The following is a 72,089-nucleotide window of genomic DNA, read 5'->3' as shown; positions in this document are numbered from 1 at the left end:
AGTTGATTTAACAACAGTATAAAACGCTTTGCATTACTGTTGTTCGATGTAATTGTTATTAACATGTTTTGTATGTTAGCAATAGTTTACATTGTCGTACAATCTGTAGGCTACTCTGGCTGTCACATGCGTTGCATAGTGTCTTTTTAAAAATAACTTTTTTTTCCAGATTTTTTTCTTTGTTTTTTTTCTTGTCTTTAAATTTGTATTCTGTCCCCATTTGAACGGGGAAATCACAACGTGCTGTTCATGTGTGCAATGAATTAATACAGTGTTGTTTTTTAACGCAGCACTTCGTTTTTGACGATAACAGCACGGGATCTGGTGACGGGGACATGGATGGACTTGAGGGACTCTGTGATATCGCGGATAGCGATGAATTCCAGAGAATTTTCCTCCCCAGTATATATGGGATTATTTTTGTCCTGGGAATCGTTGGCAATGGACTCGTGGTGCTTGTGATGGGCTACCAAAAGAAGTCTAAGAACATGACTGACAAATACAGGTTACACCTCTCCATCGCTGATCTTCTGTTTGTCCTGACTCTGCCCTTCTGGGCTGTTGATGCAGCCAGTGGATGGCATTTTGGGGGTTTCCTCTGTGTCACAGTCAACATGATCTACACTCTGAATCTGTACAGCAGTGTGCTGATCTTGGCCTTCATCAGCCTGGACAGGTATCTGGCTGTGGTTCGTGCCACAAACAGCCAAGGATTCAGGAAACTGCTGGCAGGACGGGTGATTTACATTGGAGTTTGGCTGCCTGCCACACTACTGACTGTGCCTGATCTAGTGTTTGCCAAAGTACGCAATACAGGCGAGAACACAATCTGTGAGCTCAACTACCCACAGCATGCCAACATTGTGTGGAAGACTGTTTTCCGCTTCCAACACCTCATCATTGGCTTTTTGCTGCCCGGTCTGATCATCCTTACGTGTTACTGTATTCTCATCTCTAAACTCTCCAAAAACTCCAAGGGTCAGGTCCTAAAGAAGAAGGCACTGAAGACCACCGTCATCCTCATCCTCTGTTTCTATATTTGCTGGTTGCCCTACTGTGTTGGCATCTTGGTGGACACACTGATGATGCTGAACGTTGTTTCTCACAGCTGTTTCCTGGAACAGGGTCTGCAGAAATGGATCTTCATTACCGAGGCACTGGCTTACTTCCACTGCTGTCTGAACCCTATCCTTTATGCTTTCCTGGGAGTCAAATTCAGAAAATTTGCCCGTAGTTCTCTGAGCATCAGCAGTAGACCGAGTCACAAGATGTTGAACATGAAAAGAGGCCCCATATCGTCTGTATCTACAGAATCAGAGTCATCCAGTGTCCTCTCCTGTTAATGGACACTTTGTATATAAAACTGTCCTACATGGATGACTAAGCTTTAAAATTAAAAGGACTTTACTACACTTTGTACATTGTGAACACAAGCGGTGTGTTCACATGTTTGTGATTTTTTTTATTTTTATTTTTTATTCAATTACGTAATTTAATCTATTTTAAATGTACTCTTTGTACATTTAAAATTTCTATTGCAGGACCTGAAGGCAGAGCCTTGACAAAGTCTGTATACTTGCCATGCAAAAGTTCTCCTCGGGACATCTTTGCAAACTGTTGCCTAGTTTTTTGTCTGATCAAAAATCTGTTCAAGAATGCATAGTGTAAATTATTTGTACTTGTATCATTGTTCACCTTTGTGTATCATTGTTCACCTTTGTGTATGTGTAATTCACTTTCATTATTCTCAGAGAAGCTTTCTAATATTTATTAAAATAACTCGCACTGTATATTGTTATTTTGTTTTTTTATTGTTTAATTTAAGCGTGTCAGGATTTTTGCATTTTGACTTTCATAATTAAACCTTAAAATCATCTCTTTTAATGAGGTCTGACTTATTGTCTTCTTGCAAATCTCCAGTGGCCATAATCGCACACACCCCTCCACCCCATCCTATCTGTGGGGGAGGGTTAGAGCTGAAGTGGAGAGAAGGTCTGTCAAGTTGCCAAAACAAAAGCTCCACCTGATCTCCCACTGAACAGAGGAGAGGCTGAGGAGAGGGTCTGTAATTTTAAGAACATCTGTTCTCTGGCGTTTTAAGCAACCACTGATAAAAGACACCCGTAAACCTACCTACAACATAATTGACCATCTCTTGGGGTTCCTTTTGTTGGATCAGATACACAAACACAAAGTTGATAAGGTAGTTTGAAGATGTGAAACCATAAATTCTGCGGAATGGTTTACAAAAATAGTGCCCTATATGGATATAACATAGAAAAAATAAACATTTTATTGGGTGAATATTAGGAGGCATGTCAATTGAATAGACTATATGAGGCAAAATTCCCAGTCATATATCACCCCAAAATTAAAAGTGAAAATAAAATGCACAAACTAAAATGAAGCCAACATTTAGGACATTACAATGTCATTTTATATTCATGTTTCTCATTATTTGTATTTATATATAGTATATACTGTGTACGTGTGTGTATGTATTATAATTAACACATTTTAACAACAGTGCAGCGAATATAACAATTGAAATAATATATTATTTTTTTCACATTACGATTATGAGAATTTTAAAACAAGAACCATTTTGTCATTGCAGTTACATGAGAATTGGGTTGTGATTGACTGACTTGAAAACAGTGCAAACAATATAATTGTCCTAAAATATGCATCATTTTCTAAATGCAAAATACAATCTCTTATTTTTATCGTTAGAGTAAAATATAATTTTTTTATTGACAGGTTTTGAGATTCACCTTATTACTCTTATGGTAATATGTAAAATCCCATCCACTTTTAACCTCCAATGGAGTGCAACATACTGTATCAGTAAGGGTATATCAATCCGGTTAGCAACCATAAAGTTTGTGGCAGAACATAGATAATCACATGGTTTGTATTGTAATGATCTAACTCCTGTTTAACACAGTAGAATTACAATTTCTAAAGAGTCAAATGAGGTGCGAAGTACCCTCCATCATACTTAAAGTTTTATGGTTATGTTTCACTTTTATGTTTTATATCTTCTCTCACAGTAAGAGGCCAGTAAAATAGAGCATTGAGAGGTGTATTTTGTTCATTTGGAAATGTTTTCAATTGGTACTGTCATTAGCATGAGAGCTCTTCTCAAAAGCTATGCAGCACCATTAACACTCCATTGAGCTCAGCTGGACTATTTCTACCATCTCAGAAGTGCCATTTGAAAAGACATCAACCAAAAAGAGTGTTACAATGTTCAATGAATGAGCAAGCGGGAGAAGGCTATTCCAACTCAGGTATGTCACTCTTTATTCTTATGAAGAGAAAACACGTTAGCACAAGGAGTAACGGTGAAGCTTCAAAGAAAAGTCACTATGGCAATGACCAACACACAAAATAGCTTCAGTTTCTCTACCAGTCTCTCTCACACACAGCTTTGCTGTGTCTGTTTCTCTCTCTCCCACTCTATGGACTGGGCACTTTTTATTTCCCCCATCTCTCACTTTGAACATAGTAACAGCAATAACCAGCAATTCATCTCAGGTGAAAACCCTTACCGCTTCCTCTCTCCCCAGACAAATGCTTGACTATGCCCTCACCTCCACAAGGAGCTTATGGAAATTTGCTTACCCCATTTTCAAACCCCAAATTTAAACTTCATAACAGTCCTGCAAAACAGTCCTTTCATAAATGACATGTAAAGAAAAAGCATTATTTGAGATCAAAAGGAAGGCTACTATTCCCAAATCTATCAGTTCAATATAGGCTAGGTTTCACATTTAAATTTTAAGCTACATTTACATTCATGTAGCTGTTTTATTACAAATGTAAGGGGCTGTGGTATAATAAAAATGTCAATAAAACTATTTAACAATACAGTGTAGGCTTAACCGTTCTCAATTTTAAAGGATTATATTTGCTTTTTGCAACAACTGATTTTAAAATATGGTCAGATATCCGATTGACCTGTTGCAATATAGATATGTAGTCTTAAATAAATAAAGTTTATTTATAAATCTCTAAATTGCATCCCCTCACTTGCCATTAACCTATTATCACCATTTACATTGTTTTGTCTGGGAAATTAGGATCAGGAAGGCAGCTTCCTGCATCGGGACCTCCTGTGACCAACGGCTCATGAAAGACTTCATAGCCCTATAACACGCTGAAAAGAACAAACAGAAGTGGAGGGCTTTAACTCAAAGAAATTGGGTTTTATTTATATTGATTGCATGAGTAACTGTCCAGTGATCTTCTGTGATGTCAAGCAAATCCACTGCTGAAAAATAATATAGTTGGTTATCTAGCTACTGTGTATAATAAAGCAAACCAACAATCTTGATGGTTACTTTTCCATAAAACACATATTCAATTGAAAACTAACTGGCTGATTAAAGGGATAGTTCACCCTCATGCCATACAGATTTGAATTACTTTCTTTTTTCAGCAGAATAAAAAAAAGAAATAGATGTTTAAAAGAATAGCTCAGCTCTGTAGGTCTATATAATGCAAGTGAATGGTGATCAGAATTTTGTAGCTACAAAAATCAAATAAAGGAAACAGTGTTTAAAATGCATATCTTCAGAAGCAGTAAAGGTGTGGGTGAGAAACAGGAAAAAAAGTAATTTTTACCCTAAATCTCCACTTTCACTTTCACTTTTTTATATGAAAGTGAAACTAAACAGGAACTACATGTCACTTTCAGATGTAAAAGTGAAAATTTTGAGTAAAAAAAAGACTTAAATATTGACCTGTTTCTCACCCACACCTATTATATACTTTCTGAAGATTTGGATGTAACATTTGGAGTCTTATGGCTTGCATCTATGTTTCCTTTATCGTGAGTTTTGAGCTGATCTGATCACCATTCACATGCATTGTATAGACCTTCAGAGCTGAGATATTTTTTGAAAAATCTTTGTTTGTGTTCTGATGAAGAAAGCAAGTTGATAGGTTACCTTTTCTGTAACCCAAGTTCTCTGAAACATTGAGTGGAGAGATCCACCTATGGGAAGGGCATACACACCTGACCTCTGCAGAAGCATCCAGTTACACCAAGTCTGGCTTGAAAAACAGGAGCGTGTGTCCAATGCTGCTGTAAGACCCCACCCTTACCTGAGGGCATAAAAGGACATTTACGCACTGCTTTAATCAGTGAGCATATTTGCTCCTCTTGAAGCAAAGCTTGGTGAATCTCTCCACTCTGTTTCAGAGAACTGGGTTTACAGAAAAGGTAACCTATCATTCTCTTTCATCATAACGTGTTCGAGATCCACCTATGGGAAGATATGGACAACTTTTACTATTTGTCTCATAAACTATGTAATAGTCTCCCTAACACTGTTTTGGATGTAGACACACTCACTGAATTTAATTATAGACTAAAGACTTGTCTATTTAGCCAGGTATACACCTTGTTTATTCTTCACAATTAGGATGCTATACTTAGGTCTGCCGGAACCTGAAACATTGATCATGATCTATATCTCTGTAAAACAAATGTATGGCATCTACGCAAAAATTTTTGTTTTCATGTCTCAAACTTAGGACTCCTATTCTGAGGTCAACAGAACCGGACGGATCCAGCTCCATTCCTGTTAGTTATTGGATTCCACTGCTATGTGTTTCTGAGTGATGATGACAAAATGCAGCCAGTGCCAGCAAGCCATCACTTCAGAGTATTACCATGGACTTCAGAGGATGAACTGATGCCAACTCCAACCATAAGACATGGGATACTTCATATGCCATTGCCTGAACCTTAGATATACGATCGACCTCACAGAGATTTCCGGCTGGTTGAACTGTGAAGCACCTCAATGATCTCGGCCGGCATCACCTTGGTCTTATGATGGACTACACTCTTAAAATGGAATACACATACTATCAATAAATTGCAAACAAAAGCCTTCATCAGCAAACTAACAAAGGACAATGCATCTATATGAACTTCTGCAGTTAATCCAGGATGATCTTCAAAGACATTAATCATTAATCTTACATTTCTTACAGAATCTTTGTTTAAACACTGGCCCTTAACTTACTTAGTTTACTAATTTTAAACCATGACTTGCACATAAATAAGTAATATTGGCATTATATTCATGGTGTTAGCCAGAGGGGAACTGGCCCCCACAATGAGTCTGGTTTCTTCTAAGGTTATTTTTCTCAATTAACCAGTCTTATGGAGTTTTGTGTTCCTTGGCAGAGTCGCCTTTTGCTTGCTCACTGGGTCTCTAAATACAATTATTATTTAATTACTTATTTTATACGTAAAATACGTGCTCAGGCACCTCAGCCGTTTAGGGCTTCAGGTCAACTGGGAAAAGAGCAAGCTCACCCCGGTTCAGAGCATCTCTTTTCTCGGCATGGAGTTAGACTCAGTCTCAATGTTAGCGCGCCTCACCAACGAGCGCACAGTCAGTGCTGAAATGCCTCACCGCTTTCAGGCCGGGCACGGCGGTCCCCTTAAAACATTTCCAGAGGCTCCTGGGGCATATGGCATCTTCCGCGGCGGTCGCACCGCTGGGGTTGATGCATATGAGACCGCTTCAGCACTGGCTCCAGACTCGAGTCCCGAGACAGTGTGTTCATCACCCCCGCCTGCCGCCAAACTTTCAAACCCTGGACAGACCTCTGCTTTCTATGGACAGGAGTGCCCTTGCAGCAGGTGTCCTGACACATCCTGGTCACCACAGACGCCTCCAAATTGGGTTGGGGCACTGTGTGCAAATGGGCACGCAGCCGCGGGCCGTTGGAAAGGGGCCTGCTGCGCTGGCACATACACTGCCTAGAGTTGTTGTCTGTACTTTTTGCCCTGGGGAGGTTTCTCTCACTAATTCAAGGCAAACACTTCTTGATCCGATCAGGCAGCACCACCACGGTAGCGTACATAAATTGCCAAGGCGGTGTACGCTTCCGTCACATGTCACAACTCGCCCGTCGTCTCCTCCTTTGGAGCAACTCAAGTCGCTGCGTGGCACTCACATACCAAGCAACCTCAGCGCGTCTGCTAACACGTTATCACGACAACGCTTCACCCCCAGTCAGTCCAGCTGATTTGGGAACATCCAAGTAGACCTGTTTGCCTCCTGATTGACCTCCCACTGCCCGCTCTGGTACGCCTGAACAGAGGCTCCCCTCGGGCAAGACACGCTGGCACACAGCTGGGTTGCGCAAGTACGCAGTTCCCCCAGTGAGCCTGCTTGCACAGGTGCTGTGCAAGGCCAGGGAGGATGGAGAACAAGTCATTCTAGTGGTCCCCTATTGGCCCACTCGGACTTAGTTCTCGGATCCCGTACTCCTCGTGACAGCCCCTCCCTGGCAAATCCCCCTGAGGAAGGACCTTCTTTCTCAGGGACGGGGCACGCTCTGGCATCCGCACCCAGACCTCTGGAACCTCCACGTCTGGCCCCTGGACGGGATGCAGAAGATCTAGCTGATCTACCACCTGCTGTTGTTGACACGATCAACCAAGCCTGAGCCCCTTCTACCAGCAACTTTACGCCCTGAAGTGGCGCTTGTTCGCAAATTGGTGTTCTTCCCGGGCTGAAGACCCACAGAGGTGCGCAGTTAGGTCAGTGCTTTCATTCCTGCAGGAGAGGTTGGAGGGGAGGCTTGTTGCCCACCACGACACAGTAGACAGCAAGTCTTTGGGTAAGCACGACTTAATTATCAGGTTACTAATGCATATGATAGCATTATGGTGGCCAGCCACTTTAACTCTATGCGAGAAACATAGTGAGAGAAAAGGCGCGGCTGGCACGGCCTGCTCCAATCCTTGGCACGTCGCCTTGTTCCCCCCTGTCGGGGGTAAATAACCAGAAGGCTTTGACAATTTTATGGGACGTTGGGGAAGGGTACGTGTAGCCTGGCACAGCTGGTCGCTTTGGCACGTAAAATACCTGCCCGCTCCAGTGTCAGCAGTACATGGCTCAGCACATGGCATGATTTAAATTTGACCTCATTGTAGGCTCCTCAGAAAAATCCTGAATGAAACAGACGCATTTCCCTCCCTTTATTCCTGTATGTCCGGGGGCAGGACATGCAAATAATGTCTGCCAATTTCTCATTGGCCTTTTCTCATAGATCAGAGATGCAAATGGCTCTCAAGAGAGACCCCTAGTGTCACTTCTTCGACACAACGTCTTGTTTCCTCCACTCGTTACATTCGTAACCTAGACGTCTAGTACGATCAGCTCCCAGGTAAATCTGCCAAAACATCATTACACATTTAAATATACCTACACTCATACACTATTCAAATATACAAATTGCATTTAGACCATACATTTAAATTAATTATACTTAAATTTAAATTTAAAAAATAAAGAAAAACACATAAAACATTAAATTACCTCCACAATGTTTCCTATCTTAGACTGGACACATCATATCACAAGTTCAGCGACCGCGCTGCCCAATTTGTTACTACAATAAAACAACCAGAACACACGCTTAATATCAAACAACGCACTGCTTACGGCACATAAAAATCAACCGACCTACCCAAGTATTATCAGCAACATGAACAGAAAAGCCACAACGATCCGAGACGTACAGCTCCAAATCAACGACCGCAATGCCAGGTTTGTTACTACAACAAAAACAAAACATACATGCTCAAGAATAAAACGACAAACAACCTTCTCGGGTATTATCAGCAACATAAACAGGGAAGAATGGATGATACAAGCTGTACACTTCGTGTGCAGCAGCTCTCAACGCTTACACAAGTACAACGGCAAACAACCATATGAGTGTCTCACACAGCATCGCACCATACACCCTTTAACTCATTTGTGCAGAAATTATGTGGTATGCGTTTTGCCGTGACATCCCCTAAAAAATAAATAAACGAACCCACTACAAACCCACTACATATGTCAGGATTTTCAGACCCGCTAGGCTGAGGGCGAGACTGAACGAAAGGACCGTGAATTCGTAACAAATGCCAGGCGAAACGAGGACATTTTCTGTGTGGGGGATAAATTTTGACATGGAAGAAAGCATCTTTCAGATTGAGTGACGTGAATCGTTCTGATGTATTGAACGGAGCATTGTATGTTAACATCTAAAAATTATATTTTCTCAAATGTCTCTAGTGTGCAGTGAACGCCCTTCTTTGGAATTAGAAAATAATGTGAATAAACCCCCTGTTGACATTGGTACGGGAGAAATACCTGAATTGCCCCTTTCTCTAAGAAAGAAGAAATTTCCTCTTCCAGAAAATGAGCAGAGCTCTTATTCGTCTGTGAGAAAATTACAGCCGTGGGTGGCTTGCAGGCAGGATTTAACAGCAACTGACCGGTATTTCCTTGGCAGTCATGTCTAGCAGAGGCTGATCCTAGAATGCATCCTCCTGACTGTTAAATGAAAGCCAACAAGTGAAGTCCAATCGAGCTGTGAGTGTAATGTTCACTGGACATGACAAGTGAATGCCAACTGAGGAAAGTAGCATGTACAGGTCTTGTTATGCCCTCAGGTAAGAGCAGGGTCTTACAGTGGCTTTGGACATGCACTCCTGTCTCTCAAGCCAGACTTGGTGCAATTGTATGTTTCTGCAGAGGTCAGGTGCTTATGCCTTTCCCATAGGTGGATCTCAAACACAAGATGATGAAAGAGACCATAAACATCTGGGATGGCATGAGGGTGAGTAAATGATAAGATAATTTTCATTTTTGGGTGAACTATCCCTTTAAGTAGAGAACACTCTTAAAAGGCCTTTCTTCTCAGCTCACATATAACACGACCAAAGCCTGTATTCGTTTGTAAGTTAAATCTGTTTAATAGATTGTCTGAGTAAAATAGATTTTAAAGCTAGTCCAAAGTTAAAATATGAATGATATTTACAAAACTATATCTTAATAGATTTAAAAATGGTCTTAAATGTAAATTACAACAGGGTAATTAGTGCAAATGGCGATAAAATCACTCAGAACATATTGGCATGATGTTTCAATTGTGAAATGCTCCACAGATTAACCTATAATCCCTGAATAATAATCAAAGCAAAGTATCGAATGTAGTATTCGTGGACTTTGACACTCAGAGTGTTTTATTTCAGTTTTATTTTATTTGGACAAAGGGCACTAAAATAGCGTCCCGAAAAGAAGACAACCAGGAACCTATTATGCGGAGTTGAATTTCTACACGGATTAACGAGGTAGCCTAGTTCTGAATTGTGCAACAGCAAAATACATCCACGTCCTTTCTACATGTCCAGAGTTCCCACCGGCTTTCACTGCACATTAGCACAACTGAAATCAAACATCGAGTGCATTTATTTCGCTACAACTTTAAAGAGCTGAACTATGACTGAAGAAAATGTTCAAAGGTGACAAGTTAATGTGGTGGTTTTCTGCGAATGTGTAATGTTTGTGTTCAGTGTACTTATTTGCATGTTTTGTTGCTGCTAACTGTGACTACTTCAGTTGCAGCTGATTGCAAGATCTGACCAACTATATGACAACTGCTGCTCAATTTGAACTATTGATCTATTTATACTTGTTAGCCCCAAGGGAGTTTGTTGACGTTTATGTGGAATTTACACAAGCTAAATAAAAATGTATTTTCTGCATTTAATCACCCATCATCATGTATCTCTGTGTATGATAATAGATAATTATCAGTGTCAGCTTTGGTTTGGATTAATTAGACATGCAATATTACATTTTGCTGTAGTGTTGACTTTTTAGTTGGGAAGGCATTTTTTCGTTTCTTAGTTTGGGATCAATTTGTTGTCAAACGGAGATTAAACTATTTACTAATGCTGCATGATCACTATTATTATTGTTATTTTATACAATATTTTCATACTGGGAGTGTTTAAAATTCAAAGTAGGTAATAGACTTGGTGTTAGTGTCATAAAAGTTTAATTGGTATCAGTAATAAATGTTCATGTGTTAAAGTAAATGAACATAAGAATTCTAGATGCAGGTATTTTCTGTATTTCTGTTATTAAGATAAAATGCTTATTTAAGTTTTTATTATGTTACAAACAGAACACAGTTGATGTATACTTGAATGCATATATGGCAGATCAAGTAGTAGAGACCAGCCTACTACAATTTGTCTTGTCAGTTACCACACAAGCTGCCTCACAAGAGGCAATTTGGCGCATTTCGTCTATAGTAAAAATTCAAAATTGGAGATACGTGTTTTTCATCGGACAGTGACGTTTTGAATAGACTCAGATTCTTATGTTTTCTCTTTTAATCGTTTAATGTAATTTTGAGTGCGACTATGATTTAAACCTGTATGCTGGATCATGAGGAAGGATTACATCAAGATGTAGATTGGAATGCAGGTGTGGAATTTCATATGAATAAAATTGTCTACTCTTCTCTTGCTGGCATCCCAGTGATCATCTCTGCATGCTGGCACGCATGCCATAGGTTGCCAACCCCTGATTTAATGTATAACTGTCATTTGATAGCAACTTTCAGCAGCTGTTGTCTGGGGGTGATGCGGAGGGCAGCTGAAAGCTCCACCCTTATTTTATGTCCCTGCTATGCCCCTGGTCTTGTGTTTCTGTGTAAATACATAACCCAAATCTGGCACAAGCCTTTAATTATTGTCAGTCTTCTCATTCTCTTGTATCTGCCCCAGTGCTTTCAATTTCCTGTAAGCAGAAATTGCAGTAATGCTTTGGTGGACTCTCATCTGTGAATTCAATGGAAAGCTGCTCCATGCCTTCACTCTGGTCCTTTATTTCCTTTGCTGCAGTTACATACTGATGCATTTAGTTGTTTATTGCCCACTTTGGCATGGTTCAGGTCTTGTGAAGACATTCTTCTTCTACCATTGTGTCCAACTTCTCTAGCAGTGTGTACAGGCACTTGATCCTGTGTTGCCCCAGGGGTGGCATATGATTGCTTCGGATCTGTCTGTTATTCTGGGAGTTTTGTTCTGTCTCTGTAGATCAGTGTTGGATAAAGAGCAAAGATATGCATGTAAAGGGTTCTGTTTTGTTCCACTGTTTCGAGCAATTAGTGAAGTCTAATAATACATTCTGTGTCTGGAGGTGGGGCATGTAATAGGGTTCATTGGCTTTTCCTGCTTGTTGTTGACCACCTGTTGCTCTTGAGGTTTCAAATGAAATGGTGTAATTCATTGCTTGTGTTGTCATTTTCAGTAGTCTTGGAACCTTTAGAATAGAATAGAATAGAATCCTTTATTTTGAATAGAATAGAATCCTTTATTTTGGTCACACATTATACACACAGTTTTTTGCATATATACAGTGAAATTTATTAGTTTTCACATATCCCAGCTAAGCTGGGGTCAGAGTGCAGGGTCAGCCATGGTACGGCACCCCTGGAGCAGATAGGGTTAAGGGCCTTGCTCAAGGGCCCAACAGTTGCATCTTGGTGGTGCTGGGGCTTGAACCCCCAACCTTCTGGTCAGTAACTCAGAGCCTTAACCACAGAGCCACCACTGCCCCTTTAGAGATCAGAATTACTCGGAGCAAACCAGGTAAAGACTGATTAGTATGGCCATTTACAGTATGGTTAGTCAAGCTCTGTTACGATGAAACCATGTATAATGTCCAGATAGTTTGAAATGGAAATGGGGATCAAATGAGCATAACATTTCCTTCAGCATATGCCCTGTGATCAGTTTACACATTGTTTGGGCTTCTGTGTAATTGTATATTGGTGTTTTACTGCTTTGTAATCCATCTCTGCCATAATAACGCATGATGAATGGATGATGGTCTTGGTTAATGTGAAGCATACTTGGTTTATGGATGTAGCCAACTGTCTAAACTAAACCAATGACCCACTCACTTAGGTTTTAAATGTTTGTTGTCATAGCACCACATATTAAGCTGATGTCTGTGTTTTTATTTTTTATGACACAGCCAATATTTAGAGAGTAGGATAGCTGATGGCCTGTATGCATAATGTAAGATAGCAAATAAGATTCTCACAAAATGCTGAAATTAAATCAAGATTTATTTGACAATAAATACTCTATATATATTTAGAAACGGACAATCTGCATTATCCGTAGACAAGGATGTTGGTAGATTCTCACAATTGTATCTACACAAGACCCACATTTACGAAGCCCACTATTGTGAAGGTTTGTTCATTGCAAGGTTACCTAGCAACATTAGCACAACCTAATATTTGTGAACATGAGCTGCCATGTCATCATTTCACAACCAGCCACTCAAAACTAGTTATGCTACCACAGAACATTTTTGTAAGTCTAGGCAGCCAGGTGGACATGCTGTTATGTTACTGTGGTGGTGGGAGTATGGTTGAGGGCCAGTTTGTGAATGGAGAGTGAGTTTGGGAGATTGGAGAGGTAAGGATTTTCACCTGGAGGGAATTATTTCTAACAGATGTTTTCTATTGCAGTGAGAGCTCAAGGGGTATAAGAGGGAGCCAGATGCCAGAGGAAGTGATCCACATAGAGTGCCGGTCCACATAGCATACAGCAGGGTTCCTCAATTAGTTTTCACCTAGGGCCAAATTCTGCCAACAATACCGATGTTATGACCACAGTGTTTGCTCTGATATTATTATTATTGTTGTTGTTTTGTTAAAAGAGTCACAAATATACATATTATGATTGTTTTTTTTAATTCTCAGTAGTCTTTTATTCAACCAATTATGAAAATGTTTGTATTCAGATACAGAAAACTAAAGAACTTTGCCAGTTGAATATTAAAAACAAATGAACAAACAAAAAATCTGGATCTCCATGTCTGCCATGCGAGTCAACTGCTCCTGCTCATCTCCAGACTGGATCTCTTCTCTTCACTTTCCCTAATTGAAGATTCAATTATTAGACCTATCAGCATTAATATTTTTATTGTTCTTAAATAGATTTTATGGGGATCAAACAATTAACTGAAATGTACTCACCATTCAATGCGATAAGTGACAGCGACAGGCTGAAGCAATACCTCTGACGTTGGGGCTATATTCTGTTGTAGCATTCCCGAGACACTGATCAAGATGCACACTGGACAGTCTGTTTCTATCCTGGTTCTTGATGATGTTCATTATAGAAAACGATGACTCACAGATGTAAGTGGAGGGGAACATTAAAAGTAGGAAAATTGCAATGATTCTGCTGTTCTTGAATTTAGCTTAAGAAACCACTTTTATCTAAAAGTCGCTCAAACTAGGCTCCTTGTGTTGCTCTCTGTGAAAATCTCCAGCTGCAAAGATGCTTCATCTAATGATGAAACCAGGCGTTTGGCCTCAGCAGTCCATTGCCCATCTGCTGGGACTGAAAATTGATGTCTTAGGAAGAGAAGTAGTTCACTTGACAGGTTAAAGCTCTCAAATCGCTCCTTGAAATTATCTGCCAGTCTTGTCACGAAGTCACACATTAGCGGGTCCTCTCGCGTCTGGTAATGCTTTCAACCTTGAAGATCCCGTTCACGAAAAGCTTCAACAGCTTCGTACGTGTCTGCAATGGTGTGGTTCTTGCCTTGCAATTGCAAGAGAGACATGATATCGCTCAAAAAAATTAACGTATGCCATCTCTGCTCTGTCGTTCAAAAACATCAGAAATGTTTCTGCCTTATGGATTTTAAGGCTGCTTAAAAATGAACAAAGTTCATTTTTAAGTTCACACTCTCCAGCACACGGACTTTGCTCAGCCATCGGACATCGTTGTGCAGCAAAAGATCATGCCGTTCTGCTGACATTTCTCCCAGCAAGGCTCGGAAAAGACGACGTTGCAGACCAGAACTCATGCGAATAAAGTTTACCAGCCTCATCACAGTATCCATTGTCTCTTTCATTTTTCCAGACAGTTTAGCGCACAACACGGATTTATGAATTATGCAGTGAAATCCTATGAGTGTTGGGTTAACAGCAGCTAGCCTGCTTAACAGGCCTCTGTGATGTCCAACCATTGACGGAGCCCCGTCAGTGACAACTGACACAACTTCGCTTAAATCCAATCTATTCTTTTTTAAAAAACGCATCAATTAATTAAAAATGATTTCTCCGGTTGTGTGCCCCTGTATTGACAGCAAACAAAGCAGCTCTTCACGGAAAACCTTCCAATCAAAAATCTTTATGTCGGATAAAAGATTGGACAGACACTCACCCGCCAATGCATATACTTTTCTTGTTGCTGAGCAATCGTGATATAAAACTTCCTCCACCATGTCAATTGCACAGTTTTGAATTGATTTGGCATCCGTGAATGGCTTTTTTGCCTTTGCCAGGTTCCAAGCCACACGTAAGGACGCTGCAGTGGCATTCGCCTGTATGGATGTGGCTTTGTGAATAACAGCAACTGATTGCTTGTAAGCTGAGACCAATTGTGTTACCTTCTGTTTGCAGCTCTCAGAATGTTCTGGATAATTGCAGTTAAAATTGCTGTGCAATGCATTGAAATGGCGTTTGATGTTATCAGCCGTAGGCTACAGACCGCTACGGCCTGCTTGCATAACAAACACGTTGGCTTTGCGTTGTGATGGTCAGGCAAAATAAAGCAAAATTGTTCAGTGCATTCATATTTGAATCGTCTTTTTTCCGTGTCCACTTTTCTTTTCACACTCGCCATGTTTACGCTGTCAGACTAAGCTCTCAATGATGCTGCTTTTGAATTTTCGCGCCAGCGTCATGCTACGCGGACATTACCATGACAACACTATTTGAAACCGCGGGCCAAAAAAAATTCTCTCACGGGCCGCCTATTGAGGAACCCTGGTGTACAGCTTGTGTTTGGGAGCTTCACTGCCAGGCTGAAGAGCAGCAATTTACAAGTTTGCTGAAAGGCAGTTCTTTTGTTTGTGTTATCGCTGATGAATCAATCTTTCTGATATATCGGTTGCTTGTCTCTGCTATAATAATTCTGTGACATTGCATATGTACTGCTCTAGACATCGCTCTTCCTGTACTGCTATAACTAGTTTACCTACACCACAGGTGTGTAAACAACCACTACTTTGTACTGACGAAAGTCTAATTTAGCCTCTGTTGTTTTTTTGGGCATGTTGAAACAATAGATTGAAAGGCAAGGCAACTTTAAAAAAAGCCATTGTGATGCAGTGCCAGTGTGTGAGCCAGGTTGGAATGCTTTCTGCCCTATCAGAAGAGCATCCTGTGAGGAAACTAGGAAAAAAAGATTTGACAAAGCTGTTTGTTTGCTGTGTCTTCCTGTTTCAGAGCTGGCAAGGAGGAGCAACAGGCCCAATCGAAGAAAGCCCTGAAGAAACAGCAGAAGGAAGCAGAGAAAGTGGCGAAGAAGGCAGAGAAGCAGGCCAAGGTGGTTAGTGCATGCCAGGCGAGACAGCTCTGCCTTATGCGGCACAGCTGGCATATGGAAGGACGGAGGATCTATTGTTTTGGAATTCCTGTGCTTGTTCATCTGTTTGTGTGCCAATCAATGCAGCATTTGAGCAAAAGCAAGGGATATTAGTGATGTAAAACAACCAAGCATGTAAATTAGGCATCATAATGACAATATTTCCCCTATTTATGATACTCTGAATAGTCTTTTGTCATTTCAGTCACCTTATATTTCAATAAATAGTTTTATATGCTGTACTATTTGGAAATTTGTGGAAAGACATATTGCAGGATTTCGTCAGTTGAGCAATCGGCACCGTGGTACACAAACACATGACATATTGGGCCTCATCCATTTTCTGCTTAAGTCTCATGAATGAGGCTCCTTGAATGGTCTGTACTTTAATCCCCATATTATTGTTTTCATTTATGGTCACCATGGAAATAATTGTTTTTAGTTGCTGTTGTTTTTGTTTTTTTAAACATGTGCTATGGTAATACCATTATATGCTTTGAATTATCCTGGAAAACTATAAACTGTAATGCCATAGTATTTGAATTAATTAGTTAATAACAATGATATTATCATCCGATACCATCACTGACTACGTTTACATCAGGGGTGCCCAATACGTTGATTGCGATCTACCAGTTGATCGCAAAAGCAGTGCTGGTAGATCGCACAAAATGTAAATGTGCTTTCTTTCAATATTAATACAAATATAATGTCTTTCCTTAATTTAGTTTCTGTCTGATTTGCAATTGATGAGTAAAGTTTGACCAGGCGAGATTTTTGTTTATTCAGTTGCTGTGACAACTAGGTTTGCGCCTTCCAAGGGCTTCTGAGAACAGAGCGCGAAATTGCGAAGCTAGCAGTGTTTGAGACAGGCTACCAGCAGCTACTGCCCGGATTATGCAAAACTGTCTGATTCATTCAGTGCAAATCATCAGAATAAGGTAAATGCCCTGGCTATTGTAATCTATTGTGCTGTAGGTATGTTGGGTTTAGTGTTAAAACTGAATGATATCAACATTGAACATGATTAAATATTGTTTATTTCATTAGAAGATGAATTCCATGTAGGGATACATGCAGTAGTCCCAACAAGCATTTTTTTTTTATGAAACTGTTTTTTTAGTTGGTAGATCTTATTGAGTTGGTCATTTAAAAGTAGAACATCACGCAAAAAAGTGTGGACACCCCTGGTTTACATGGATGCCAGAAGGTAGCTTATTGTGAGAAAGTGGCATTTTTCCATTTACATGCACTGTATATGCAGCATATTCTCCACAGCCACATAATTTCCCCGCAATCTATGTGTAAAAAACAAACATGTTATCCGAGGAAGACTTCGCTATTTATTCTCTGACACTTCACTTTATTTCCAAATATTCCTGAGTAGTTGTTTCCTTAACTTTCCATCTTGACGTGCATCAAAATAGCGCTGCAATAGTGGGGTTTCCCTCTTACATAAATCTCTGGGATTCCCCCAATGTATGAAAGCATATACACAAACGTGATGGACAGTCTATGTTTTTCACTGGTGTGTATAAATGGTTAGTGTTTATAGTGTACTGTACTACCAGAAATTTTGAATTATTTCTACTGTGTTGACTTGTTGTGGGGCTCCATCCTATGACATTTGTTATCCGGTCTGTTCACGTGCACTCAATATCCTGTAAGAACCCCGTGCCACGTATGAAAAAGGCAGTTCTTGTTTACATTACATTTCAGAATGGCGCATTGTGCAAAAATCCTGGAATAAACCATTTCTTTAAGTGCATGTAAATGTTGTCACTGTTCCACGATACCATCACTGCTTGGGCTGTCTCGATTATGAAATTTGGCTGACGATTAATTGTCAAACAAATTATTGCGAATATGGCGGTTAATTGTCTGTTTTAGGGCTATGACAATTAAATTGTCTATTTAATGGATTTTACAATTAATTGTTATATAACTTTTTTGCTATATTTAACATCAAATATACAGTGCATCCAGAAAGTTTTCACAGCGCTTCACTTTTTCCACATTTTGTTATGTTACAGCCTTATTCCAAAATTGATAAAATTTATTATTTTCCTCAAAATTCTACAAACAATACCCCATAATGACAACATGAAAGAAGTTTGTTTGAATTCTTTGCAAATGTATTAACATTTAAAAAAAAAAGAATCACATGTACATAAGAATTCATAGCCTTTGCTCAATACTTTGTTGATGCACCTTTGGTCCCAATTACAGCCTCAAGTCTTTTGTGTATGATGCTATAAGCTTGGCACACCTATTTTTGGGCAGTTTCTCCCAATCTTCTTTGCAGAACCTCTCATACTCCTTCAGATTGCATGGAGAGCGTCAGTGCACAGCCATTTTTAAATCTCTCCAGAGATGTTCAAGTCTGGGCTCTGGCTGGGCCACTCAAGGACATTCACAGAGTTGTCCCCTAGCCACTCCTTTGTTAACTTGGCTGTGTGCTTAAGGTCGTTGTCCTGTTGGAAGATGAACCTTCACCCCAGTCTGAGTTCCAGAGCGCTCTGGAGCAGGTTTTCATCAAGGATGTCTCTGTACATTGCTGCATTCATCTTTCCCTCGATCCTGACTAGTCTCCGAGTTCCTGCCACTGAAAAACATCCCCACAGCATGATGCTGCCACCACCATGCTTCACTGTAGGGATGGTATTGGCCAGGTGATGAGCGGTGCCTGGTTTCCTCCAGACAGGACGCTTGCCATTCAGGCCAAAGAGTTCAATCTTTGTTTCATCAGACCAGAGAATTTATTTTCTCATGGTCTGAGAGTCCTTCAGGTGCCTTTTGGCAAACTCCAGGTGGGCTGTCATGTGCCTTGTACTGAGGAGTGGCTTCCGTCTGGCAACTCTACCATACAGGCCTGATTGGTGGAGTGCTGAAGAGATGGTTGTTCTTCTGGAAGGTTCTCCTCTCTCCACAGAGAAACGCTGGATCTCTTTCAGAATGACGATCGGGTTCTTGGTCACCTCCCTGACTAAGGCCCTTCTCCCCCGATCGCTCAGTTTGGCTGGGCAACCAACATAACAAAATCTGGAAAAAGTGAAGCGCTGTGAATAATTTCTGGATGCACTGTATTGATAAAATAATAAAATTGAGATGTATGAATTCCTTTTTAAAGCTTTAAAAACTTACGAATTACATGAAAAATAATGTTTTAATATCAAAATATTTCTAAATACTTTTAAATATGTCTCTCTTTTTGGTCAACTTCTGTTTTGTTTGTTTTTCAAACTCCTATATTATTTATTTTAATAAAAAAATAAAATACAATTTTATAAAATTTAGATTATATATTTTTATATTATGCAAGCGTAAAATATTTCTGTCCTAATTTTTGTCACTTTCACACATTATTTTGTGTCATTAACACAGTGTTGGACCTCATGTACACTGATACGAGACAAAGGCAGGCCTACACACAGTCATAAAGCCTGACTGAGGCCTCTAGGAACACTCAAAGCCTGAACACAGAATCAGCCACCAAAATCAAACAAAGGGAGTCCAAACAGATTACAGATCCCATTAAGCCTTGCTCACTTTACACCTAGGTGTGAAATTCTGAAGGATCAAACTCTCAACTCCTATTGGATGAAACGCACGACAGAACGCGTCCCTCAACCATGATGTCATTGAGAGCATAAAAACGCATAGATTTGTCCTAAGCCTTGCTTCCAGCGAAAGTGTTTGCCACGTTTAGTTGTAGTCCTGCTGCTCCCAGGTGTAGCCTTGCTGCCCAAGGAATTAACGTATATACCTGAACTTGGCCATGCATTCTCCATCTCGCTGGGTGAGCCGAGATTCTCTTTGTTCCACCGAGCACGCTAATGGATCCGAAGGAGACCGCTGAGCAATCCGCGTCTCACCTCTTTACCTGCAGAAGTGAAGAAAGAAGATTTCTCTTCTTCAACAGAGTCAACTTCGATGATTTCTCTGCCAAGCCGCCGAGAATCAGCCGCCGTAACACCAGCCGACAGAGCGAGGAAACGGCCTCCCATCATCACCCGAGCTTCAAGGTACCGAGTCTGAGTCAAACGATGGACAAATATGCATTCTACCTGCGTCCTCACGTAACTCAAGTAAGAGGTTTACGTCTGGACAGAAATTGATTATTATAGAGTGTTGTTCTTGTGTATCAAGGTTATTGCTTGTACAGTTTACGGGCCGCCGAGTCTGCTCATTGCTGCTAATAATACTCAAGGTACTACTGTAACTTACTGTTACCACAAATTAGATTTGGTGTGTTGTCACCCAACCACATAGGGCTGTTTGAGTTTATTTCACAGAATTTATCCATTAAAGAACCAATGACCGAGGTGGACGGATTGCGAGCCATTCACAGCATCTCTGAGTGACAAATCTAACCTGCTTTGGTCCCGCACACACACACACACACACACTACCCTTTACAAACATACCTTCAAATACATTTGGCAAACAGATAACTTTGCGATATAGCCGATCTTTAAGTTATCGTACCAGCGAGACACGTGTTAATTGGGCAGAAGGGCATCTCCGCCCACATTTGTGGACACATTCTCTGGCAGGAAACCTCACGTGATGCACACTCCACAAGAGCCATGCCAGCCATTTTGGGCACTCGTTCTCTCCACACACACACACACACACACACACACACACACACACACACACACACACACACCTGTATCCTCCTCTCATGTATTATAGGCTTAGCTGCTACCATATCTAATCATGTTACTGTTTAGTTTGTTGTTGGAAGTCGGAAGTTTATCTACTGCATTGTATTGATTAGTAATTTATATTACTGCATCAATAAACTTTGTTATACTTTAAAGTGAATTGTTTTGGTATTGTTTTGCATGCACCTGTGCCAAGGGCTGACATGGATGTCAGTGCTCTGATTCAAGCCTTCATTTTTCCCTTTTTGAATGTCAATGTTCTCCGGATGTCGATTTTCCTAAGAGAACAAGCCTATATTGAGACTGGTATACTGTCTGGTGATTAGTCCCTGATTCCAGGGTGGTGCACCGGCAATATTAACTATTATTAATATTCTATTGATTTTGATAATTGATAGTTATCTTTTATGATTGTTGATTTGAAGGATTAATAAGCTAATGTTTATTCTAATCAATGTTTATTCAATGTTTATTATTTCTAACAACTAAACCCGCTCCTTAACGAAGCCCCAACACAGCGTTTATGAACCAGGAACATTCAGCGTTCATACAGAGAGGAGGTGCAGCGACTAACGGACTGGTGTAGCCCACAACTTGTCTCTGAATGTGGACAAAACAAAAGAGATGGTTGTTGACTTTAGAAGAGCACAGAGTGACCGCTCTCCACTGAACATCGACGGCTCTTCTGTGGAGATCGTCAAGAGCACCAAATTCCTTTGTGTTCACCTGGCGGAGAAACTCACCTGGTCTCTCAACACCAGCTCTTTTACTAAGAAAGCCCAGCAGAGTCTCTACTTTCTTCAAAGTCTGAGGAAAGCACATCTCTCACCCCCCATCCTCACTACATTATATAGAGGGACTATTGAGAGCATCCTGAGCAACTGCATCACTGCCTGGCTTGGGACTTGCACCGTTTCGGACCATAAAGCCCTGCAGAGGATAGTGAGGACAGAGGATCATCGGGGTCTCTCTTCCCTCCATCAAAGACATTTACAAAAAACACTGTATCCGCAAAGCAACCAGCATTGTGGATGACCCCACACACCCCTCACACAAACTCTTCACCCTCCTGCCATCTGGCAAGAAGTACCGAAGCATTCGGGCCCTAACGGCCAGACTGTGTAACTGCTTCATCCCCCAAGCCATCTGACTCCTCAATACTCAGAAACTGGACTGACACGCACACACACGCGTGTCCTGAGTTGCACTTTAATTATTGTCACCTTATACCTGGTTAGTTTTTAGTTATTTATTGTACTGTCCCGTACTTTTTGCACACGTTTGCATGTGCACTTTATATAGTTATGTTATTTAGTCTGTGTAGTCTCATGTGGTTCTGTGTTTGTCCTGTACTGTACAAACTGTATATGGTTGAACGACAATAAAAACTACTTGACATTTGCCATCACAATGGTTTAAAGTGAAATCAGAGCGCTTTGCCTTCACTATCGAAGTTTATACTTGTTTGTTTATATTTTTGCAGGAATTTGGCCGAGCCTCTGCTGATGGTGTTAATCAGAGAATTTACATGCAATTTTACTTTACATTTTAGCACTGTAGTCTAATCACACACATCAGTAAGTGTTTGTGTTAGTAGGTGCCATATAAATGTATTTAATTTGGAACTTGCAGTTATTGTTTCTACAGAATAATCAACATGTGTTTCAGCTCCATATTACTCCATTCTGAGGGTCGGTTTTCCCTTTCCCTTTGATTTTAAAAAAAAATACTTCCTTTTTTACTTCAGCTTGCAGAGCAGCAGGATGCTGATGAGGATGTGAGTACTATTCACTTATCCTCTCTGAATACCATACAACCTGTCCATGCCAAGTGTTAAGATTTACCACCATCCCTCTTTCTCTTTTCCTCTCAGGACTTTGCCAAGGATCGCTATGGGCTCTTTCCTATGTTCCAATCCCAGCAGAAACTGGGTTAGTGTTCTCATTGTTTGAGTGGAGACTTGTGTGATGATATTCAATTTATACCTTGATATTTGTGTATTTGCTCTGAAATTGGTTACATTTTTTTTTTTTTCTCAATCAGATGAACTGTCAAGTAGTAAAGATATGGTTAAAAATAATTACTGAATTAATAATTTTTTTATTTGGATGCACCAATGTAACAATACATAGTAATGATTGTTTACCTACATATAACATTTTCATATATGAAAAATGCAACATGGGTACTTTTTTTTATTTTTGAGCAATGATGCAAATTAATCAGAATTTTTAATCTATGTGTTTAAAAGCACAGTTCGAAAAAATACAGAACTGAATTAGACTTACCAAGTCTAACGCCATTTTTGCAACGTTTTAAATCAGAGATGTTATTAAAACATCCATCGTGACGAGGAATGATCACGAAAATAGCCATGCTCTTTTGGAAACGTAATGGCCAAATAAAAAGTGCATTAAAATAATTGCAATATTAACATGTTACTTAATGTTATATTGCCAGCAAAATCACTGTGAATATATTGTGACTATTTTATATATGGCCCAGCTCAAGCATTTTCTCCCACAGGGTAAAGAAAGACACATTTTCCTGGGAAGAATTTGCCAAAGAATAATGATTAAGAAGGTCTGTGAGCTTTAGAGATAATGTAAACCTGTCAGGATCTCCCTTATGTCCCCTTAAGTTCTCCATAATTTTCCTCCCCTCTGTGTCACACATAATAGTGTTGAATAACAGTATGAGATAAATCTCAGATGAGGTATTAGGGTGACATTGCTCCCGACTGTCCGGCTATGAATTGTTAAGCTCTGCTGCCACAGAACAAAGTCGTCTCCCACCAACATTCCTCTCGAGCAGAGATAGACAAAGCTTTCATGTTTATGGAATCGGGTTCAGGCAAACGCCCTGAGCGCTTTCACTGGGGGTAAGGGAGAACGCCCCGTCTCCACTGCCTCATAATAAAGTCTGTGAGTCAGGGTGACACTCTGTTTATCAAACGGGAAGGAATTCATGTGTTGCTCACCTTTCAGACAGGGCTTGTTATGTTTCATATTTATTAGCCTGGCTTTGTAATCCGAGGAAAAGTCTTTGTGGGGATCTGTGTACAAGGTGGGAGGCCTGGTGTCTTTGATGTGTTTGCTCTAAAAGACTCTCTCCCTCTCTCTTTCCTGGATGGAAGCAGACAGGGCGTTGGTGCGTGTCCAGGAGTTGACACCCGAGAAGGCAGAGCAGCAAATATGGGTGCGTGCCAGAATTCACACCAGCAGAGCTAAAGGTAAACTCCCTCTTCACAATTACACAAGCTCCCCTGCCGCTCCAAGTGTTGCTCAATTTATTTCAACACATTGAAGCTGCTGTTAGCAAAGCTTAATGGTTTAATTTTTTACCTACTTTCATCCATTAATAAAACAGAAGCTAGATGTTTTACTAACAAGTCAAGCACTGATTCATTATTGGTAAGATAGGTTTCCAACTGTATATCACTCACACTATTTGTTTCAGTAAGCAGCAAGTACACAGTACGCAAATTTCCTGTGTGCATTGAATCCCCTATGATGTACAACAGGGGCTGCACCATTCCAAAACCCACTTTCCTGAAAACTTTGATGGGGCATGTGACGTGTTTAATACTGCACAGTGTTTCATGTACTATAAAGACCTAGTCGGCATTTATGCCATGATCAATGGAAACATGTAAATTTTTCATACGGTAACTCACTCCCATGTTCTAGCCAAATCTATGCCCTTGCGTACGGCAGTATTTTATTCTAACCTAGACTTATTTTCTTAATGTTTATAAATGCACATTCTTACGTATGAGATGAGGACCATAGAGGATATGGGTGCCTTGAACATGTGCCATATCTGAGCAAAATTATATTTGGATATGTTGAAATACTGTTAAACTCTTATGAAAATAGTGGCCATTTTCACTACAGGACCAACAAACACTTCTGCAATTACTGAAACATTAACCATAAAGGACGGCAATAGAAGTTAAGTTCATTTTTATCAGCAGCTTAAGTTAAACTTTTTGGCTTCCTCCTGTCTGTCACAAGGTTATGATAGTTTTGGGTTTTTCATTTAGTTTTATTTATTTATTTATTTTTATTTCAAGTTTAATTATTTTGTTTAGTTATTTTACCAACTTTGTAAGTTTATTTTAGTTTTTTCAATTCATTTTCGTTTTTAATTTTATATTAGTCTCAATATATATTAGTTTTAATTTGTATTTCTATTTCAGTTTACACAGATAATTAATTGACTTGGCAGGGGATACATTTATGTAATGTTCTTTAAATTAAACTATTCCCTATCCAGTCCAGATTACACATAGTTCTACATTGTGTATAGCTAGGCTGACATACAACTTTGTAAAAACAATCAAGAAGGACTTACAAATGTAGAGAGATGTATTCTTTTATTTTTTGAACAGCAATGGATGATGTTCTTAAACAAAAAATCTGAGCAAAGTTTTTCGAGGTTATTTTTGGGATTTTCGTTTTGGCTTTGTTTTCAGTTAACTAAAATATCGTTTGTCAGACACAATTCAAGTCTGAGGGGTCTGCATGTACACTTCTGGTTTATGAGTGTAGTAATGAATAAACCATTATGATGTATCACTAAAGTTTCCTTCCAGGACAACTTCCATATCAAGGATTCTTTCACCTCGAGCTTCCTTCATTCTGTCAGTGTTCTCTGGGCTGAAGGATGTCCTTCAGCACAACAACATCCTGATGAGGGGGGCTGTTTTTAACTGATACTCCTCAGCTGTCTGTCAGGAACTTCAAAGACTCTGGGTGGTCTCTGATCTTGACCTGATCTGTATTTTTTTTTTTCAGTCTCAAAGTGTCTGATTAGCATTTTGGTGACAAGTCAGGACTATGTGCTCTGTCAAAAAGATGTGCAGTCTGATTGGCGGCAGTAAATTTGGTCCTTTTTTTTTCAAAAGTGCTGTCTTAATAGACATGGACCAGCGCGCTGTACAAAAATGACAATTTTCTTTTCTTTTTTTTAATATTTAATCTAATAATCCTCTTAATTCTTTAAATCAAATTGATTATTGATTAAAAATCCTTGTATTTGTAACATTCTAAAACGTGATATAATTCTAAATGAACACAAATATTCAGTAAGTTTAGACTTGATATCCTGTGGGATTTGATTGGTTCTTGAAAAGTGAGTTAGTCATTTTAATTTATGATATCATTAGTGGTTCTCCACCTAATTTGTATCAATGAGTGAAATAAGGTCTGTGGTAAACATGACTTGAAGATACATGGATGCTTTGTTCTACTCCATAAATGATTCCCTTTCATCCCTCAATAGTGAATTTTGAAGCCGCTGTGTTTATTTAATTATTTTAAGGTATGTCTGCATTAAAATTCACTATTGAGATATGAAAGTGAATAATTTGTTTATTTGAGCAAAACTTCAACATATCTTCATGTAATGTTTACCACAGACTTTATTTTACTCATAAATCCAAAACTGTCATTTTAAAATCCAGAGGGAACCCTCTATAAAATGCTAATTCCAAGAGTTTTTGGACTACAATTTTCTCCTGGAACAATAAAACAGGTGAAAAATGTCATAGAAAATATCACTGAAGGATGGGCCGGAACCATATTTAGTGATCAGAATATCATAGAGTCTTGATGGGATGTGATCTTTTAAATTAGGCCAATAAGCAACCACCTAGTAAACACCCAGAACACCTATTAGCAACTGCATAGCAACGCTCTGACTTTAATTATATTTTAAGCAAAGAGTATAAACTTTCAATGTTTTTTTCTTTTGCACCGATGGGTCATGGGTACAGTAAGAGCAGAGACAGTGTTAACATGTAAAGAGTGTTAACATGATCAATTTAGATTTCTTGTCATCTTGGTATTAATTGGTAAACAAACGAATCTTGTTGTATTTTACTCACTGACACTGGTTTTTAGGTAGGTAAATGTATGTTTACTGAATGTAAAACCTCCTGACAAGTTGTTTTTCCTCTAGGGAAGCAGTGCTTTTTGGTTCTGCGTCAGCAGCAGTTTACCATGCAGGCCCTGATCGCCGTGGGAGATTGTGCGAGCAAGCAGATGGTCAAGTTTGCAGCTAAGTGAGTATAGGCTGCGTTTCCTGTCAAACAATAGTGGGAAAAGTGAAGTCCTGGCCACTCGTTCCATTTTAACACATTAAGTGGCTATCGATAATGTTTCACTTCAAAACAAAAGCCAAATGTTTGTGTGAGATACAGCTTTCTCTCAATACTGTAATGTGCCATTTCCTTTAAAACAACAAACATCAGAGAGACGTGTCGACTTTAAAGTCTGACCTGAATGAATGTCTCTGGGCTAGAGGACAATAGGGCCAAATACAGTCACAAAATAAAGCAATGAAAAGCTAACCTCCATTTTGTATCATGTGACATTTTGGAAGTATTTCATAGGTCTTTTCCAGTGAAACTATTATAGGTGAAGTGTGTAACTTTTTCTCCTAAATTACATGAAGAATCAACTACACACTCTGAAAAGTGTGAACATGGTGGCTCTGTGGTGCTATCAAAAATATTGCTCTTGTTTGTTTGTTCAGCCCATCATAGCAACACTCTGAGTCTCAACCAATGGTTTGAGTTCAGGTAACCTGTTTGAAAACAACAGTTGATGTTAGTGACTCAAAAATTACACATAATTCAGTTTGAATGTTAAAACATGAGTTGTCTTTTTGCGTTCTTGCGTAAAATGTTTCTGCAGATAATAATTGATAGGACTATAAGATATAAGACAAAACGTGATCCCTATATTTTAAAGTCCACATATCCAGTTCTTTTAGAGGGACACAGGGCTTCTTTGATAGTGTTAACATCCTCCATTTGGTCATGCAGTGTTTAATGGTGACCAAACTCTCTTCACTATTCAGTAATGGGTTAGGAAGGGTTTTTGTGGTCTGGGGAGTTCCTTGCTAGTTCATAACTGTATTGATCTTGTGTCCTGTTCCTTGCAGTGGAATGGACTTGTTCTTGATTCAAAGGGGTCTAGGGTGATATCTGTGTGCTTAGTTATTCCTTAACTTACTGAAATTACCAGCCACACCTCAGAAGAAATCGTAACCTAGCGTTTCCCCACACTAAGCAGGTTGTTGGCGCGTGTTTTGTGTTCTGTATGTAATGTTCCTCTTTTGTTATTACGGAAGCCTTTGTGGTGTAATGCAGAACCTAAATTGAAGAGTTTCAGTTAGGGGGTGTTAAAGAAATAATGTGGTTGCCACATAAACAACCTGCTAAGTTTCTATATCAAAGCTCGCCTGAATTGTTGCAGCATGTTTAACAAACCCTATCTGTTCACTTAACAACCTTAATAATATGTCTACATATAGATGCATTAATATGCATCTTTTAAATCTGCATTGTGTAATTTCTGTGCCCCTTGCGTCATCAAACGGATTTGGAAAAATAATTATTGTTTTCAAACAGATTCAACAGATGTGTCTACTACCATTGGCTGTATGAACAGATAAACCTGCCCCAAACTCTCACCACTGGTCGAGTCCTTTTTACTGTGTTGGGTATTTAGGATGCTCAAATAAACTATTTTTAAATAGAATATTTGATAGCACCATACTGTTACACTAGTGGAAATCAACTTAAAATCAATCAACTTTTGTCATTGCATATTATTCAAATTATAGATCAGCTTTAACATTACTCCTTGATGTAGATTCCTCAAATCTACACCTGAAATTCATCTAAATTGAAAGTGTAGAACATGGCATAAAGACTAATTCCATGGCATAATAGTATGCAACAATATGCAACACTGGGGTCCACTGATCTTTGCATCACTTCATATCCAAACATGATATTTCATGTACAGTATGGATATTTAGCATTACTAAACATAGGATGCTACATTGTAAACTTCTATATAGAATTAAATTAAACTACTTGATTGCGCTTTATGTCAGTTTTAAAGATGCCATGATACAGACATTAAAGGCAAGAACTATGTGTTTTGGAGCACAGCTCCCCCTAGCTGATGTATCTTTGTCTCCTAAACCATCACTGAATGCATAGTCTTTATCCCTGATGCTTTGTCTCAACTATCACTCAAGTTTTTAAAGTAACAAATTCATCTCTTTCATACTTTTTAGTGGTGTCTGCGTGCAAGCATCATGGTATGCAAAGTATAAAAGATTCCATTTACATTTATGCATTTGGCAAGGTGCATTTGTCCAAATCAACATACAATGTTTTTTCAGAGTGTTCAGGGCATACATTTTATCAGTACAAAGTAACAAGACAAAATGCTATTTAAGAAAATGATTATTTGTTTTTTTGCAATGTAGGGACCAGAAAATCATAGAGACTTGTCTATTTTTTTATTTGGGCCAGTAAGCTACTAACCAAAATTCCCAAGCAACGCACTAATAACCACTCAAAACATGTTTGCAGCTTCACAGCAACAGCCAAAACATCCTAGCATCTGGATGCCAAGTTTTGCATGGGCAGGCACCACTCATATTTTCTTTCACAATGTCTTGCTGAAAATCTAATTTCCTGTTTAAGAAGACCTTTTCATATGTGCACCATTAGAGGGCAATTCAAAAACACCCTCTGCCTGTATAATCCCTTCTTCTTAGCCATCTCTCCCCTCGGACCACTGTCCTTTTAATACATGAGCACTAATACAGAGCCCATCGTGGTCGGCTTAGTGTTCAACCAGACATAATCAGGACTCTATTAAGAGCCATGTGTCTGTATGGAGATTGCTAGAGAGAGTTGTGAGAGCAGAACTGATCCCAGAGTGATTTGACCACTCTCTTAGCAGCATCTGGCAGTGACTGGGCTGTGTCTCTCTTTGTCTCTCTCTGGTCTCTCATTACTCCTCTATAATGACTGAAGCTGAAGGTTTCACAATCCGTTCGTGCTGTCTGTTTCCCAAGCAGACAGTTGGCTGTCGTCTTTACACTTGACCTTAAAGGGTTGATGAGGATTAGGCTTGCAATCTCATTTTGTTTTACTTAAAGGGATTGTTAAACCAAAAATGATAGTTCTGTCATTATTTACTCACTCTAGTATTGATCCAAACCAGTATGACTTTCTCTCTTGGCACACAAAAGAAGATGTTAGGCAGAATGTTGGCCACAGGCACAATTCACTTTAATTTCTTCCATGGGATGCAAAATAATAATTTTGGCCTCTGTCACCATTCAGATTAATTGCATTTTTCCATATAGTATAGTTGAATGGTGTGTGACTGAGGTTAACATTCTGCCTAACATCTCCTTCTGTGGTCATGGAAAAAAGATGACAGAATTATTATTTTTTTGGGTGAACTTTCCCTTTAAAATGAAAATGAAAGTTTCTTTGCACTTTGCAGTGCAAGCATTGCTAATATTTTTGCATTATTTGTGGTGGTGAAAACCATGGCCTCTCTATTTGTGGTGGTGAAAACCATGGCCTCTCTTTATTTGTGTAATAAAGAGATTAAAATACACGCTGAAGTGTAGGTGTTAAACAGTGAAAGTGGTGTAAGCATGTGGTTTGTCTTCACAATGAAGATCTGTTTGTTTGAATGGTAGAAAACCTAACTGTGCATGCCAAGTAATATTTTTTTTTTAAATAATATAGAATTACAAAGGTGCTGTATGGTGATCTCATGAGGATTCATAGTTGTTCCGCTAATTTTCCATCATGCACACATACATTTCATGAATGCTGCTTTGATGCGACACGTTTGATGCTACAGTATGTGTTGATGAAAAGCAGGGCTCTTGTTCTTAAGTGAAACACTTGCTGCAGAGCATTAGAAAGCTTTTTTAATCTATTGTATAGAAAGCTGTTTGCTTCTGTTCAAATATTTTCAGTTTTTTGTATTCTGAAAATCTATATTTTTGGGTTGTTTAGCTGTTTTTTGTCATTTAAAATAGTCTCTCGATTAATATGAGGTTGTGAAAATGGCACGTAGCATGTGCCATATTAAATAAGATATTTAAAACTGTTTAGATGGACAATGTAATCACTGCTTGTCATGTCCTTTTTTTGTCAGAATCAATTAGACTTTGATTCCAATCTCCTTGAAAATTCATGCATGTTCTTCGGTTTTAATTAATTTAATTTTTCATTCGTAGCCTCACTAAGGAGAACATCATTGATATGGAGGCTGTGGTGAAGAAGGTGGACCAGAAGATAGAGAGCTGCTCACAGCAGGATGTGGAGCTTCATGTGGAGAGGGTATATAGATCTGTGAATATCTTTTAAACTAGATGGAGTGGATAGACCTGAATGTTTTCTGTAAAAATCAAATATTGAAATGGAAGCATTCTTTATAGAATGTAGTATCTTTTATTTATGCACAATTAGGGCCGGTGGAAATAGTTTCTGCCTCTTTCATGGAATATTGGCATTGAATAGCAGCATGAACCTGGGGATAAAAGGATAGTTTGTTTACTCACCCTCATGTTGTTCCGAACCCATATGACTTTCTTTTGTGGAACACAAAATAAGATGTTGTGCAGAATGTTAGCTTTAGTCACCATTCAGTCTCATTTCTTGTAAAATAAATTGCACTAAAAATGAATGGTGACTGAGATCAACACACTGCCTGATATTTCCTTTTGTGTTCGAAAGCAGAAAGAAAGTCATACAGGTTTGGAACGACAATTTGCACAATGTTGTTCGCTCGTGGCTTGCTTCTTGCGGGGATCAAACCAGTAACCTTCTAGTTACCAGTCCTGGGCCTGGTTTTATACAAAATCCTTAAAGGAATAGTTCACCCAAAATGAAAATTCTCTCATGATTTACTCACCATCCTGGCATCCCAGATGTGTATGACTTTCTTCTGCCAAACATGAATGGGTGCCAAGATTTTTAAGCTCCAAAATCCACTTAAAGGATAATAAAAGTAAAATATATGACACTGTGTTTAAATCCAGGTGTTCAGACACAGTATAATAGGTGTGGGTGAGAAACAGATCAATATTTAAGTAATTTTTCATCATAAATTCTCCTCTCTGCCCAGTATGGTGCAATATACACAAAGAATGTGAATCACCAAAAACAAAAGAAGAATGTGAAAGTTAAAGTGGAGATTGACTGAGCAGGGAGGACAAATTATAGTAAAAAAGGGACTTAAATACGAATCTGTTTCTCACACACACTTATCATATAGATTCTGAAGACATGGATTTAACCACCAGAGTTGCCTGGAGTACTTTTATGTTGCACTTATGTTGATTTTGGAGCTTCAAAAATGTTGGCACTTGCATTGCATGGACCTATAGAGTTTAAATATTCTTCTAAAAATCTTCACTTGTGTTCAGCAGATGAAAGAAACTCATACACATCTGGGATTGCATGAGGGAGTAAATTATAAAAGAATTGTAATTTTTGGGTGAATTATTCCTTTAAGCTTAGTGACAATTGCCTTTCAATTAAAACAAAGGTTTTTCCCAACTTAATGCTTCTTAAAATTTTCATTTTTGACCTAGGACAAAGTTTTCATTTTTGACCCAGGACAAAGTTTTCATTTTTGACCCAGGACAGGTAAAGAATATCTAAGAAATACTGCATAGTGTTTGTTCCTGGAACCAAACATTGTAACTTTGTCAATACCTTCAAAACAAACAAAATAAAATAATACAGTATCTATTACAGCACCTGCCTATACTCCTTTAACTCTTCAACAAATTAAGACATTAGTGGGAACGTGACTGCTGGAAAATACTTTTAGAGAATACTTTGTGAAATAGGTTTGTAAAATTGTAACTCAAAATTGTACACTGTTGATTTTACACATTTTATATGTAAAATGTACTGTATTACATTTGAATATAGTTGAGACATTTTTAAATGCCAAAAGAGATTTAAATAAACATAAATTGAGACATCCTTGGCCAATGTTTGCCAAGTTTTTAATTTGTAAAATATTCTTGAAAAATTATGTTATTCTGTTAACTCTCTCTCTCTCTCTCTCTCTCTCTTTCTCTCTCTCTCTCAATTCAATTCAATTCATTTTTTTTATTTGATATAAAATAAAAGCAAAATACATTTTGTCCAATTACTTGGACAGTATATAATATAATTATTAGTAATATATAAATAACAGCAATATATAAATTATTATTATTTATCTGACAAATACACACACACATTGTGTGTGTTTGTGCAGAACACTCTTTGTTTATGTTGTGACTAAACAAAATCCAAAATAAATCAAAACTATGTTTGTTTTAGCATCTTCAATGTGGCCACTCTTTGCCTAGATTTTGCAGAAATGTACTCTTGGCATTTTCTCAACCAACTTCTTGAGTTGAATGCTTTTTAAACAGTATTGAAGGAGTTCCCATCTATATGCTGTGTACTAAGTGGCTGCTTTTTTAAATATTTGGTCCAAGTCATCCATTTCAAAAACTTTATTTTTAAAATAAAATTTTAGTTTTGTATTTAAATAAATGAATATGTTGGCACAATTATATTTCAAATTCTAATTTCAAACATTTAAGCATATGCCTTCAGATCAAAAGGTTTATATATATATATATATATATATATATATATAATTACGTTAATCAAGAATTTATGTATTTTTAATGGTTTTCAATATGGGTAAAAAATGACCCAAAGGTCAAAAGGAGGGTTAAGGGGTTTCTTGCAACCAGGCACTGACCCTTAACCACTATCACCATAACTGGCTCTCGCAAGGCTGGTCTCTTTGTATCAGATACAAATGTTTACATGATGTCTTGGTTATTCTCCCTCTCATAATGTTGAAGTAGAAAGCTTGAAGTAGATCTGTATTCATAACTGAATCTCTCTTTCCATCGTCTTTGTTTCAGATCTTTGTGATCAGCCAGTCTGAGGCCAGACTTCCTCTTCAGCTGGAAGATGCTGTCAGGCGAGAGGGAGATGAGGTGAGAAACCTGAGGGCTGATTGTGGGTGAAGGGTCAGGAACAGAACCCAAAGGAAGGCTTAACACCAATGTCTCGCTAATACCTTTAAATATACAAAGTGACCGTTGCATCGTGTTCAGCTGTTTTTTTTATTTTTTATTAGTGTCATGCATGAGTTTACTCATTTTTTTATACAAAGACTAGTAAATGCGTAGTATTATATATTGTATTAGGTTTTTATGTAGTATTGTATTCATCATGGTGTGCTTTGGTTGTAAACTGCTCATTTTGGCATACACAAAGTTGCATACTATGCACAGTAGATAATACATACTGCAGACTGAAGAAACAGCATTTGTAACATGGTATTGCCTCTTTCTCAACCTCTCTCTCTTGCTGTGAGACAGCTGATGGTGGCAAAGTGTTTACATAGTAAGGCAAAACCAGCTGCAGTTGCTGTCCAGGTGTTTTCTGCAGGGATTCCAGTGTTAGTCAGACAGAGCAACTGCCGCCTCATTACGTCTGTATCTTATCTGCTCAGTCTGATAGAATTTTTCGAGGCAGGAGTAGTTAGCTGTTCATCAGCTCTTCTCATCTTGTTCAGCTCCTTTGGGCTTTATGCAGGAAAGAATCTCATAGTGCTTATGGGCCTTGGGGCAGATTCTGCAAAAGAAATGCAAATTTGTATGTTGAATTTAGCTTAAAATATAGTTGTCTTTAACACTCTGTCCTATGTTGCAAACTTGCGTCAAGTAATTTTTCAGTCCTCACTATAAGCAGAATACTTAATGAAACAAGAGCCAAGCAGAACTTATTTAATGTTTAATTTACAGCTACGAGAGGAAGAGATTGCACTGTGGGCGGAGCTACCCAATGCAATCTGTGAAACTGAAACCAAGCAATCGGCACAATTACACTTTTTGACATGTTTGCAATTTAGAACAAGCTGTATGACTAGGAAAAGAGTAGAAATTCAAATAATTTGTGGAATCATTACTAGGGCTGATTTAGATGCAAATGCATCACAAATAAATTATATTGAATTTGATTGTTTCTCAAGGATTTATGCAAGCTTGCTGTAAGTGAACGAAATTATGAATGTTGCGATGATTTTAATACACTTTTAATTTAGCTTACTATTAAGATTATTATATTAATATAATTATACAAAAACATTAGTCTAGTTTTGGGATCCTTCCTTGCGATTAGGAGATTCCAAGAACACAGGATGAGATGTTACTATCCTTGTGTAAGCACTTCCAAGAGTTCATGAACAGTGAGCCTGGTGAAATTTAGGGAGCGCATCATCAGTAGTGTACCTTTGGTTCCTAGGGTGTTTCGGCCTTTCACACTATACACCCTCCCCAAAGGCGGCCAGCAACAGGGTGATCAAACCTATGCTTGCGTCCCATTCCCAATTAGTCATAGGAGTTGCCTTGTTGTTGATAGCCAACATCCTATGGGACTATGCATGGCAGGGGCGTCCTCCTCCCTGAGTCAAGCATTGTTGACCGCATACCTCCTGGCCCTCTCTCTTCGGGGCCCCGCTGAGGTCTCTCCTCTTCATCCAGAGCCACTGACTGCTGCCTTCTGCCGCCTCCGACACAGCTCTGATTGCCGAACGCTGGCTCTGGCCCTTAATTCCCAGGTCTCTAAGCAGTCTGATTGTAGATGTTGCCACAAAACCTCTGCAGCCCACCTCCACTGGTCGGACTTCTGTGTTAAGACAGAGTTGTTTTAGTAGTGTCTGTGAAATTTTTATTTTTTTGAATTTTTTATTTTTGTTTAGCAAAAATAGAATTAGTTTGTTCGATTCATTTCTTTTGAATCAGTATGAACTGTCAGTTAGAAACTGTTTGTTTCATCATTCTCATAAATTCCTGAAAGATATTAAAGGGATAGTTCACCCAAAAATACAAATTCTCATAATTTACTCACCCTCATGCCATCCTAGAAGTGTATGACTTTCTTTCTTCAGCAGAACACAAACAAAGACTTTTAGAATCTCAGCTCTTTAGATCCATACAATGCATGTGTATGGTGATCAGACCATTTGTAGCTCCAAAAATCACATAAAGGAAAAATAAAAGTAATCCATAAGACTCCAGTGTTTAAATCCATATCTTTAGAAGCAAGATACTAGGTGTAGGTGAGAAACGGATACAAATATAAGTCCTTTTTTTACTCTAAATCTCCACTTTTACATCTGAATGTGAATGCCTGTACATGTGGTGCCTGTTTTGTTTCACTTTCACATCTGAAAGTAAAAGTGGGGATTTAGAGTAAAAAATGACTTTTTTACTCTAATATTGTTCTTTTTCTCACCCACACCTATTATATCACTTCTAAAGATATGGATTTAAACTTTGGAGTCATATGGATTACTTACATTTTTCCATTATATGATTTTGGATCTACAAAGGTCTGATCACCATTCACATTCAATTGTATGGACGTACAGAGCTAAGATATTTTTCAAAAAATCTTTGTGTTCTGCTGAAGAAACAAAGTCATAAACATCTAGGATGGCATGAGGGTGAGTAAATGATAAGAGAAGTTTCATTGTTGGGTGAACTATTCATTTACAAGAATTATATTACTTACTAATGCCCTAATGGTGAGCTTTATCTACTGTTCTTCCAGGAAGGCAGAGCCACAGTCAACCAGGACACCAGACTGGACAACCGGGTTATTGATTTGAGAGTAAGCCCGTCTTCATCGCTTTCCCCTTTTAGTGGTATTGTTTGTCCACTCTGACTCACCAGTCTGTGATAATGTGAAATTTGAGCGAAGTTTCTGAAAGAAAATGAAACCCAATTGAGCATATTGTTCAGATTTATGAAACTCTGATGTGGTCGTGGGATTCGTGCACAGCGATTTGCCACCTGTGCTTTGTAAGAGCACATTTGTGAGACGATGTGTTTTTGTGAACCACATACCTGGCCTGCAATCACACCTTCATTGCAGCGAACAGTAAAGCAATAGGCAGTTTCAAGCATTGGCTGGCTTGGCTCTGTCATAATGAAAGGCCTCCGTGTCACACACCCACACACATAGTTTTTTTGGCACCATCTTTCTCACATGCCAAATGAGATTGAAATCTGGCAGTGCTATAGGACTACTCTTGAGTGAGCAGCTCATTTTTTAAAAGTTCACTTTTAAAAGTGAAGACCGAAACCAAGAGCAGGAGGTGGGGGAGTCAAACCACAGGACAACAGCTTTGTGCAGCCTCGTTTTTTTTATAGCGCTCTCACGAACACGAGTGACGCACATGGCTTCTTTCTCCACACCCCCTTGAAAGACGTGTGGAGACTCCTACTGAAACCTTGTTGTTTACACACTCTACTGATAACAGTAGTTTTACATATGAACTGTACAACCACTTAAATGCACAATCTAGTTACACACTTTCCTCTTAGCGTATCCACTCTACAATATAGACTGACTGTCTGAATGTGTTGACTTTTGATATTTATATTTATATATAACTTCTATTTAGTTATAAGGAAAGGGGTTCCCAACTTTGTCAGCTGAACCCCATATGAACTAAATTATTTACTTAAAGGGTTAGTTCATCTAAAAATTTCATTAATCTCTTAATTTACTTACATTTAAGCCATCCCAAATGTGTACAACTTTCCTTCTTCAGCAGAACTGAAGATTTTTATAAGCCCATTTCAGATCTGTTTGTCCATACAATGCAAGTAATTGGAACCATCTGGCTGTTTGATGATCCAAAAGGCATAGGCAACATAAAATTAATCCACATGACTCGAGTCAATCAATTAATATCTTCTGGAGCAAATTGATAGGTTTGTTCTAAAATTAAATCAATATTTAAAACTTTATTAACTTAAAAAAATCGCTTCCTGCCAGCAGTCAACGCATCAGTGACGTAAGCGCAACTGCGCGTTCATGCAAGAAGTCAGAAGCTTGTGCTTCGTATACAACAGAGGAATGAACATCATGCGAGAGTTAGTTAATTTCAAACAGAAATACAACTCTGTCCGAAAGCAATGATTTAAAGTTAAAAACATATCAATTTGATTCTTAGGGTACTTTTGGTGCACACCCAAGCTCGAATGATGTCAAAGTTCGGTTGGTTTGTGTGTGTGGTGTGGTGTGAATGATGTTTTCCGAACTAGGGTGCCTTGAAAAGTTAGTCTGGGGTATGTTTTATGTAATCTCCTGTACGGTTCGCTGCTAATATGAACGCAATCATACCAAATCGATGAAGGGAACTCTTATTGATGATGTATAATTTGCATCTTTGCAGGCTCCTGATCACAATTATTATGGTTAAATTAATTTCTCATGCAATAAATCACCTTAACTGAGCAGCTCACATTCTTCACTTTTCACTATTGATACGGTTGCTCGGGGCAGACAAATGCTAATATTCTTCACATCATTGCACATTCAATGCATTCATGGCAGACAAACATATTTGTCATTTTGTGCATGTAAAGTTTTGGTGGTAAATTCAAAGAGATGAATAATTCAATAACACAACATGCTGATGTCTTCTTGAGTTGTTGCCTAGTTACAGTGGTAAACAGCTGCCATTGAACTGACGTTGATGACGTAATTGGACCGTGGTTTGGACCCAAAAAATATGATGTGAACGGAGACCAGTAGGGGGAGGGGGCAGGAAACGAACTCTGGTTCGGTCCAAGCAATTGAAACAAGTGTGAAAGCACCCTTACACAAACCTATTGATTTGCTTTAGAAGACTTTAATTGATGGAGTCTTATTATTATTGATGGAGCGGATTACTTTTATGCTACCTTAATATGCTTTTCGACTGTCAAACAGCCAGCAGCCTGATGGCACCCATTTACTTGCATTGTATGAACAAACAGATCTGAAATGGGCTTATAAGAGATATTATTCTAAGAATCTTCATTTGTGTTCATCAGAAGAAAGTCATATACATCTGGGATGGCATGAGGGTGAGTAAATTATGAGAGAATTTTTTCCAAAGTCAAAGTCTTTTTATTGCCATTTGCTAAGATCATGCGAGTGATCTGAGCATTGAAAGTAGGCTCTGCTGAACAAGAGTGCAGTTGCATAATTTATTTAATGAGTTTGAAACTGAAAGACTTATACAAGGCAGACCGGATACATTTTACTTAATTTAGACACCCATTACATCTTAATGTTATTTTCTCACACGATGAATTATGTCTCCCTCTTTTCACTTCAAAAAGAATCTGTCCTAACAAAAGTTAATCCAAAAAATTAAATCCACTAAATATCGATATGTAGGTTGATTGCTTCTCAAGGATTTATGCAAGCTTGCTGCAAGTCATGAAGAAAGCGGAAATGTGGCCCATAACATCAGGGAGTCATCCGATTCATGGGAAATTCAGGCATAGAAAGCTGTTTTCAATAGCATTTTTGCTGGAGACCAGATAATTCCAGAGGTTTGATTGTTGCTAAAGATTGATTTAGCAAGAACTGTGTCCCTTTTGAACCTATTTGTACAAATACTCACAAAGCCATAACAAGTGAAACGTAGAAGGTCCCAGGTTGTGCACAAAGAGAGAAGTACTGCGTCAGTCCCTGACACCCTCAAACAAACAAGTTATATAACATGTTTACTAACCCAATGTGTCTTCTGTTATAGACCACGACCAGCCAGGCCATCTTTCGGCTGCAGTCGGGCATATGTCAGCTCTTCAGAGACATGCTCATCAACAAGGGCTTTGTGGAGATCCAGACCCCCAAAATCATCTCTGGTATGACCATCTCCCAGTCCATCTCTCTTCTTCGTTGCATCTCATCTCACCTGTCATAATATTCTCACCCTCATATTGTTCCAAACCAAAATTACTTTCATATTTGGAACACAAAAGTTAGATGATTTTAGAATATGTGATCGAGAGTGAACAAACTTCTTTCATGCACTCATGAACGTGCAATGGTGTAAAGATATTCACTGGAAAAATTGCTTACATTTCGGTTTGTTTTTCACCAAAACCTATGGTATGCCTTCAGATGTCTTTGAATATTATGCACAAGCCATATGGACTACTTTTATGACACTTGTGTGTCCTTTTTAAGCTTTAAAGTGAGTCTTTCCACTGCCATTGTGTTGGAAAGAACGATTGTGGTATTCATTAAAACATCTCCTTTTGTGTTATGCATAAGTAAGTCATACGGTTTTGTAGTTACATGTAGGTGAGTAAATTTATAGAATTTTCATGTTTTGGTAAATTATTCCTTTAATGACAACATGAAATCAAAATCGACCCTATACACTTTTTTAAAAATGTCCCTGACTCATTATACATGCATAGTTCCTCATAAGATGTTGGTTTTCATTATCTCTTATCAAAATGTAACATTTTTTGCCTCTGAAACAACTTTCATGCTAATGTAACCAAGGCCAGATGGACAGAGAAAAATATTAACCAATAATAATATTCCAATTATCCAATTAAATCACAATGGATAAAAGGAAGTTCTGCCAAACATTACTTCCCACTGAATGTTTCTCTCCACAATATGTCACATTATGACCGTTAAATGCACTGTTCATGACATTTCATGTTGTCCTTAACCTCACAGAGCAACTGAGGTGACATGAGGCAAATTATCTTGTCCCCGTGTTCAATCTCATTGTCTATATTCGTGACAGCAGGGACAGAGAAGCACAGGTCTTATCTCTGTCCTCACACAATTTCCTACACGCGCTATCCAACTTAGTTTATTTTTCCTTCTCTACACCATCAGTCTCTAAAAATTTCACTTTCAAGGATTGATACTGCTTTATTTTTGGAGGTAAAAAAAAGACAGCAACACTTGTCAAAACAATAGCTGTAGAAAAAAGTGGTGTTTAAGGAGATTTGTCCTCTGTCTATGATTGGTAGCCAAGTTAGCACTCTTTAGATGGTGGGTACATCGAGTGCTATTGGATCTGACAGAATTCATGAGCAGCAATGTCTTTGTGCAGAGTTCAGGGTATGGTTCTGTTGACTGGACTCAAGCTCTTTGCAGATGAATGGACTTAAAAGGACAGTATGCTCTGTGCATCTGGTTGGGGAAAAAATCAAGTAGCCTAAATGTAGCTTATAGTGTAATTTGCTACTTTTCTCTCAAGTGTAGATTTTAGCTTAGCTTAACAAATGTTTCTGTGAGTAAGTTGGTAGCTTTGCTAGCTAAATTTTCTGAGTAGCTTGCCCAACACTGGTGAGCTGCTTTTCGCCATGCCACAAATGTGAATGGTGATTTAAACTGTCAAGCTGTAAAAATGACAAAAAAGTATCATTAAAAATGGTCCAAACGGAGAGATTGAGAGCAGTGCCAGATGGAAATTTCAGTAAATGTTTGAAATTTGGAAAGTCTGTTCCTTACAGAGCCTATAGCATAGCTTCAACATTGGAATTGGTTTTATTATGGTGTTTTTTTGTCATTTTTGTAGCTTATAAGTTATAAATGACTATTCACTTTAGTTCTATGGAAAATAACAACTTGGACATTCTGCAGAATGAACATCTTTTTGTTCATTGGAACATGGACAGTCATACAATCATGTACATTTGGAATGTCATGTGGATGAGACAATTGACAGAATTTAACTAATCCAGTCTTGACCAATGAAGAACTACAATTTAAGATGTTTTATGATCATTTAATATATATATATATATATATATATATATATATATATATATATATATAAACAAACTGTAAATAGGATAACTTTTTTTTTAAATCATTGAGATACACTGCTCATCACAAACAGGATACGACTTCTATCCTTTGAGCTGCTAGTAGTCTAGTGTAGAAATGACAGTGCTCAAATGCTTCAATCAGCACTTAAATAGGCTCTTGTTTTAGTACACCAATGATTTTAAAGATAAGGAATTGCGTCAATAAAGATCTTGCTTCTGTTACTTCACTTTCCATCAACAACTCCACTGTTATGTTTGTGGTTTTCGCTGTTAAGGAAAACAGTTACTCTCATTTCCTCTGCACCTCGGCCGGCCAATCAGAACACATGATTATGAAATTTTTCAAATTTGAACTTTGCCGCGTTTGGTCTGTGCTGCCACATGTACCAGATCAACATTGTTGTGTTCTTTCACTCAAACCACACAGCATCCGGTACACACACCCAGCTGCAAATACCCCATAGAACAAAATGTAAATTTTGTCCTTTGTGTTTGTGGACAAAATGTTACTCATGACCGAAGTATATATATGTCTGTGTGTTTTTAATAGCTGCCAGCGAAGGTGGAGCCAACGTTTTCACCATCTCCTACTTCAAATCCAGTGCATACCTGGCCCAGTTTCCACAGCTCTACAAGCAGATGTGCATCTGTGCTGATTTTGACAAAGTCTTCTGTGTCGGACCAGGTAAAGAAAAGAAAGGAAAAAAACGCCAGTATCTTCCACTTCATTCTCCATGTCCACCTGGCTGTTCCCAGCAGCAGGCCATCTCTCTAGAGCTGACAGCAGGAAGTGGCTACCTACTAAAGGCCAGAGACAACTGTAAATAAAATGGTCCCCAATATTATTTGGACAGTTAAGTCAGGATTAAATAGCATTAGCAAAAAAGAAATATCAAACCAAATTACATTTATTTTTAAAGAGAGCATACTTTTGAAGAAAAGTGTTACACAAAAAGAAGTTTGTTAGGTTTTAAATTATTATTTACATTTTAAATAATTTAGTGGAATGTTTTTTGGACTGTTTGTTTTGCATCTTGCGGCATGAGCTTTACATTTTTAATACTGCTAGTCAGGTCAGCATTTTTTAGTAAAAACTTTGTGTTCTATTCCATTCTATTGTGCTCTTTCCAGCTGTTATTGAACACAAGAATAAGTCCTATGTGAACTTCTGATGCGGGTAAACACGATATCTTCTGTTTGACTAATTAGTTGACTAGTTGTTCAAGCATGTCACAGAGTAGTTGATTTAAAAATATTTTTAGTTTTGCACATCCCTACATTGTTTGATCAACTGCAATGACATTTGTATATTTGAAGTGTGGTTTAAGTGTCCAAATTGTTCTTAGTGCCATTGTATTTGTTCTTCTATTTGTAGAAGTCATTGTTATCTGTATCTTCACCCTGCTAGTACATGCTAGTATTCTGCAGCATAAATAGACGGATGGCACTCTTGTTGAATTGGCTGGAATAGGAATCCCTTCTCTGCAACATATTGAAAAGAACATGAGTAACATCCACTTTAAGCAGAGCTGTGGGACGTAGACTTCAGGAAAATATAGCTCATCAGGGACCTCTGCTGATGAGAAGTCACATTGTAGAAACACCATTCATCTTTTTACATAGGACTGTGCAAAGCTCAGGGACTTAGTCTGCCTTTGAGCAAGAAATTTTTTGTGGATCTGTTGTTTGTCACAGACACTACATTTCCTGATCATAATACCTCAATGCAAAGCTATTTTTATTAAACAAATTGGGACTTCTGTGCTTCGTTGACAATCCATGTCCAGTGGAAACAAAATCAGGTTACAACTACACAGTGTAAGGGAAGCTTCTTTGAAATTCTAGAATGTCAAGTTACAAACTACTCAGAATTTGTAGTAGTTAGTCAAGTTACCTTTTTGAAATGTTTTTTTTAGTTACTTTTAGTAACTAATAAAACATAGCTAACTATATTGAAGCTTTTTAAGTGTGTGGAGGTGGGGGGTCGTTTTAAATACATATCTATAAAATAATCGTATTTTGGGTTCCTAGAAAATAACAGTCCGAACTAACCAATTAAAGGAAAGCTATTTAGTTACTCTCCAACACTGCAACCAAGTTTGTGCTGTGCCCAGTGGTTAACGTCATCTGTGCCCAGTGGTTTGCTCAATCTTTGCTTAGCTTTTGTTAATACGACTGGGAATCTCAGTTATTCGTTGACGTTGTTCTCTTAGTGTTCAGGGCTGAGGATTCCAATACTCATCGGCATTTGACAGACTTTGTGGGTCTGGATATTGAGATGGCTTTCAACTACCATTACCATGAGGTCATTGACTCCATCACTGACACCATGGTTCAAATCTTTAAGGGACTCTGTCACCGGTAAGACAGCTGGAATGTCCCTTTTTGTTCTCAGATTTGTTTTGTAAATTCCCTTTTTGGAATTAAATTACATGAGAGAAAAGTCACATCAGTTTCAATAGAAAATCTGAAAAAAATGACAATTTATTTCCAAGAAATGAAGAGCAACACGTAATCGTGTGGTTTATCGTAACAAGCATACACACTGCCATCTAGTGGTCAGATTAATACTACAAGTCTTGGATCAAGCCCAGCAATCTCTAAAAAAACATTAATTATTATCTTATCCAGTAATTGCAAACTGGAATTGGTCCAGCCTGACTAGTGCTGACAAAAGTATCTGGGACCATTTGACAATTCTCTCCAGACAAACATTTACACCTGAATAACTTTAGCAAGAAGCTGTTATATGCATTGAATTGAAAATATGCATTGAAGATTTTATGTAGAATTATTATTTAGACCCATTACACCTGAATAATTATGGAGAATTTTTGGACTGCCAAGCCCCACCCATTTTCAGACCACCTATTTCAAGCTAATTGCCATTCTCCCCACTTCTCACGTATCTCTACAATGTGCATGCATGCAGGTTCCAGACAGAGATCCAGACAGTGAATAAGCAGTACCCCAGTGAGCCCTTCAAGTTCCTGGAGCCCACTCTGAGTCTGGAGTACAAGGAGGGAGTGGCCATGCTCAGAGCTGCTGGGGTGGAAATGGGGGATGAAGAGGATTTGAGGTGTGTTGCTTTCTTTGGCACAATTAGCCACACTGCATTTTATGTTGACATTGGATCTGTAACTGACTGTTTTATGCCTTTTAATTGTTTCCCTTCCTCAGCACATCTAATGAAAAACTGCTTGGTCGTCTTGTAAAGGAGAAGGTAAAAGGATGAATATCTTGTGTAAAGTTTGTGTACCACTTTGAGACATTATTTTTTATTCTGAAATATGGCTTCTTTCACTGATGAATGACAGTGTGATTTAAATAGTTTTTACATGAGAAGAGGTTAGCTGACTGTCTATATGTACATTTTTGGATATTTACATATAGCCTTAAAGGGATAGTTTACCCAAAAATTCTCTCATCTTTTACTCACCCTCATGCCATCCCAGATGTGTATGTCTTTCTTTCATCTGCTGAACTCCAAAAAATATTTTTTGAACAATATTTCAGCTCTGTAGGTCCAGACTAACCAAGTGGAGGGTGCCAAAATTTTGATACTCCAAAAATCACATAAATCAGCATAAAAGTAATCCGTAAGACTCCAGTGGTTAAATCAACATCTTCACAAGTGATATGATATGTGTGGGTGAGAAACAGATCACTTACACATTCTTCTTTTGTTTGTGGTGATCCACATTCTTCATGCATATTGCCCCCTACTGGGCAGGGAGAAGAAATTCAAGCCATAAAAGACTTTCTCACCCACACCTATCATATCACTTCTGAAAATATGGATTATAACACTGGAGTTGTATAGATTACTTTTATGTTGCATTTACGTGCTTTTTTAGAGCATCACAATTTTGGCACCCATTCACTTTTATTAATTTTTTTCTCCCCAATTCAGAATGCCCAATTCCCAATGTAGCACAAGTACTCATAGTGGCATAGTGACTCGCCTCAATCCGGGTGCCAGAGGACGAATCTCAGTTGCCTCTGTGCCTGAGACCATCAACCCACGCATCTTATCACATGGCTTGGCAAGTGTGGAGGCTTCACACTTTTCTCTGTGGCATCGACGCACAACTCGCCACGTGCCCAATCGAGAGCAAACCACATTATAGTGACCACAAGGAGGTTATCTCATGTGACTCTACTCTCCCTAGCAACCGGGCCAATTTGGTTGCTTAGGAGACCTGGCTGGAGTCATAATTGAGAATCAGAAACTAAAATACTAATTTGGTCTCATAAGCAACCAAATTGGCCCGGTTGCTAGGGAGGGTAGAGTCACATGGGGTAACCTCCTCTTGGTCGCTATAATGTGGTTTTCACTATCGGTGGGGCACGTGGCGTGTTGTGCGTGGATGCTGTGGAGAATAGCGTGAAGCCTCCACACATGCTATGTCTCTGCGGTAATGCGCTCAACAAGCCACGTGATAAGATGCGTGGATTGACGGTCTCAGATGTGGAGGCAATTTAGATTCGTCCTCCACTAACCGGATTGAGGCTACTCACTATGCCACCACGAGGACTTCGAGTGCATTGGGAATTGGGCATTCCAAATTGGTGAGAAAAGGGGAGAACATTTTAAAATTTAATTTTAAATTTAAAAATAGCTATGGCTCATGATGTTGAATGTATGCAATCTTTTAGGTCTGGAGAGAGTAACCATGCTTTACCTTGGCCTACACAACGTACGTCAGACCTCCATGTTCCCCCGTGACCCCAAACGCCTGACCCCATAAAGTTTACAGTAGCTGGACAGCCTCTCGTCTCCCATTCTGACCGACACCATAAAACCTCAGACACCCAACCAGCCATCAGTGACAGGATGTGGAAGTGCCACAATGATTAACTGTTTGAAATTAAGCCACTTTTATATTTTTAACCAGTGTATGATTCAGTAGGACTTTAGGGGAAACTAATGTACTTAACTGCAGAAGGGAATCTGTGTTTACTGTTAAGTGATACAGATGATTAAATTCTTGTACGTCTAGCTTTTTTCTACAGATCTATGTTCCTTGATGCACTATGTTTTTGGGAATTGTAAAATTTTAATAAATTATTTTAAACTGCATATCCACTGTACATCCACAATACATTTAAACTATCTCTGAGTGTTTTATTGTTTTGAAGTTTGATTGTACATGTACTTACATTTTTAGCTTTAACATCCCACAAAATCAAGATTGGAGTTTTGTGGCTTTTTGCCCATGTCTATTATCTTTGAGATAATCTATATGCTAGTGTACTCCTAAAAGTTGACGAAATTAACTCTGACCAGGTACACACATTTAAAATGTAAAGTCTCTCTCTTTCGGGAAGACCAAAAATATTGATGATTCATCTTGCACTCATTTTGTCCAATAAAATTCTTTATACAATGAAAACTACCCGCCCCTAAAACCACCTACTTCAGCAAAAGCAAATTGCAAATAATTTTCATTGCTATAATGCAAATGAAAGGGTACTGGCTGTTTAAAAAAAGAACCATTCAATATATACCACCCCAGCTTAAAAAAAATCGTTACAGGAAAGCAAATTCCTTGTCAAGCCATTTCATGGGGTCTTTAAAAGTTAATATGTGCATAACATTTTTAGATTTTAATGAATGTTTCAGGTGAACGAAGTTGTGATTCCCCAAATACTATGTATTTTCAATTTCAGTTCCTCTAACTGAGGTCAATGTCCTTGGCCTGAAAGGTCTACAGTATGCTACTTGTGTAATGGCAAACAATCTTATCCAATGCAGTTTTAATGTGAGTCATCAATGTACAATGAATTTTCCCCATAATTGAATGGGTGGAGCCCAAAGAGTAGACTATTCCACAGAGGACGTTAGTGGGGGTCCCCCTCATCATATTGCAAAGGACGACGTTCCTGGTAGTCACTCAAATTGTCAAGTTTGGCAACAAATTGTTGTCAAAATGAATCACCTTTATTCTTTGAATAGGCTTGAATCGTGTTAAATATTAAGCATTTCAAAAATGTCCCAAAAAATGAATGTGACTCGTGATAAAAAGATATATAAAATATGAAATTAGACAGCTTGCTAATATTTGCTAAAACATTTTCTTATATTCTCCAATACATTAATACTTTCCATTTTATTTCTCTTCAGGTTATAGGCCAAATAATGATAACAAAAATATATACAGAATGCCAATATTTCCCATTTCAGTGTCATTTTCATAGTACACACACTCAGCCATTAACATTAACCTCTTTAAACTATAAATTAATAATACAAACAATGAAGTGCTGAATATAATGTAAATAAAGTGTGACACTCAATTTTGAGAAGTAGGAGCAACATATTAAGCAACACAAAGTGACATTTGAATAAAAGACAATAGTGTTGACAATTGTATTCAAGATGTATGCCAAGTGTTACTTCATAAAAGGCTCAATCTCTCAAACAGAAATGCTCACATATGTGTTTACTCTGAAGAACTCCCTGTGATGTGCAGGAGGAAGATAAAGATCTGGACAATATCCACATAGAGTGAAAGAGCTCCAAAAACATATTCCTCAGGGCTGATGGCGTTTGCTCGGTTTCCAATGAGCAGCTGGGTGTGGTAAGCCAAAAACTACAAAAATAAAGAATAAATATGCACCAACTTTGACTTAAAACAAATATGGATAATAAATAAACAGCATGAAATTGGGTTTCATAAACTCACCAAGGTAAAGACTATTGCTCCACAAGCACCGTACAGCATATGCAACCAAGGCACCTGATACATTGATATTGATTTATCAAGCAAGAAACAAGATGGTCTTGATATCTTTCAAACTTATAACATTATATTAACTCACAATACATGTACAGCTATACTCCAATGATGCATTAAACTCCCAAACATCACAACCTGACCTAATGTTATCAATAGATATTATTTAACTGAATCCTCCTTTAAACAGCTGATTAATTTGCAAAACCTCAAAACTGAGTGTTAAACCTGATCTACCAGCCTCACTTACATACTGAAAGGAGAGCACGATGGATGTAATAATTCCAGTCACCAGGACAACCACACACAGAGCGCAAAGCAGACCTGTACAGGAGGTGAAATCAACCTGTTAAAATGCAAAGAAAAGCACTTTGTTACACCTTTCACATCATGTTTGTTTAGCAAAAGTCACAGTAGGACCACATGTTGCATCTTAATAGAAATAAAACTGGGACCTGGGTAGCTCAGCGAGTATTGACGCTGACTACCACCCCTGGAGTCATGAGTTCGAATCCAGGGTGTGCTTAGTGACTCCCACATTGGCCTGGTTGCTACGGAGGGTATAGTCACATGGGGTAACCTCCCCGTGATCGCGATTAGTGGTTCTCGTTCTCAATGGGGTGTGTGGTAATTTGTGCGTAGATCGCGGAGAGTAGCATGAGCCTCCACATGTTGTGAGTCTCCGCGGTGTCATGCACAGTGAGCCACGTGATAAGATGTGCGGATTGAAGCGGAGGCAACTGAGACTTGTCCACCAACCCGATTGAGGTGAGTAACCATGCCACAATGAGGACCTACTAAGTAGTGAGAATTGGGCATTCCAAATTGGGAGAAAAGGGGATAAAAAAATTATAAACATTTTAATAAAACTGAAGATAAAGTAGATTTAATGAGTAAAATGGTAAAATAGTGCAGTTCTGTTTTTGAATTGCTGTAAAAATCCAAGCATTAAAAAGCAGCGCACAACAAACAGAAGGTTTTGTCTCGAGGAAGCAATGCATGAATGTTTAAAAAGAGACAGACGATCATTGTAATCAAACACAACGGGTTATTTTACTTGGACAACAAAGTGACATTCATAGCCGGCCAGTCGATCAGAGCCTGTGGGTACTGCCACAGCAGGTCTTACCTTGGTCTGAAAACAGAAGATTGTGACGATTACACACACTATTGCTGTTATCCCGAGGGCCAAGAATACTGCTTTGGTGTCAAAATAACTGTAAATGATGTCAGATGAAAAAGCCACACAAAAAGATTATCTGATGTTTAAAACCAACAGCACAAGCAATGCGTAAAATCAATAAATGTGTTTAGCCTCAAATCTAATCTAACCTTGATATTGTTCCTGTCATGTAAGACAAGGCAAGAGTCTGTTGGGAAGATAATGCATATTTAAATAGGAATAATAATAATAATGTATTTCATAAAAAGTATGATATAGAAACTAACACATGTTGCCAAGTCTACTTCAGATGTCTTCTGGAAACATAGTAAAAAGCACTTACAAAAATGAGCAGGAGTACTAAATTCCATGGGTGACGTCTCCTAAAAACAGGCATATTTTCCATATTAATGTAAATGTAGAGGTGATTGTAATGTGACTTATTAAGAAATTACTGAACTCACCTTGGTCCCTCACAGCAAACCAGCACAAGGTAAGTAACAAGATAAACTGGACTGTGGATAAATATATTCCATTGTTACTTCAGTCATGAGTCTTGTATGAGACAGCATACATGTATGGTATAGTGAAAAAATATAAACCTAAAAATGTGCTTCATGTAGTAGCATCTACATTTACTGGCATTATTTAAGTCAAAATTATGATTTAACATAACTGAATCAACCTGAGTTCATTGGGTTACACCAACAAAACAAATGTGAAAGGTTAGATGGAGTAGAAATAGCTCCTTAAGGTAGTAACAAGTTCAGATTTGTATACAGTGTATAGTATAGTATGGTAATCAAGTATAACTCCTTGTAATGATCGCTACGTGATTTTCTTGTTATTAATTTAGACTTTATGGCTGTGAAATAACTCACAATGATGCCCAATAAATGGCAGGATTCTGGATCACAAATAAACGCACAGGCTCACTGTAAGATAAAACATGTTTGCAAACACACCCATTAATTTGATTAGAATACTGTATTAAATTCACATTAGATTCCAGTGACTTTGGCTTTGTGGATTTGTTATACTCACACAAATGCAAACACTGCAATGATTGAAGCAGTAACAAAGAGTTGGGCAGCTAAAATAAGGTAAACCTGGTACAAAATACACAATACAGATCAGAATACAAACTAAGTTCTTTAAATTAAGCTGCTAATCATTTTGTAATTTAACATTTTAAGTTTTCTTCATAAGTGTGCAGTACTACTTCTAGTTAAGGATAAAGAGTTGATGTCATAATAATCTGACTTTTAATAAACCCCAAGGACACAGGCATTAGACTGTGGCATTGTGCACCCTTACCTTTCTAATGAACGCATGCCGAATACTCTTGCTGTCCCACAAGCTAGGTGATGATATGCCCTCTGTATCTACTACAACAAAACAATGAATACACAAAAGACATATATAGCATATTTGATGAAATACTTAATATACAGAGGCCCCAAAAATTATTTGGATAATGTGTGTGTGTGTGTGTGTGTGTGTGTGTGTGTGTGTGTGTGTGTGTGTGTGTGTGTGTGTGAGTGTGAGTGTGTGTGTTTATAGTTTTAATTTATAAAATAGCAGATTATTTTTACTTCTGAGTTACAATTAGTTCAGTAATGTTCAAAAATAAGTAACATCTTTATGGAACGAAAAGCGATGAGATGACTGTATTAAACAAAAGAAAGTGTTAGGGTAAAAAGCTTTAAGGGTATGGTGCCACTGAGCAACAGTTTGCTGCATATAAATCTGATTTTTACAAACATAAACACAAACACATAAATAAATACATGGGCACTATGGCGGTAATCAATTCCACTTTAAAATGCACACACAAAAGATTGAGACTCACTTGGGTTGGAGGAAAACATTCCTGGTGTTATAAAAGACGGCATCGTGGATGGCATTGCTGATGGGGAGTATACAGGGCCCTGCCATAGCCCAGCCTGGGGGTGTATGCCAGGCTGTCCAGGGCCTGTGTACACTCCTGGCTGGGCTGGATATGCATAGGGAGGGTATGGATGGTTCCCATGCTGTTCTGGGCCATATGACTGCTGCCTTGACTCTTCATAACTTGGAGGGAGATCAGACTTCAACATTGTGATGTCCTTGGAAACCCAAACCACATCATAAATAAACTACGGTCTATAATAATTGATGGAAGAAAGTGTCAAGACACTTACACGAGTACCCAGCTCATATGTATCTCAAATGTGGGCAGTTATAGATTGTAAATATAATCATATAATCTTATTATGGGATGTTCACCCTACTGTGTTTAGCGTAACTTCACAGAAAATTGGCTCAATGTCTAAATAGCCTAGTTGTTAGAGAATTTTCCAGCTAGCATAAGCATGATGAATTCAATATTATTCAAATAATAACGACCCTTTTATAATGGAAAATAAACAACAGACAGGGAGCTACAATAATGTCTAAATTACATTATAATAGGCAATAGTGAAAGCCAAAGAAGCAACACAACGATTTAGAGCAACAGGAAACACTATAATAATTAAATAATAGGCAATATATTTAAATCTTATCGAGGCTATAAAACAAGAAATGTGATCTGCAATTATATTGTCAGAGTGACATCAGCATATTTATTATTGTAAATTAATAAGGGAATTGCGCTTACCACCTGTGCTGTGACCTCAGCAACGGCTCCCGGAAATTGTACAGTTAGAAAGTGCAGAAGAAACTCTCTTGCTGTTTTAGATAGATGTTGTGCGACTATCTGCTTGGCAGGAACTAAGCAACGCAATTGGAACTGGAGTGAACTAGCTGCATCTCCAGTTTCCACCGTTTCCAGTGTTGTGATCATCACACTGATAGATCAGTGGTTCCTCATCGTCCTGCGTTGCGCCTTCACTTTTGTCACCTTACTAAAATACCGTCTTGTGTGACCACTGTTCGTTTATTTTTTACTATCATCCATGTTCCGTCATTGTGATGACTTGATCAGATAGAGAGTATTTTTTCTTAACAATGACATTGTATTCCGTCTGAACTTCTTCAATGTATTTATTATCGTCTTGTAGTAACACCTGTCCACCAACAGATGGCGCGAAAACATAAACTGTTCTTGACACTTGTTTCGTGTTGAACAGATTCATATGAAACTCATATTACAAGATCCGCCTCAAAAGCACAAGGCTATGGCGATGACCGTGACATAAATCGGGACACACTGTTGTGTGGTGGGAAGATGGAGACGGTGAACCTGTAGGGCTGTCAGTAACAATCAATGCATGATTGGAATGCCCTTAAAATATATAAACCATGCAGGTACAAGTGCACAGTTATAAAATATCGTTTTAATGATTGAAATAAATAAATAAGCATATGACAACATCGACTGCTTCTTTTGTTGTAGTAGTTGTGTATTCGTGGAAACAGCATCAGCTGACAGTGGGCGATGATAATTGTAGTATTCATGAAAGAAAAGGTGATTAAAGAGCCTACAGCGCTGTCAGTCATTAAAGTGTAGGGGCACATTTGTGATTTTTTTTTAGCTTAAACATTTTTTCTTGCATTGTATGGACCAAAATAGCTGATAAATTATTCTAAAAAATCTTCATTTGTGTTCTGCTGAAGAAAGAAAGTCATACACATCTAGGATGGCATGAGAGTGAGTAAATTATTGGAGAATAAAAATTTGGGGTGAACTATTCCTTTAACTGCACATGCGACCTCAAATGCGTAAAATAAACCACAAAATCATCATTAAATATACTCGATTTAAAAAGCTTAAAGTTTAATTTGATCTAAGACTAGCCTAATTATCGAGACAAAAAGGCATCCCAATTGCAAGATCTTTGTGAGTGGGACGAAGGACGTGACTCGTACATTCTGGACAGACTATATTTTAGTAACTTTAGGGTTTTGCAGCTCTTTTTTTTTTCTTTTTGAAATGCTGCTTTTTCTAACAGTTTTTTAAAAATGTTGGTTTCAAACACCAATTTCAAAACGGGTGTAGGCGTACACAACTGTGATAGTTGGCACAAATAAACTACATGGGGATAGCTACATTAGGGAAAGGTTCAACTTGTTTAGGTAAGTTTAAAGTGTTGTTAGGAAAAGTGTATATTTTATAAATGTCAGTTAAGTTGTAAGAGGTTGTCACGTGTGTTTTAAATTCATTTCACATGATTCATTTATTACCATTTCTGTTAGCCGATTTTTAAAAAAATATTTTCGGTATACCTTTTCCATGTATGAATCATTTTGTGAAGGCAATCAATTGATTTGTTTTTGAGAGATGGATTTCATATTTTATTAGGCCTAGTTATTTATTAGCGGCCCGTCACGCATGGAAGTGCGTCCCAAGATATGCCACCCACATTTAAATAATAACTTTGAGTTTTACAATTCGTTTTCGTTTTTTAAATTAATAAAAAAATATATTAGATATGTATTAAACCAAATATAAGTTTGAACTATACATTTTTTCGTCAAATAAAATTATTTATGTGATCATGTGCAGACCTACTATGGTGAGCACGTAGTTACGTGAGTGCACGCAATTACGCAATTAACGAGCACATGCAAGCGCGCGCTTTGGCAGAATTTAAACAGTCATCAGCAGCCATTAGGTAAAATTGGGCTCAAAATGGACAAATTCGTTATTAGGGAGAGAAACGAAATGAGAAAAATGACAATGAAGGAACACATACAAACAAGAAGAGTCAGCATCAGCAGTGAAGGTAGGAGAGTGCTGAAGAACCAGTTTGCAGTCACTGATCCAGACAGGCAGCCTTTCTATTTGCTCTTTAGCAAAGTACTGGGCGTATGCAAAACTTACAATGTCAAACGATATTTCGATACCACCCATGCAACATTTGACAAGAAATACCCAGCTGGATCTCAGGACAGATCTCTAAAGATAACTGATCTTGAAAAAAATTTGATTGCTGAACAGAATATAATGCAAGCAAGTTTAAAAGTGTCCCAGGCCATGACATTAGCAACGTTCAAAATGTCATGGCTCCTTGCCAAACACGGCAAACTATTCAGTGATGGAGAAAAGTGTTTTCTGGAATCACAATGTATTTGATGATCTGAGCAACAAGAGCGAAATAATCAGCAGGATGAAAAGTTTACAGCTCAGTAATGACACAGTTACACGTTGAATTTCAGGAATGTCTGAGAACTTGATGGAACAACTAAAAACTAAGCTAGCCACTGCTTCGGCACTCAGTTTGGCAGCAGATGAATCAACAGACATTGGAGATGTTCCTCAGCTTTGCATTTGGGTGAGATGTGTGAATTTTGGAACGTTTGAGGTTACAGAAGATTTATTGGCATTGAAATCACTTCATGAACGAACAAGGGGCGAGGACATTCATAGAGCACTTAGTGAAGCATGCAAAGACATGAACATACCGGCAGCCTCTGTCGTCTCCATGATGGTGCACCTTCAATGATGGGAACGTTGCATTATTGGACTAATTGGAAGGTGCCTACGGAGACCTTGTTCTGCACAGCGAAGTGAAATGGCTAAGTCGGGGAAAGGTCTTAAATCACTTTCTTGATGACATTGGCGAGGGAGAGATATTTCCAGTCTTGAGAGACAAGGAATGGAGAATCAATCTTGCCTTTCTTACAGACATCACAGTTCACAAGATTAACCTGCAAATGCACTGTGACGGAAATCACGTTGATGACCTGTTGTGCTGTATTGAGTGTTTCAAAATGAAGCTAGGACTGTACAATGCAAAACTCAAAGATGGTGATTTAACTAATTTCCCACAACGTAATGTCGTGAGTGAGTGTGTGTTGGGCACACAACAGAGAGAAAGATTTGTTGCAACTGTCAATCAAATGCAAGACAAATTCATCTCTCGTTTTTCAGATTTTGACAAACTTCAGTTTGCTGGACATTTCATTAGAGAGCCATTAATTTTCCCTGTGGAAAAAATCAAGGACTTTGCTGCAACTTTCGGTGTGCCACGCCGCTCACTTGAAGATGAATTGATGAATGTTCAGGCAAGGGGAAACACCCATACAGCGCAGCAAGCATCTTCAGTTACATAAATGTGGTGAAACATCCCTGAACAGAACCTCAGATTATTAAGTTCGAAAGTGCTTTCCATATTTGGATCAACATACATCTGCGAACGCACATTTACTGCAATGTCGCACATCAAGTCACGCTTCCGTGCATGTCTTACAGACTGCAACTTACAGTCGCAACTTCATTGTGCTGTGACTCCTTTCGAGCCGAATTTCACCAAATTGGTCAGCTCCCGACAGCATCAGGTGTCCCATTAATGGTGAATGTTGTGTTTTTTTTATAAGTAATTACTGTCCACGAGATGGCACTGTGGTTCCATATGCTAGTGCCTATAAATATGAAGAACAAGAGTGTGTCTACACTAGATGCTGCCTGTAATGTAACACAATGGCATTGTTTGTTTGTCCTTGATATATTATTAAAATCTCTGAAACTTACAAGTGACTCTTCATGCTTACCAGAACTATACATAACTGTGGCAGGGCGGAGGGCAGGGGGCAGGGCCGGTTTGTGATTATACACACGCGGTCCCTTATCTAATTAAGCCTCCGAGAGGGATAAAGGCCGATGGTAGACAGTTGTGCGAGGAGAGAGAGATAGTTTAAGGACATGTCTGTCATGTGTGTGTTTGTTTTTTGTTCAAGTTAACAATTAAAATATTATTTATGTCGTCAAGCTGGTTCTCGCCTCCTCCTTTCCATTGAACTACGTTACACTGTTGCTGAAACCCGGGAAGGAGGAGGGATGCCCGTCGCGGAGGGGCGTTCTGAACGCCGGGGGTCGCGAGTCTGACTCCGGTCCACCCAGGGAGAAGCGGCTGCCGTCCGCCTGAAAGGGTGGAGAAGTGATCGAGGACCATGCGACGGTGTATCGGAGAACCAGCGAGTAGGTTTTTTTTTCATCTCTCTCCTTAGGGAGGAATCTGGCAGGGCGGAGGGTGGAGCCGGGTTGTGATTATACACACCCAGTCCCTTATCAGGCTAATTAAGCCTCCAAGAGGGATAAAGGCCAATGGCAGACGGTGGTGCGAGGAGAGAGAGATAGTTTATGGACATGTCTGTCATGTGTGTGTTTGTCTTTTGTTCAAGTTAACAATTAAAATATTATTTATGTCGTCAAGCTGGTTCTCGCCTCCTCCTTTCCATTGAACTACGTTACACTATTGCTGAAACCCGGGAAGGAGGAGGGATGCCCGTCGCAGAGGGGCGTTCTGAACGCCGTTGGTCGTGAGTCTGACTCCGGTCCACCCGGGGAGAAGCGGCTGCCGTCCGCCTGAAAGGGTGGAGAAGTGATCGAGGACCATGCGACGGTGTATCGGAGAACCAGCGAGTAGGTTTTTTTTTCATCTCTCTCCTTAGGGAGGAATCTGGCAGGGCGGAGGGCGGAGCCGGGTTGTGATTATACACACCCAGTCCCTTATCAGGCTAATTAAGCCTCCAAGAGGGATAAAGGCCAATGGCAGACGGTGGTGCGAGGAGAGAGAGATAGTTTATGGACATGTCTGTCATGTGTGTGTTTGTCTTTTGTTTAAGTTAACAATTAAAATATTATTTATGTCGTCAAGTCGGTTCTCACCTCCTCCTTTCCATTGAACTACATTACAATAACAATTAGTAGCATTATTCTCTGTTTAAATGTAATTGTCTAGGTATCACAATATTCATATTATTAACTGCCAATAATATTAAATCTGGTTGGTTTGCAATGATGATGTCATATGTAAATTATATGCGGCCCTTGAGACTTGCACTTGGACCTTAGTGTGGCCCAGTAGAAAAAAAGTTTGAGAACCACTGGTTTAGACAAAGGTATTCTTCTATATCAGTGTTAAAAAAGTTGCAATTGTGACAATCGGAGTTGGGTAAACTACTCAAAAAGTTAATCCATTACAGATGACTAATTCTGCATTCTTTAAAATTGTATTCAGATTACATCATGGAACAAGTAATCCCATTACTTTTTACTTTATTTAAAAGAAAATAACATGAAATCACAGCTTTTACAATTATTTATAAAGTTTAGGTTTTAAGCAAATAAAACCCTCAATATAGAAATAAGGAATAGGCTAGTATGCAGCATCTGGAAAAAAGACACATATTTTCCAACACGCTAACCCCACCATTGAAATCCCCATTGGTTATCATCTCTATAGTTATAATAATGTGTTCCAGAAGTCTTTGAAGGTGACGTGCCACCTACTGACTGCATAGAACAAATGAAGTTGAGCTTCTCCTCACAGTCTCTGGGCGTCCAGATCTTCATATTCTTGTCCAGGGCTCCACAACGGAGGTTTCTGGCAGGACATTGAGGCTGTCCTGCTTGAGACCAGCCCTTGTAGTCAAGATCATCTCCACTGACCCAGAACCACTCTCCTGCTAGAAAGCGCAGACCAGTCCACACAAATTCTGTTTGAGCTTCTGTGCTTGTCCTTAGAGCAGAATCCATCATATTCCAGGAGCTCAGACTTGCCAGATCATTATAAATGTATTTGCAGTATTCCAGAGCTTCCCCCCAGCTCTGATTTTGGAGCACCAGAATGAACACAGATTTGGCCATACAGAAGAAGGGTAACTGATCATTCAACCATTTACTGTTCAGTTTCTTACTGTCTTTGTGTAGAAAGTAATATTGGTCTTCTGTGTTTTTATCATGATCAGTATCCCAGCTAATATTAGTTGCAACTTCACCTCCTGCCCACTCCCAGGTACCTGATCGATACTCTTTGTAGAGTCCAATCCAGGCATCAGAAGTTCGATCAACTGCATCTTTGAAAAATTGCTCTTCCTCTTTCTCATTGGTGAAGGTGGACAGGTCATAAAAGTAAGTTTTGCAGTGCTGTCGCAGCATCAATCCATGTCATCAACTGATTTACAAAGAAATGCTGTTTGAAGAGACAGGAGGTGAGTCCATAGAGCTCCATGATGAGGAGCACAGTGAGTGTAGTCTTCATCTTTACCCAGTGAACAGGTTTAGTGACTTTACAATGATCATTTGAAGATGAGGATAGAAATATGCATAATGACACTGACTCTCTTTTACATAAACTCACATACAACCAATGACAAAAGAGTGTGATTGTGTGACAATCCTCATACCCAATTGCAGAATGCAAATCAAATGTAGTAAATCTCATTTTGAATAGCATCCAAACAAATTGACAAATGACAATCATTTGGCTTTGGGCAGGAGCCATAGCTAATGGTGAAAGACGGGAGCAATTCTAGGGGCCTAAAGGTGTGTGTGTATCATCCAGTATAATTAATTAAATGTGTTTTAAATAAATAAAAAAATAATACAAATCATTACGTAATAAAAAGCATGCATATGTGATGCAAGTCGTTTTATAATTTTTTATTTATATTTTTGTATTACAGAAAGAAAAGAAAAGTAGTCAGAATCAGTGGTTTTTTTCTGTCTGATTTGTGATAAAACGATCTGTGATTAACTGATTTGTTTTGAGCCGATTTTTTCAAAGAACTGGTTGAGCCAGTGGACAAAACGGACTGGATGATATGATCTCAAAAGTCTCAAATAGCCACAAAGTAATATTTTTCATGGCTTATTTTTTGCATGTTTATAGGGGTGAGCATTGTTCAGCAAGCTGCACTTCAGCTCCCCGAAATGCTTTGTTGAACGAATAAATTATGCAAATGACTATGTACTCGTCATACCTTTACTGTTTGCAGATTTTATACATGCTGCTGGTATTGCTTTTGTTGTAACTTGCAGTTATTTTTCATTTACTGATTATTCTGAGCTCATCTTATACTTAATATGTTGTCACCATTATTATGATTTGTATGTCAAACAATCAGGTCGTTGATGAGTACATATGGTTAAGCAATTTGATGTGGAAGTGAGTTCAAAATGAAAGCCAGCCATTATATTATATTGCTGGGCATTTTGGCTCTTTTTAAAAAAACAAATGTTTTGTATTTTTTCAAGTCAAACAGTTTGGGATAGCTTGACTATAACTGATGTTAAACAATTCTAATGAAATTATTAAATGAATCATACTCAACAAACCAATGTTTTTTTAAATACATTTTGGTTAAAGTAATGAAAAAGAATGCTATTAAACATTTATTTAAAGTATACATTTTTATTGTATATAAACAAAGTGCATATAAATCTAACCATTCAAAAGGAATACAATCTGAATAACATAATAAGTTGGCTCCTCCCTCCCTCATGCATCTTTGGTTCATTGGTTGACACTGCGTATTTGATTGACAGGAACAACAGGTGACAGTCTGAGCAGACAGACAGAACGAATGTGTGTGCGTTTGAGCATTTAGGCCTATATTATTTTATTTCTATTTTAGTTCTTTGAATTAGTTCATTCTATTCATCGAAATCCTTTGATTATTCATATCTTAATTTTATTATACATTTTTAAATAGATTCTGCTCTACTGATATGCGAGCTGGCTCTCACAAGAGAGACCCATCACTATTATATTATTTCAAAATAAAAGCCATTGTATTGGCTTGTCTTGTGGAGTTTATAACATTTTCGCTTTGTTATGAGGTCCGTGCAAGCATGTTGGAGTTCAGGATGGCCGCCTTTATCACCTGTAGGACGGGCAGCAGTGCCTATATCGCCAGTAGGGATGGGCAATACCACTTATTTTCTTTTCAATCCAATACCAATAATTTCAAGTTCAATATCGTCAATACCAATACCAATACTTCTATTAAACAGAATTTTTTTTGCGATTTCTTGGGATAAAATGTGTAATTTCAAATATTATTTTTAGTCATAATTCAAGTCATTATTATTAATTAACCATGGTTTCACTACAGTAACTATAGTTTAACCATGATATTTAGTTAAACCATAGTTACCACACAATATATAAAAGTAAAACCATGTTTAAAAAAAAAAAAAACATGAAACGAAACATGGTTACCACAATATTACTATATAATATGGTAAAACCATGGTTAACTCAGTCATTTAATTATTTATTAACAATAACTACCCACAAACACATTATAACAAATTTCACCTTTAGATATGTTATTTTAGCATGAATTTACTCCAGAAGATGTTTCTCTGATTGTCTATTATTACCTGTACAGTGTCTTATTACACTGATCCCTTTTGTTTGAAAGAGCCTTATCGGCAGAAGTGCTTGTCTGCTTGTGTTTTGTCAGCATTCATCCATGTTAAGATGAGCAGAAGAAGAAATTAGTTACCATCCTGCACAAATATTTGCTAATATAGCCTTATCCTTTTTATTTCAATTTGAAGCTTATGGTTATTGTTTGTGTTCATGGTAACCAAATAATATCCCTAGTTAATTTTTTTTTTTAGAATCAATACTTTTCTGTGAGGATCGATATTTTTAATACAACATCAGTATCGGAAGTATCGATACTTTAGGATCGATCCGCCCATCCCTAATCGACAGTACTTGCGCAGCAGTGTGCTGGCCCAAATTACCAGAGGCCCACAGGGAAAATGTCCAGTGCTCCCCTTATGGCCAGTCCACCCCTGAGTTCAGAAATCAATATTTGGTGGAATAATCCTGATTTTCAATCAAGACGGAGACCTGGAGAGGCCTTGAAACCATATTGTCTTGCACCCACTGTGAAATTTGGTGACAGATCGGTGATGACTTGGGGTGCTTCAGCAAGGCTGGAATCGGCAGATTCATCTTTGTGAAGGATGCAGGAAATGTATATAACAGACAAATTATATAACATTATCCCAGTCAAAGAGGTTCATCTGAGTGAGAAAACTTTAATTGACCATATATTATAACAGCAATCATACAATTAATGTTCCCCACAACGAAGTCTCAATTTAACCCCTGCATTCAATTATCTACTACCAACTGTTAATGTTCACACTCCATACAAAACATATGAGTCTCTTCTAACTCAGCAAAAAACAAGTTTGGACCTGCATATGCTAATAAAAGTGATCCTGCACCTATGTCATGCAGTTAATTTTAAGTTTCGGAAGTTAAGATAAAATCCTGTGGAAAGAGTCTTCTTCACAAGCACAAGGATGATGAATTTATTCTGTCATCTCCATGCTGGATTGTTTTGAGTTTGATCAGATGCTTATTGATTTAAACGTGAATGGATGCAATTAAAAAGGAATGTTACAAATGTGTATATACTCGTTTCAATGATACTGTAATCTAATATATATGTCTATAAGTATTGCACTACATTATTTTGTATTTGTTTTAGAATGATAAATTCTTTCGAAAGACGATTTACGCCAAAACGTGAATTTGGCCATGGCCACTGATCTAGAGTCAGCTTTCCCTTCATGCTAGTTATTAAAGTGACTAGATTAAAGTTTGTATATGAGATGGGAAAACTGATCCTAGACAGTTTACTGGTACAGCTACGAGCAGTGTTCTCCCAGAGAGGCAATAGGAATTTCTGATCAAGAGGCCTACCTAATAAGTATTAATACGAACATCATGCCCTTGTCCAGGGGAAAGCTAAGTTTTGCCCAGTCTTACACACTCTCCACCTATGAGTACAGTACAGCATCACTACAGCATGTTTATTGTGTTTATTTAGAGTCCCACAGGCACCCTACATCAACTCCTACCCCTAAACCTAACCCTAAACTTACCTTAGAAAAAATAACCTTGGTTTTACTACAGTAACCATAACATCACCATGGTCTTTTATAGTTAAATCATAGTAACCACAAAATAAAAACATGGTTACTATACTGTAATAACATCATATTACCATGGTTAATTACATAGAATCTATGAGCTTACACCATAGATTCTATGTAATTTTATGGACATGTCTGTCATGTGTGTGTTTGTCTTTTGTTTAAGTTAACAATTAAAATATTATTTATGTCGTCAAGTCGGTTCTCACCTCCTCCTTTCCATTGAACTACATTACAATAACAATTAGTAGCATTATTCTCTGTTTAAATGTAATTGTCTAGGTATCACAATATTCATATTATTAACTGCCAATAATATTAAATCTGGTTGGTTTGCAATGATGATGTCATATGTAAATTATATGCGGCCCTTGAGACTTGCACTTGGACCTTAGTGTGGCCCAGTAGAAAAATGTTTGAGAACCACTGGTTTAGACAAAGGTATTCTTCTATATCAGTGTTAAAAAGTTGCAATTGTGACAATCGGAGTTGGGTAAACTACTCAAAAAGTTAATCCATTACAGATGACTAATTCTGCATTCTTTAAAATTGTATTCAGATTACATCATGGAACAAGTAATCCCATTACTTTTTACTTTATTTAAAAGAAAATAACATGACATCACAGCTTTTACAATTATTTATAAAGTTTAGGTTTTAAGCAAATAAAACCCTCAATATAGAAATAAGGAATAGGCTAGTATGCAGCATCTGGAAAAAAGACACATATTTTCCAACACGCTAACCCCACCATTGAAATCCCCATTGGTTATCATCTCTATAGTTATAATAATGTGTTCCAGAAGTCTTTGAAGGTGACGTGCCACCTACTGACTGCGCAGAACAAATGAAGTTGAGCTTATCCTCACAGTCTCTGGGCATCCAGATCTTCATATTCTTGTCCAGGGCTCCACAACGGAGGTTTCTGGCAGGACATTGAGGCTGTCCTGCTTGAGACCAGCCCTTGTAGTCAAGATCATCTCCACTGACCCAGAACCACTCTCCTGCTAGAAAGCGCAGACCAGTCCACACAAATTCTGTTTGAGCTTCTGTGCTTGTCCTTAGAGCAGAATCCATCATATTCCAGGAGCTCAGACTTGCCAGATCATTATAAATGTATCTGCAGTATTCCAGAGCTTCCCCCAGCTCTGATTTTGGAGCACCAGAATGAACACAGATTTGGCCATACAGAAGAAGGGTAACTGATCATTCAACCATTTACTGTTCAGTTTCTTACTGTCTTTGTGTAGAAAGTAATATTGGTCTTCTGTGTTTTTATCATGATCAGTATCCCAGCTAATATTAGTTGCAACTTCACCTCCTGCCCACTCCCAGGTACCTGATCGATACTCTTTGTAGAGTCCAATCCAGGCATCAGAAGTTCGATCAGCTGCATCTTTGAAAAATTGCTCTTCCTCTTTCTCATTGGTGAAGGTGGACAGGTCATAAAAGTAAGTTTTGCAGTGCTGTCGCGCATCAATCCATGTCATCAACTGATTTACAAAGAAATGCTGTTTGAAGAGACAGGAGGTGAGTCCATAGAGCTCCATGATGAGGAGCACAGTGAGTGTAGTCTTCATCTTTACCCAGTGAACAGGTTTAGTGACTTTACAATGATCATTTGAAGATGAGGATAGAAATATGCATAATGACACTGACTCTCTTTTACATAAACTCACATACAACCAATGACAAAAGAGTGTGATTGTGTGACAATCCTCATACCCAATTGCAGAATGCAAATCAAATGTAGTAAATCTCATTTTGAATAGCATCCAAACAAATTGACAAATGACAATCATTTGGCTTTGGGCAGGGCCATAGCTAATGGTGAAAGACGGGAGCAATTCTAGGGGCCTAAAGGTGTGTGTGTATCATCCAGTATAATTAATTAAATGTGTTTTAAATAAATAAAAAAATAATACAAATCATTACGTAATAAAAAGCATGCATATGTGATGCAAGTCGTTTTATAATTTTTTATTTATATTTTTGTATTACAGAAAGAAAAGAAAAGTAGTCAGAATCAGTGGTTTTTTTCTGTCTGATTTGTGATAAAAGCGATCTGTGATTAACTGATTTGTTTTGAGCCGATTTTTTCAAAGAACTGGTTGAGCCAGTGGACAAAACGGACTGGATGATATGATCTCAAAAGTCTCAAATAGCCACAAAGTAATATTTTTCATGGCTTATTTTTTGCATGTTTATAGGGGTGAGCATTGTTCAGCAAGCTGCACTTCAGCTCCCGAAATGCTTTCGTGAACGAATAAATTATGCAAATGACTATGTACTCGTCATACCTTTACTGTTTGCAGATTTTATACATGCTGCTGGTATTGCTTTTGTTGTAACTTGCAGTTATTTTTCATTTACTGATTATTCTGAGCTCATCTTATACTTAATATGTTGTCACCATTATTATGATTTGTATGTCAAACAATCAGGTCGTTGATGAGTACATATGGTTAAGCAATTTGATGTGGAAGTGAGTTCAAAATGAAAGCCAGCCATTATATTATATTGCTGGGCATTTTGGCTCTTTTTAAAAAAACAAATGTTTTGTATTTTTTCAAGTCAAACAGTTTGGGATAGCTTGACTATAACTGATGTTAAACAATTCTAATGAAATTATTAAATGAATCATACTCAACAAACCAATGTTTTTTTAAATACATTTTGGTTAAAGTAATGAAAAAGAATGCTATTAAACATTTATTTAAAGTATACATTTTTATTGTATATAAACAAAGTGCATATAAATCTAACCATTCAAAAGGAATACAATCTGAATAACATAATAAGTTGGCTCCTCCCTCCCTCATGCATCTTTGGTTCATTGGTTGACACTGCGTATTTGATTGACAGGAACAACAGGTGACAGTCTGAGCAGACAGACAGAACGAATGTGTGTGCGTTTGAGCATTTAGGCCTATATTATTTTATTTCTATTTTAGTTCTTTGAATTAGTTCATTCTATTCATCGAAATCCTTTGATTATTCATATCTTAATTTTATTATACATTTTTAAATAGATTCTGCTCTACTGATATGCGAGCTGGCTCTCACAAGAGAGACCCATCACTATTATATTATTTCAAAATAAAAGCCATTGTATTGGCTTGTCTTGTGGAGTTTATAACATTTTCGCTTTGTTATGAGGTCCGTGCAAGCATGTTGGAGTTCAGGATGGCCGCCTTTATCACCTGTAGGACGGGCAGCAGTGCCTATATCGCCAGTAGGGATGGGCAATACCACTTATTTTCTTTTCAATCCAATACCAATAATTTCAAGTTCAATATCGTCAATACCAATACCAATACTTCTATTAAACAGAATTTTTTTTGCGATTTCTTGGGATAAAATGTGTAATTTCAAATATTATTTTTAGTCATAATTCAAGTCATTATTATTAATTAACCATGGTTTCACTACAGTAACTATAGTTTAACCATGATATTTAGTTAAACCATAGTTACCACACAATATATAAAAGTAAAACCATGTTTAAAAAAAAAAAAACATGAAACGAAACATGGTTACCACAATATTACTATATAATATGGTAAAACCATGGTTAACTCAGTCATTTAATTATTTATTAACAATAACTACCCACAAACACATTATAACAAATTTCACCTTTAGATATGTTATTTTAGCATGAATTTACTCCAGAAGATGTTTCTCTGATTGTCTATTATTACCTGTACAGTGTCTTATTACACTGATCCCTTTTGTTTGAAAGAGCCTTATCGGCAGAAGTGCTTGTCTGCTTGTGTTTTGTCAGCATTCATCCATGTTAAGATGAGCAGAAGAAGAAATTAGTTACCATCCTGCACAAATATTTGCTAATATAGCCTTATCCTTTTTATTTCAATTTGAAGCTTATGGTTATTGTTTGTGTTCATGGTAACCAAATAATATCCTAGTTAATTTTTTTTTTTAGAATCAATACTTTTCTGTGAGGATCGATATTTTTAATACAACATCAGTATCGGAAGTATCGATACTTTAGGATCGATCCGCCCATCCCTAATCGACAGTACTTGCGCAGCAGTGTGCTGGCCCAAATTACCCAGAGGCCCACAGGGAAAATGTCCAGTGCTCCCCTTATGGCCAGTCCACCCCTGAGTTCAGAAATCAATATTTGGTGGAATAATCCTGATTTTCAATCAAGACGGAGACCTGGAGAGGCCTTGAAACCATATTGTCTTGCACCCACTGTGAAATTTGGTGACAGATCGGTGATGACTTGGGGTGCTTCAGCAAGGCTGGAATCGGCAGATTCATCTTTGTGAAGGATGCAGGAAATGTATATAACAGACAAATTATATAACATTATCCCAGTCAAAGAGGTTCATCTGAGTGAGAAAACTTTAATTGACCATATATTATAACAGCAATCATACAATTAATGTTCCCCACAACGAAGTCTCAATTTAACCCCTGCATTCAATTATCTACTACCAACTGTTAATGTTCACACTCCATACAAAACATATGAGTCTCTTCTAACTCAGCAAAAAAACAAGTTTGGACCTGCATATGCTAATAAAAGTGATCCTGCACCTATGTCATGCAGTTAATTTTAAGTTTCGGAAGTTAAGATAAAATCCTGTGGAAAGAGTCTTCTTCACAAGCACAAGGATGATGAATTTATTCTGTCATCTCCATGCTGGATTGTTTTGAGTTTGATCAGATGCTTATTGATTTAAGCGTGAATGGATGCAATTAAAAAGGAATGTTACAAATGTGTATATACTCGTTTCAATGATACTGTAATCTAATATATATGTCTATAAGTATTGCACTACATTATTTTGTATTTGTTTTAGAATGATAAATTCTTTCGAAAGACGATTTACGTAAAACGTGAATTTGGCCATGGCCACTGATCTAGAGTCAGCTTTCCCTTCATGCTAGTTATTAAAGTGACTAGATTAAAGTTTGTATATGAGATGGGAAAACTGATCCTAGACAGTTTACTGGTACAGCTACTGAGCAGTGTTCTCCCAGAGAGGCAATAGGAATTTCTGATCAAGAGGCCTACCTAATAAGTATTAATACTGAACATCATGCCCTTGTCCAGGGAAAGCTAAGTTTTGCCCAGTCTTACACACTCTCCACCTATGAGTACAGTACAGCATCACTACAGCATGTTTATTGTGTTTATTTAGAGTCCCACAGGCACCCTACATCAACTCCTACCCCTAAACCTAACCCTAAACTTACCTTAGAAAAAATAACCTTGGTTTTACTACAGTAACCATAACATCACCATGGTCTTTTATAGTTAAATCATAGTAACCACAAAATAAAAACATGGTTACTATACTGTAATAACATCATATTACCATGGTTAATTACATAGAATCTATGGCTTACACCATAGATTCTATGTAATTTCTATGGACATGTCTGTCATGTGTGTGTTTGTCTTTTGTTTAAGTTAACAATTAAAATATTATTTATGTCGTCAAGTCGGTTCTCACCTCCTCCTTTCCATTGAACTACATTACAATAACAATTAGTAGCATTATTCTCTGTTTAAATGTAATTGTCTAGGTATCACAATATTCATATTATTAACTGCCAATAATATTAAATCTGGTTGGTTTGCAATGATGATGTCATATGTAAATTATATGCGGCCCTTGAGACTTGCACTTGGACCTTAGTGTGGCCCAGTAGAAAAAAGTTTGAGAACCACTGGTTTAGACAAAGGTATTCTTCTATATCAGTGTTAAAAAGTTGCAATTGTGACAATCGGAGTTGGGTAAACTACTCAAAAAGTTAATCCATTACAGATGACTAATTCTGCATTCTTTAAAATTGTATTCAGATTACATCATGGAACAAGTAATCCCATTACTTTTTACTTTATTTAAAAGAAAATAACATGAAATCACAGCTTTTACAATTATTTATAAAGTTTAGGTTTTAAGCAAATAAAACCCTCAATATAGAAATAAGGAATAGGCTAGTATGCAGCATCTGGAAAAAAGACACATATTTTCCAACACGCTAACCCCACCATTGAAATCCCCATTGGTTATCATCTCTATAGTTATAATAATGTGTTCCAGAAGTCTTTGAAGGTGACGTGCCACCTACTGACTGCGCAGAACAAATGAAGTTGAGCTTCTCCTCACAGTCTCTGGGCATCCAGATCTTCATATTCTTGTCCAGGGCTCCACAACGGAGGTTTCTGGCAGGACATTGAGGCTGTCCTGCTTGAGACCAGCCCTTGTAGTCAAGATCATCTCCACTGACCCAGAACCACTCTCCTGCTAGAAAGCGCAGACCAGTCCACACAAATTCTGTTTGAGCTTCTGTGCTTGTCCTTAGAGCAGAATCCATCATATTCCAGGAGCTCAGACTTGCCAGATCATTATAAATGTATCTGCAGTATTCCAGAGCTTCCCCCAGCTCTGATTTTGGAGCACCAGAATGAACACAGATTTGGCCATACAGAAGAAGGGTAACTGATCATTCAACCATTTACTGTTCAGTTTCTTACTGTCTTTGTGTAGAAAGTAATATTGGTCTTCTGTGTTTTTATCATGATCAGTATCCCAGCTAATATTAGTTGCAACTTCACCTCCTGCCCACTCCCAGGTACCTGATCGATACTCTTTGTAGAGTCCAATCCAGGCATCAGAAGTTCGATCAGCTGCATCTTTGAAAAATTGCTCTTCCTCTTTCTCATTGGTGAAGGTGGACAGGTCATAAAAGTAAGTTTTGCAGTGCTGTCGCGCATCAATCCATGTCATCAACTGATTTACAAAGAAATGCTGTTTGAAGAGACAGGAGGTGAGTCCATAGAGCTCCATGATGAGGAGCACAGTGAGTGTAGTCTTCATCTTTACCCAGTGAACAGGTTTAGTGACTTTACAATGATCATTTGAAGATGAGGATAGAAATATGCATAATGACACTGACTCTCTTTTACATAAACTCACATACAACCAATGACAAAAGAGTGTGATTGTGTGACAATCCTCATACCCAATTGCAGAATGCAAATCAAATGTAGTAAATCTCATTTTGAATAGCATCCAAACAAATTGACAAATGACAATCATTTGGCTTTGGGCAGGGCCATAGCTAATGGTGAAAGACGGGAGCAATTCTAGGGGCCTAAAGGTGTGTGTGTATCATCCAGTATAATTAATTAAATGTGTTTTAAATAAATAAAAAAATAATACAAATCATTACGTAATAAAAAGCATGCATATGTGATGCAAGTCGTTTTATAATTTTTTATTTATATTTTTGTATTACAGAAAGAAAAGAAAAGTAGTCAGAATCAGTGGTTTTTTTTTCTGTCTGATTTGTGATAAAACGATCTGTGATTAACTGATTTGTTTTGAGCCGATTTTTTTCAAAGAACTGGTTGAGCCAGTGGACAAAACGGACTGGATGATATGATCTCAAAAGTCTCAAATAGCCACAAAGTAATATTTTTCATGGCTTATTTTTTGCATGTTTATAGGGGTGAGCATTGTTCAGCAAGCTGCACTTCAGCTCCCCGAAATGCTTTATGGAACGAATAAATTATGCAAATGACTATGTACTCGTCATACCTTTACTGTTTGCAGATTTTATACATGCTGCTGGTATTGCTTTTGTTGTAACTTGCAGTTATTTTTCATTTACTGATTATTCTGAGCTCATCTTATACTTAATATGTTGTCACCATTATTATGATTTGTATGTCAAACAATCAGGTCGTTGATGAGTACATATGGTTAAGCAATTTGATGTGGAAGTGAGTTCAAAATGAAAGCCAGCCATTATATTATATTGCTGGGCATTTTGGCTCTTTTTAAAAAAACAAATGTTTTGTATTTTTTCAAGTCAAACAGTTTGGGATAGCTTGACTATAACTGATGTTAAACAATTCTAATGAAATTATTAAATGAATCATACTCAACAAACCAATGTTTTTTAAATACATTTTGGTTAAAGTAATGAAAAAGAATGCTATTAAACATTTATTTAAAGTATACATTTTTATTGTATATAAACAAAGTGCATATAAATCTAACCATTCAAAAGGAATACAATCTGAATAACATAATAAGTTGGCTCCTCCCTCCCTCATGCATCTTTGGTTCATTGGTTGACACTGCGTATTTGATTGACAGGAACAACAGGTGACAGTCTGAGCAGACAGACAGAACGAATGTGTGTGCGTTTGAGCATTTAGGCCTATATTATTTTATTTCTATTTTAGTTCTTTGAATTAGTTCATTCTATTCATCGAAATCCTTTGATTATTCATATCTTAATTTTATTATACATTTTTAAATAGATTCTGCTCTACTGATATGCGAGCTGGCTCTCACAAGAGAGACCCATCACTATTATATTATTTCAAAATAAAAGCCATTGTATTGGCTTGTCTTGTGGAGTTTATAACATTTTCGCTTTGTTATGAGGTCCGTGCAAGCATGTTGGAGTTCAGGATGGCCGCCTTTATCACCTGTAGGACGGGCAGCAGTGCCTATATCGCCAGTAGGGATGGGCAATACCACTTATTTTCTTTTCAATCCAATACCAATAATTTCAAGTTCAATATCGTCAATACCAATACCAATACTTCTATTAAACAGAATTTTTTTGCGATTTCTTGGGATAAAATGTGTAATTTCAAATATTATTTTTAGTCATAATTCAAGTCATTATTATTAATTAACCATGGTTTCACTACAGTAACTATAGTTTAACCATGATATTTAGTTAAACCATAGTTACCACACAATATATAAAAGTAAAACCATGTTTAAAAAAAAAAAAACATGAAACGAAACATGGTTACCACAATATTACTATATAATATGGTAAAACCATGGTTAACTCAGTCATTTAATTATTTATTAACAATAACTACCCACAAACACATTATAACAAATTTCACCTTTAGATATGTTATTTTAGCATGAATTTACTCCAGAAGATGTTTCTCTGATTGTCTATTATTACCTGTACAGTGTCTTATTACACTGATCCCTTTTGTTTGAAAGAGCCTTATCGGCAGAAGTGCTTGTCTGCTTGTGTTTTGTCAGCATTCATCCATGTTAAGATGAGCAGAAGAAGAAATTAGTTACCATCCTGCACAAATATTTGCTAATATAGCCTTATCCTTTTTATTTCAATTTGAAGCTTATGGTTATTGTTTGTGTTCATGGTAACCAAATAATATCCCTAGTTAATTTTTTTTTTTTAGAATCAATACTTTTCTGTGAGGATCGATATTTTTAATACAACATCAGTATCGGAAGTATCGATACTTTAGGATCGATCCGCCCATCCCTAATCGACAGTACTTGCGCAGCAGTGTGCTGGCCCAAATTACCCAGAGGCCCACAGGGAAAATGTCCAGTGCTCCCCTTATGGCCAGTCCACCCCTGAGTTCAGAAATCAATATTTGGTGGAATAATCCTGATTTTCAATCAAGACGGAGACCTGGAGAGGCCTTGAAACCATATTGTCTTGCACCCACTGTGAAATTTGGTGACAGATCGGTGATGACTTGGGGTGCTTCAGCAAGGCTGGAATCGGCAGATTCATCTTTGTGAAGGATGCAGGAAATGTATATAACAGACAAATTATATAACATTATCCCAGTCAAAGAGGTTCATCTGAGTGAGAAAACTTTAATTGACCATATATTATAACAGCAATCATACAATTAATGTTCCCCACAACGAAGTCTCAATTTAACCCCTGCATTCAATTATCTACTACCAACTGTTAATGTTCACACTCCATACAAAACATATGAGTCTCTTCTAACTCAGCAAAAAACAAGTTTGGACCTGCATATGCTAATAAAAGTGATCCTGCACCTATGTCATGCAGTTAATTTTAAGTTTCGGAAGTTAAGATAAAATCCTGTGGAAAGAGTCTTCTTCACAAGCACAAGGATGATGAATTTATTCTGTCATCTCCATGCTGGATTGTTTTGAGTTTGATCAGATGCTTATTGATTTAAACGTGAATGGATGCAATTAAAAAGGAATGTTACAAATGTGTA

General features: G+C 37.9%; 3 protein-coding genes across 4 annotated transcripts in view; 2 read left to right on the top strand and 1 right to left on the bottom strand.

Annotated features, from left to right (window-relative positions):
• The window catches only part of LOC127658864 (C-X-C chemokine receptor type 4-like), a 1,949-nt gene extending 95 nt beyond the window's left edge, over window positions 1–1,854 (top strand). Inside the window, exon 2 of the mRNA XM_052148398.1 lies at window positions 291–1,854. Coding sequence (XP_052004358.1) covers window positions 291–1,343 — 1,053 coding nt within the window. The 3' untranslated portion in view covers window positions 1,344–1,854. The remainder of the gene's footprint in view (window positions 1–290) is intronic.
• Window positions 1,855–20,121: 18,267 nt separating this feature from the next.
• Window positions 20,122–46,709, top strand: LOC127658789 (aspartate--tRNA ligase, cytoplasmic-like). Its single transcript, XM_052148342.1, has 14 exons — window positions 20,122–20,373; window positions 22,703–22,732; window positions 22,829–22,886; window positions 24,095–24,187; window positions 26,920–27,022; window positions 31,033–31,135; window positions 33,739–33,813; window positions 36,437–36,496; window positions 39,423–39,534; window positions 42,023–42,157; window positions 43,686–43,833; window positions 44,405–44,551; window positions 44,653–44,695; window positions 46,132–46,709. The coding sequence occupies exons 1-14, from the start codon at window positions 20,122–20,124 to the stop codon at window positions 46,144–46,146; spliced, it is 1,374 nt and encodes a 457-aa protein (XP_052004302.1). The 3' UTR covers window positions 46,147–46,709.
• A 710-nt stretch (window positions 46,710–47,419) lies between these two features.
• Window positions 47,420–52,172, bottom strand: LOC127658865 (protein lifeguard 3). 2 transcript variants are annotated; one of them, XM_052148399.1, is made up of 12 exons: window positions 52,016–52,172; window positions 51,227–51,482; window positions 50,692–50,762; window positions 50,419–50,483; window positions 50,256–50,309; window positions 49,839–49,889; window positions 49,718–49,757; window positions 49,545–49,582; window positions 49,342–49,429; window positions 48,463–48,558; window positions 48,162–48,215; window positions 47,420–48,068 (listed from the first exon to the last, which is right to left on the bottom strand). In XM_052148399.1, the coding sequence occupies exons 2-12, from the start codon at window positions 51,471–51,473 to the stop codon at window positions 47,919–47,921; spliced, it is 954 nt and encodes a 317-aa protein (XP_052004359.1). In that variant the 5' UTR covers window positions 51,474–51,482; window positions 52,016–52,172; the 3' UTR covers window positions 47,420–47,918. The 2 variants fall into 2 exon arrangements, with proteins under 2 accessions (XP_052004359.1, XP_052004360.1); XM_052148400.1 differs by having other exon boundaries at window positions 52,019–52,172.
• Window positions 52,173–72,089: the final 19,917 nt, after the last annotated feature.

The sequence above is a fragment of the Xyrauchen texanus genome, chromosome 18 (genome assembly GCF_025860055.1).
Source record: "Xyrauchen texanus isolate HMW12.3.18 chromosome 18, RBS_HiC_50CHRs, whole genome shotgun sequence".
Lineage (NCBI taxonomy): Eukaryota > Metazoa > Chordata > Actinopteri > Cypriniformes > Catostomidae > Xyrauchen > Xyrauchen texanus.
The sequence above is the reverse complement of the archived record's forward strand: the minus strand, read 5'-3'. Positions and strand labels throughout refer to the sequence as shown.

Coding starts and splice junctions, on each gene's coding strand:
- LOC127658789 (XM_052148342.1), top strand. CDS start 20,122: ATGGATCCGAAGGAGACCGCTGAGCAATCCGCGTCTCACCTCTTTACC. Junction 27,023..31,032: donor ATGGTCAAGTTTGCAGCTAA/GTGAGTATAGGC, acceptor TTTCATTCGTAG/CCTCACTAAGGAGAACATCA. Junction 44,552..44,652: donor GGGGATGAAGAGGATTTGAG/GTGTGTTGCTTT, acceptor TCCCTTCCTCAG/CACATCTAATGAAAAACTGC.
- LOC127658865 (XM_052148399.1), bottom strand. CDS start 51,473: ATGTTGAAGTCTGATCTCCCTCCAAGTTATGAAGAGTCAAGGCAGCAG. Junction 50,763..51,226: donor AATGTTTTCCTCCAACCCAA/GTGAGTCTCAAT, acceptor GTTTTGTTGTAG/TAGATACAGAGGGCATATCA. Junction 50,310..50,418: donor ATTGCAGTGTTTGCATTTGT/GTGAGTATAACA, acceptor TTTATCTTACAG/TGAGCCTGTGCGTTTATTTG.